Source organism: Nicotiana tabacum, chromosome 15, assembly GCF_000715075.1.
Source record: "Nicotiana tabacum cultivar K326 chromosome 15, ASM71507v2, whole genome shotgun sequence".
NCBI lineage: Eukaryota > Viridiplantae > Streptophyta > Magnoliopsida > Solanales > Solanaceae > Nicotiana > Nicotiana tabacum.
Genome location: NC_134094.1, coordinates 8,838,905 through 8,910,993, shown reverse-complemented (window position 1 = coordinate 8,910,993; position 72,089 = coordinate 8,838,905). Strand labels below are relative to the sequence as shown.

At 40.0% G+C, this 72,089-nt stretch overlaps 3 protein-coding genes across 6 annotated transcripts; all 3 read left to right on the top strand.

Annotated features, from left to right (window-relative positions):
- The first annotated feature begins 2,481 nt into the window (after positions 1-2,481).
- Positions 2,482-6,724, top strand: LOC107822032 (haloacid dehalogenase-like hydrolase domain-containing protein Sgpp). Of its 3 annotated transcripts, none has more exons than XM_075230504.1 (5): positions 2,482-2,953; positions 4,415-4,529; positions 4,688-4,839; positions 5,390-5,651; positions 6,271-6,724. In XM_075230504.1, the coding sequence occupies exons 2-5, from the start codon at positions 4,518-4,520 to the stop codon at positions 6,463-6,465; spliced, it is 621 nt and encodes a 206-aa protein (XP_075086605.1). In that variant the 5' UTR covers positions 2,482-2,953; positions 4,415-4,517; the 3' UTR covers positions 6,466-6,724. The 3 variants fall into 3 exon arrangements, with proteins under 3 accessions (XP_075086605.1, XP_075086606.1, XP_016504004.1); XM_075230505.1 differs by having other exon boundaries at positions 2,489-2,953; positions 4,412-4,529; XM_016648518.2 differs by lacking the exon at positions 2,482-2,953 and adding an exon at positions 3,560-3,723.
- LOC107822033 (uncharacterized) lies at positions 2,568-2,942 on the top strand. Its single transcript, XM_016648519.2, has one exon. It carries the CDS (start codon positions 2,568-2,570, stop codon positions 2,940-2,942), a length of 375 nt encoding a protein of 124 aa, XP_016504005.2.
- Positions 6,725-15,699: 8,975 nt separating the features above from the next.
- Positions 15,700-32,568, top strand: LOC107799096 (regulator of nonsense transcripts 1 homolog). 2 transcript variants are annotated; one of them, XM_075230503.1, is made up of 29 exons: positions 15,700-16,422; positions 19,722-19,973; positions 20,060-20,230; positions 20,374-20,424; positions 23,602-23,694; positions 23,843-23,938; positions 24,178-24,228; positions 24,337-24,455; positions 24,922-25,030; positions 25,547-25,669; positions 25,765-25,836; positions 26,541-26,612; positions 26,698-26,764; positions 26,946-27,088; positions 27,225-27,296; positions 27,396-27,524; positions 28,152-28,307; positions 28,518-28,631; positions 28,707-28,805; positions 28,880-28,957; positions 29,354-29,488; positions 29,738-29,812; positions 29,903-30,011; positions 30,250-30,620; positions 30,711-30,761; positions 30,838-30,909; positions 31,054-31,185; positions 31,455-31,571; positions 31,819-32,568. In XM_075230503.1, the coding sequence occupies exons 1-29, from the start codon at positions 15,880-15,882 to the stop codon at positions 31,954-31,956; spliced, it is 3,810 nt and encodes a 1,269-aa protein (XP_075086604.1). In that variant the 5' UTR covers positions 15,700-15,879; the 3' UTR covers positions 31,957-32,568. The 2 variants fall into 2 exon arrangements, with proteins under 2 accessions (XP_075086604.1, XP_075086603.1); XM_075230502.1 differs by having other exon boundaries at positions 30,699-30,761.
- The last annotated feature ends 39,521 nt before the right edge of the window (positions 32,569-72,089 follow it).

The following is a 72,089-nucleotide window of genomic DNA, read 5'->3' as shown; positions in this document are numbered from 1 at the left end:
AAATTAGTGCTTGTTTATGATTGGGTAGTTATTATTTAGCCTAGCTCATGCTTTAATTTGTGAAATTAATGGTTGCAAACATTAGTTCATGCTTATTTGACTTAGTTTCTACTTGAGAAATAGAGACTTAGTCTAGGAAAACTTGGCTAACAAGGAATTGGGTTAATTGATATATTGATTAACCTAGTTAAAGGGTTCAGCCTAGAGATAATAATAACCCAACTTGAGCTTTTATCAATTGTATTGTGTGATACCCATTTGGTCTTGAGAAAGCTAAATTGGGCAAAATCATTCTCTGACTGAGAGGTATTGCGTGAAAAATTGAGAGTTGATAGCTATAATACACCCCGATCAACAAAACAAACATTAAAGTTTTTATCCCATCAGACAAACACCTAGGTAATGGTTACATCCCTAGGCCTTTACCTATTTGAAAAACATCAAAAATAATTATATTAGTCTTATTTCTCTATTTTGCAATCTTTAGTTTTAAAATAGAAATAGAAACAAAACCCTTTCTTGTGGAAGCGCAAATTAAGATAATTCAATTTTATGCATTATAATATATACTCCTAACTTCCATCTAGCTCCATGTGAATTCATCCCGACTCTTCGTTGGGTTACTATAATTGCAATCGATCGTTTCATACCTTGCTTTGAGGTTTGAGCGCGGTTCACCTTGAACATGGATATCCTACATACAATCCCATTATTTGTGAATGCAGGGGGTTAATCCACTAAATGGAGCATGTGGTGGACAAACATATCTCGAGGCAAGCAAATCAAGTATGCAAAAGAAGCTTCCAAGCAATCCACACTAAATCAAGTGAGAAATTTTGCAGTTCCACCATATTTTGTTGAAAATCAGTTCCTAGTAGACAAAGGCGGAACACATTTTGTTATGTTTATTTCGGATAATATATGCACTAAGTTGGCTGAATTTGGTAACCAAAATGTCCTAAGTGACATCTCTATGACATGTAATATGATTGGTTCTTAGCGTAGTACTAGTATTAGTATTCTAGTTTCAAACAAAAAAAAGGACTTTTGGTCCAATATTACTAGCCGTGAAAAAATTCTTATTTTTGCTCTTGATTTTGACAAACTCCTACCTGAAGATAAATTTAGACTACAATCAAAAAGTTGATGAGTAAAATTAAACTTTTTTGGCAGAAGATGGGTTGACTAAAAAATCCATCGGTTGAGCATGGACGAAAGTTGGCCTTAGCGAAAAGTTTGGTCACCTGAAATCCACTTATTTCACCTTGGAGCTTTGTTAATGATAAGGAAAAATATGAAATAATTTACTAGCATCAAAGGTGTGAATATACCAAAAATATAACATATGTCAAAATTGAGCAATTTCAAATAATATAAGGAGAATTTTAGACCTTTTTCCTTTTTCATATACTGATAACCTGTATTTTGATTTTCTACCAAGCAATCACAAATAAATTGTAGAAATGGCATTAGGTAGCCGATTTTAAGTACACTATTTATAGTTTGACCAGATTAGACAAGCTTCAGAATGCTCATTTTCGTCCTCCTCCTCCTTCCCCTTTTTTCATTCAAGTTTTACGGTATGAAAATTTGAACTGTGAGAGACTAATTTTGATGATCTGAAGTTTGAACGCCCAAAATCAAACTTCAGACCTTCGAATCCGAAGTTTGAACTATAGTCACTGATTAATTTTGAAAGTCTAAAATTTGAACGGCCAAAATTAAATTTCAAAATTACGAGTCTGAAGTTTTGAACTGTCAAAACCTAACTTCAAGCTAGCGTTTGGCCATAGATTCTCAAATTTGTTCTGAAAAATCTGATTTGGGTGAAGTTTGGTTTGAAGATGAAAATGTGTTTGGACATTAGTTTTCAAAACATATTTCCAAAATTTATTTTGAAAAAATATGAAATATGACTTATACCCACAAATTCTAAAAAACTATCACAAATACCCAACAATACCATTATAATAACATTTATTATATTATCACAAACCATAATCCTGAACATAAATAAATTTGATACAAAATTATCATTTTTATAATGAACTACATGATATACTATCAGGTGACCGAGAAGACGAAGTAACATTGTTACAAAATAATAAATAGTAGGTTCTTTTATAAAATACAAAAGTATGGGGCAATTTTTAAAAAATGTAATAGTGATATTTTGGCCCAAAACCAGCAATTGAGCTGGTTTTGGGATTTAGGATTTTGTCAAAATATAGGCAAAATCTATGGCCAAATATATGTTTGTCAAATAAAATCCAAATTTATTTTGGCAAAATCTATGGCCAAACGGGTCCCAAATTTCGGGCTGAAGTTTTATTTTGGTAGTTCAGACTCCCGAAGATCTCAAGTTTGAAAGTTTGATCTAAAATTTCTGAGATTTGGAGTTCTGATTTCGAGATGGTTAAATATTAAATATTACAAATTTCGACTATATTTTAAATATATTTATACATTTCGCTCAAATAAATTGTGCACGCTAGGGAACACCAAAGCCCCCACTTTTTCTTAGGACTCAACCCGACCCCATATAAAAACCCATACGACACCGTAAAATGGCCACCGCCGGAAGCCGCCACCTCCTCCGCTTACTCCTCTCCTGCCGGAAAATCACGGCACAAGTGACAACCACCAGCACCGACACCATCATAGCAATGTCTTCATCATCCGAGCAAGAGTTCGCGGCGCAGTGTAAAGCCAAGCTCAACCGAGTGCCGAGGTGTCGCAATTTGTGGGACGCGAAAATAGCTTCTAGAGTCGGAGAGAAGCTTGGGGATCGACTTAAGGAAGTTAAACTCTATAACGTGGAAATTGACGTTGAAGAGGAGATTAATCGGCCAGTTCATTATAGGAAAATGGTGGCGCCGCTTTTTGAGTCCGTTAAGGGCAAGGGTATTGCTGTGATTGGAGCTGACAAATTGGGTTTCTAGTCAATTTTTGGGTATCCTTTTGTTCTCCTTTGAATTCTGTTAAAAAAAATGAATAAAGTAGCATTTCATTTGTACCATTTCATGTGTCATATTTATTAGAAATAATTTAATATTAAACTTTCTAGTTTATATTAATGAGACAATTTATAGTCAGAAAAATGTTTGTGGTTTATTTTAGATCATAAATTTTAAAAGTTAATCTTTTCTATTAATTTGTGTAGTTTGCTTTGTGTTATGGCGTTTCAAGTTTTTAAAAAAAACTGAAAAAAGAAAAGAAAAATGTTATGCTCCTCAAACAGTTGTTGCTTAGTGAGATATTTTAAATTCCACTCTTAATTCTGTTTTAAAAAATAGAGCGAAAAATGCTTCATTTGGTTTAAATTACTGTGCGATTCAGATTAACCAGCAATTCGAGGATCTAAATTTAAAAAAAAAACAGAAAAAAGAATGGAAAAAAAAATGTCTAAAGGAATAGTTTGTGAAAGGTGTTCGTTAGAAATTAGACGAAACTCCCTTCTTTTTTGCAATTTTCTCGCAGAGGAGTATTGTGATCATTGTGAAACTTCTCTACCCCTCGTTGTTTATCATATTAGTCTGTAATCTCTATGAATTCTATTATTTTTCGTCTGTTTGCTTCTGAGGCAGTTTCAAGTTTGAGCTGATCCTCGAGGCAGTTTCCCAAGCAGAGGTTGGTTCATCTAAGGTTACACAACTCTTAACAATTGTGTAACACCCATTATAACAGGATGACCACTTCTGCTGGGGATAACTCTAAGGAAAGGTGAAATTCCATATCCTCATCTTTTTTCGTATATTTAAGGGACAACTTGTATTTAACCAAATATTTCTTCTTGTTGCTTATTTTATGGTTGATCATGTCGTTGTCCTTGTTTTCCAATTCATAATCGATGCAGAAATTCATTTCTGAATGCATTAATAGGGAAAAGCAAGTTGCGTTTCATGAAACAATAGAACAGCGGTGCATATTCAAATTGGTTTTTTCAAAAATATGAATTTTATTCTATCACTAAGAAATGTATTAGCATAATTCAATCCTATCATCCTGCATTATATAAGGCCCATGCACCCTTAAGAACTCCAACTAGAGCCAAATAAGCATTCCTCACAAAATTGAACAACCCAACTAACTAGATTAATCTCCATAAAGACTCAGGATACACTAATTGTACTGCATCTTAATGTCAATCAACTATATATGCTTCAATCATGAATTAGTTAACATCAGTCATATGAGTTTCGTTCTAACTCTCACCATCAATGTATTGAAATCCTCCTTCTTTCTCGGGGTATAAATTCGGTTATATTTCGAGATTCTCAGAGAGACAAAGTTTGTACTGCATCAAAATATTGTAACAATTTCCGTTTCTTCTTTTTTTCCCTTTTTAAATTCTTGTGTGATGGGGGCCAATACATAGAGCATAGCTAATTGCTGCTACATTTTATCTTAGCAGTTCTTCCTCTCTCGCAAGGCTTGCTCCCCTTCAAGCAGTATTATTTGACATTGATGGAACTTTATGCGATTCTGATCCATTTCACTATCTTGCATTCCGTGAAATGCTTTTGGAGGTATGTACTACTAACTATTATGTATCATTTTATTTCCTGTAGATGAAAAGGAAAATGTTAGTTATCAATAAAAAACAGGTGTCAATGTTAAATGTTAAATGTTAAATGTCAAATCTTGATTTTTTTTTTCCCTTTGCGATGTGGGTTAATTTCTACAGATAGGCTACAATGGGGGCGTGCCAGTTGATGAGGAGTGGTTTGTCAAGACAATTTCTGGAATACACAATGAAGATCTTGTCTCTGTCTTTTACCCTAATGATCATGAACAGGGTGTAAAATTCTTGAACGACAAGGAAGCTTTGTTTAGAAGGTTTTTAACTTTCTATCCTACCTTGTTTTTTCTATTGAGTTTAAATGTTATCCACTGATAGTGTAAGAAATATTTACACAATTTAGTCACTTATAAGATAATTATAGGTAAAATTGTATGATAAATATTAATTGGTAACCTACTTAAATTGGTAACTATCTGCTATAATAGATTAAATTACATTGATCATGTAAAAAATTGGATCCTTTCGATGTGATAGAATAGAGAAAAACATTCTCAAAAATTGACTAGGTGAATTTTCCGTTTATTCATCAAATAAGTGGTCCTTCTAAAGTTGACATTAATTTACTAGCATAGTGCATGAAAGGATCCTTGAATAACTATAGGGTAACTTGAAAATCCTTAGTGAAGTTTCATTAGAAATATCATCGGGCAAGAAGGGCTCCAGAAAATGTTGATCATATATGAGAAGATGGGCTCTTCAGTGACATGTAACTTAAATTTCGTTTCAATTAGTGTTATGCAACTTAACTATAGATCCATATCATTCCACCAATCTTATAGTAGCTATTTTGGGTGGAAATTGTAGATTGGCAAAAGAACAATTGAAACCTCTAAATGGTCTCTACAAGTTGAAGAAGTGGATTGAAGATCGTGGTTTGAAACGAGCTGCAGTTACCAATGCACCTAGAGCTAATGCTGAACTGTGTATAAATCAACTTGGCCTTGCTGATTTCTTTGATGCTCTGATTCTTGGAAGTGAGTGCAAACATGCAAAACCATATCCTGATCCCTATTTGAAAGCCCTTGAAGTGCTGAATGTATCAAAGGATCACACATTTGTATTTGAGGTATGATTTCTTTTGACTTTCAGTTTTTCTTATCAGTTTTCATCAAAGTAATTTCATGGACAATCATCCAACTTTCACTTTGTCGCACCTCATAGAACTAATTTATATAATGTAGAAATAACTCAATTATATCTCTATATTATGGAAAATAAAAAATGCCAAAAAATGCTATATTCTGTCCCCGAAACATAAGTAGGTTGTCGCTTCAGCAACTGTCCATGCAGCAGCTCAAAAAAAATTAAAACACCCAATTTCTGACCCAGCTTTTTTAAACAGAAAACTAATGATCACGCACATGGTTAGAGACACCGGACGTTATTAGGGTCGGAAAATGAGTTTTTTCTTTTAAGTGGTGACATGAATAGTGTGTAAGGTGAGTTGATGACGTGACTATACCTACATGACAATTGTATACATTTGCCAATTTACTTGTGTTTTCTCTGGCATTTGATTTAGTATTCCGGCACTTTTTGTTTTTTCTGCTATATAAACATAGTTTAATTATTTTTCCTATTATACAAATTAGTTTTATAACTTTGATCTAATAGATTAAAAATTTTCTGGACGTCTATGAAATTAACCTAATGAAACTTTTATTGTATGTTTGTTCCATGGGTAGGATTCTGTCTCAGGAATAAAGGCTGGGGTGGCAGCTGAAATGTCTGTTGTTGGCTTGGCAAATCGAAATCCACCTCAATTACTTATGGAAGCAAATCCTACTTTTCTTATTAAAGATTATGAAGATCCAAAATTATGGGCAGCTCTTAAAGAGATTGATAAGATGTCAGGCACTGGGAAGAAGACCATAGCATGAGGCAATAAGGCATAGATAATATATAAGAGGTGAAAGATCGGCGAAAGGAAGGACTTACTCATAATCGATGTTTACACTAAATCTTATTGGTTTTTGCTATGGTTAATTGATAGATTGAGGCGAAAGTACATAGTAGTACTAATTAACCATGGTTAGCGATAAAGGTGTATATGAAAGACACGTATCATGTACTCATCGGCCTTGTGTAAACTCCATGTGTGAGTCAATTTTTTTCAGTGAAGACCTTTATTTTTGTTTCTGGGGTTGGTTTGATTGAACTCTTGCATTTTCTTGTTATAGACAAAGTACTTTGACTCCTATAGAATTCAGTCACTCATGTTGTTCAACGGCGATATAAAACAACTCTGTCAATTAATTATACCTTAATCTTAAAACTAGTTGGATCTACAAAGATACTATATATATATATATATATATATATATATATATATATATATATATATATATATATGTTACGACCCAAAATTCCACCACAGGTGTCGTGATGGCAGTAAGCCAATTACAATTATAATTCAAGCCATTTTTAAAAAAAACATATAATTTAATACATGTGTCGAAACCAACAGTAGAAATAATTATAACACCTTTTCAAGACTGGTAATACTGAGTCACGAATTCAAACTGAATATATGCCATGAATCTCAAAGATCGAATATACAATATTGTTCGAATAAGAGTTGACAGTACAATAAAATGGAAAGAATCCAAGGGACTGCGACGACCAAGCAGCTCTACCTTGAATCCTTGCGATCAACACACTAACTCTGCCCGAATTCGATATTTTCAATGCCTAGCTCTGCACAAAAATGTGCAGAAGTGTAGTATGAGTATGTCACGACCCGAAATTCCCACCTTCGGATCGTGATGGCGCCTAACATTTCACTTGCTAGGCAAGCCAACGTTAAAATAATATTAGCCATTTTTAAATAATTTTTAAATTTATTAATAATAAAGAAACAAATGCAGAAGTAAGGTCTGAAATATAGTGAATAATCCATAAAAATAACGGCGTCTAAATACCATCCCAGAATTGGTGTCACAAGTGCACGAGCTTCTAGAATAATAAAAATAAAGGTTTGAATAAAATAAAGCTGTCTGGAAATAAACACACAGCTAAGGTACAGTAGACGGGGACTTCAGAACTGCGAACGCCGTGCAGTTATACCTCAAGTCTCCTCTGAGTAGCTGAAATCCGAGCAAGTCTATGGTACGCTGCTGAGACCAACTCCGAAATCTGCACAAGAAGTGCAGAGTGTAGTATCAGTACAACCGACCCCATGTACTGGTAAGCGCTGAGCCTAACCTCGACGAAGTAGTGACGAGGCTAAGGCGGTTCACTTACATTAACTTGTACGCAATATTAGTAACAACATCAATAATAGAAATAAATCAGGTAACTCATTTATAATGGTTGAAGCCAACTCAGCAGTTATAACCAATTATCATTTCCATAAATTCTGTTGCAACGTGCAACCCGCTCTCACAATATATTCACATTCAATTCTGTTGCAGCGTGCAACCCGCTCTCCCAATATTTTCCTTTTAATCAAGTATGTCATATATTTATTTCAATCAAGTATATATATAGACTTTTAAATAAGTCTGTTGCGGCGTGCAATCCGATCCTCCAATATTAACTTTTTAACAAGTCTGTTGCGGCGTGCAACCCGATCCTCCAATATTAACTTTTAAACAAGTCTGTTGCGGCGTGCAACTCGATCCTCCAATATGGACTTTTAAACAAGTCTATTGCGGCATGCAACCCGATCCTCCAATATGGACTTTTAATCCTCCAATATGGACTTTTAAACAAGTCTGTTGCCGAGTGCAGCCCGATCCTCCAATATGAACTTTTAAACAAGTCTGTTGCGGCGTGCAACCCGATCCTCCAATATGGACTTTTAAACAAGTCTGTTGCGGCGTGCAACCCGATCCTCCAATATGGACTTTTAAACAAGTCTGTTGCGGCGTGCAACCCGATCCTCCAATATATTCATTTCAATCAACTCTGTTGCGGCACGCAACCCGCTCCTCCAATATATTCATTTACCAATTCTTATAGAATAAATTGCCCCAATAAATGCAACAATTAATATAAAATTTTAAAACAACAAGCATTCAATAGTTATGATTTAATTATGAAACAAGCAATGATAATTAGCAATTTATTATAAAAATCGGGAAGAAAATAGACAGTTTAATATTTAATATGTTAAATGTCAAGTAGCAATTAATACACATAAATCAAATAGCATGTAACAATTATTGCAGGAATTCAAGGATTAATATTTGTCAAGGAATAGGAAAGAAATAATTATTATAACAATTAATTCGTGTCTTAGAACAATTTATGATTTTTAAATAATTATGCAAAAAATTAATTTGACGATGTATAGACACTCGTCACCTCGCATATACGTCGTTCACATGCATTTCACATAATAAATAATTTAAGGGTTCTATTCCCTCAAGTCAAGGTTAACCACGACACTTACCTCGCTATGCAAATTCCAATAAATTACTCGACCACAACTTTTCCTTTTAAATTTGTCTCCAAAAGCTTCAAATCTATTCACAAATAATTCGATATACTCAATACAAATCGTAGGAATTAATTCCATATGAATTTACTAATTTTCCGGATAAAAATCCGAAATTCATGTTAAAAATTGACAGTGGGGCCCACATCTCAAATCTCGAAAAAAACTCAAGAAATTCGAACACTCATTCCGAGACGAGTCCAACCATACAAAAATTATCAAATTCCGACATCGGATTGACCTTCGAATCTTCGTTTTATATTTGTTGGAAGGTTTTGTAAAAATCTGATTTTTCTTTCATAAATTCATGGATTCATGATGTAAATGAGTATGTAATCATGAAATATAATCAATATAGGATAAGGAATACTTACCCTAATTTTTTTCCCGTAAAAATCGCCTAAACCGAGCTCCCCAAACTGAAAAATGAGTAAAATGGCTAAACTCCCCATTTTATGGGGTTTCTGGCCTTTTCAAGCACCACATGTAGCATGGGGCGCTGCCTGTGGCGCACTTTCCAGAACACCAATAATTCTCAGCGCCAGAGCTAGCGCCCCACGCTACCCTGGGCGCTGGCGGCTACGAAAAATCTTCCTGACACGAAAATGAGCATAACTCTCTCATACAATATCCGAATTCGGCGATTCTTTTTGCTATGGCTCCAAAATTTCAATACGGATCTAATGCTTCCATCAAAACTGAATTTGGAATTCATTTGCTTAATGGGATACCACTTATTCTTGAAGAAACGACGTCGAACGTTCTTGAAATGCCAAAATTAAATTCTGTTGACCACCCGAAATCCACCCGAGACCCGCGGGATCTCAACCAAATATACCAAAAAGTCCTAAAATATTATACGGACTTACTCGGGGTCTCATATCACGTCAAACGACACTGAAATTACAATCAACACCTCGATTCGATCTTTTGAGTTTCCAAACTTTTTAATTTACAAATCTTGTGCCAAAACATGTTAAATGAATCCGGAATGACTTTAAATTTGGCACACAAGTCATAAATAATATAACGGAGCTATTTCAATTTTCCGAATCGGATTCCGACCCCGATATCAAAAAGTCAACCCCGTGGTCAAACTTGGAAATCTTTAGCCATTAAATTGCTGGTTCCGTTAAATGGTCATAACTTAAGCTAGGGACCTCCAAATTAAATTGCGGACATACGCCCAGTCCCAAATCACGATACGGAGCTACTGAAACTGTCAAAATACTGATCCGAGTTCGTTTGCTAAAAATGTTGACCAAAGTCAATTCACTTGAATTTTAAAGCTCTATTTTATATTTTAATTCATTTTTGATATGAAAACTTTCCAGAAAATTTTACGGACTGCGCACGCAAGTCGAGGAAGTATAAATGGTGCTTTTTGAGATTTTAGAACACATAATTTCTTATTAAATTTAAAGATGATATTTTGGGTTATCACAGAGTACACCACAGTCAGTACCCAGTAAATATCAAGACTAACCTCGGTGGAGTAGTTACGAGGTAGAGTCAAGACACTCACTAGTCAAACAACATGTGCAATATAATAATATACAATAGTACTGAAAAATAACTAGCAATGATAACAACAAAATCAATCAGTGATATAACGGCAAGGCAACAAGAACATCATAATTATTCCTCAAGCGAATAAGGAACACAAGTACAACCAATTAAACATGTCCTTCAAATATAAATCATTCACATATAATTCTTTTGGATAAATACCTTCCGAATATAATTCTTTGAAATAATATTTTGAATATAATTCTTTCAAATAAAAGTCACCCCGTGACACCTCATTTCAAAATCATAAATATACGAGTCTCAACCCACTTCCATATTTTCACGGCACCTCGTACCTATATTTCTATCACAACTGCACAGACAACTCACGTGCCAATAATATCAATGTATATAAGATCCATATGATCAATTTATTTTCACTAAAGTAAGTTTATAATTTTTAAATCAAGTAAGAAATCAACAAAGAAATGAATTTATTTTAGAAATTATTTGGGTGAAGAAAATAACACTGCACTTAAATTAAAGCATCAGATAAACTACTGACTTGGATGTAAAACTATTTAATTTAAAATATAATAATAATTTTTTTTATTTAAATCAACTAAATCATTAAAAATCAGTAAGAAAAACCAGAAATATACTTCTTCAGAGTCTCGTGCTAAAAAATCAAAGCCAACACAATACAACCAGGAGCACAAAATATATAATAATAAAGTCAACTAGTACATCACGGAAGAAGACAAGAATTTACATATTAAATGAAACAAAATCACCCAAGACAAGAACATAAATAAAGAAATATCAATAGGACACTCCCGAGGTACCGCATCGTAGTCCCAAATCATGAATAAATTCACAATATCTCATTTTCTTATATCACCGCGGGAGCCTTCACATCTCATTTTTTTAAAAGAAATTACTTTTTCCGAAATAGTATCCCGCGTTTTAGCCACCCATATCACACCGCATGACTTCTAGTAGTTCCCCTACTAGCCGCGCGTTTCAAGCCACCCTTATCTCACCGCATGCGTTTCAACACCCTGACCTTATATCACCGCATGCGTATCAATATCACAATATTTCACAAATCGCACCTCAAGTGCCCAAATATCACAACATAATACAACTTGCACCTCAAGTGCTCACATATCACAAATTGCACATCAAGTGCTCAAATATTACAACATATCACAAATGGTACATCAAGTGCTTAAATATTAAAACATATCACAAAATATTACAACTTTCCACAGAAATCAACAATTCATTATTTTTCCACAATAAGGAGCCCACGACTCGATCATAATGTGTACAACATCTTAACAAAATATTCGAGAGTGAACAACTCAACCGAATAATATTTCACAATTTGGTACTTTGCCTCAATATTATTCACGACCTTTATAATTCAATTCCAAATTTTCAACAACGTGAACTGAAAAGTAATTCATCAAGGAACAACACCTCTTTTAAATCACAACTTCAAGAAATAAATAGATTTATTCATCTTATTAACTAAAATTTTCCATTTAAATTATCTCCAGGTAAAATCAATAATGGAAGTGTTTTCCATAAAAAATGTTAACTCAAACAAACACAGAGTTCACATAAAAGTCAAGTGGCAATCACACCAAATTATCATATAAAAACAACCTCGGCAAACAAGGAATGAGGCATGACAAATAAGGGATTTAATAAGTTACAATAATTTTTTAATTTAATACTTAAGGGCGTCTACGAATTTCAACCGATATAATATGCACATATAAACCAAGTACGTACTCGTCACCTCGCGTATATGGTTTCAATTACACAATTTTCACATAAGACTCAATGCCTAAGGGGTAATTCCCCCACTCAAGGTTAGGCAAGATACTTACCTTTTTGAAGTTAAGTCGATATTCTAAAATCGCCTTCTTGCTTGAATTGACCTCTGAACAGCTCAAATCTAACCAAATTAATTCAATTCAGTGAATACTAATTATAGGAGTTAATTCCATATGAAAATATTAATTTTCTAACAAAATCTGAAATTTAACTCAAAAATCGCCCGTGGGACACACGTCTCGGAATCCGACGAAACTCACAAAATCCGATAACCCATTCAATTACGAGTCCACCCATACCAATTTTATCAAATTTCGATAACAACTCGACCACCAAATCTAAAATTTTCGTTCTTGAAAAATTTTGCAAAAATCTTGATTTTTTCCATTTAAATCCGAAATAAATGATGAATATGACCATGGATTTATGAAATATAATCACTTTTGGATATAAGGCACTTACCCAAGTTGAAGTCTTGAAGAAATCCTCAAAATTACCTAAGAACTATGCTCCAAAAATCCAAAACGAAATGAAGGAAATGATCATTTTTGGTCCTTAAGTTTTTGCCCAAAAAACACTATTCTGGTCGCTAAAAGTTCAATCTCGTCACTAAAAGTGTCAAATCTGGTCGCTAAAGGTGCGCACCAGGACTGTTTACACCAACATTTTTGTTTCACTAAAAAGGCTCTAACCCCATCATACGAACTCAGAATTCGACGATTCTTGTTCCTATGAGTCACAAATAAAAATACAAACCTACTCGTTCAATCAAAACTCATTTCGGAGCTCATTTGCTCAATGCGATACCAATTTCGCTTGTTAAATAATTAACTTATGTTTCACTCTAAAAACTCAATCGCCACTTGATGAAATTAGACCAAACCTTTCAGATCACTCCTATAATTCATTATCAAAATCTCGAAAGTTTCAAAATCGACTTTCAATCTCTAGAACTAAAAATGGACCTTGGGATCATTACATCAAACTCTTCCTCGACAGCGTGTAGTATATCAACCATAACTTCTTATACTCAACTCCAACTGCTAAACGGTTTAAAGTTCTACAAACTAGATACAAAGGGCTACAACTTTCATGTTTTGTTCATCGCCCAACTCCTTATAAATTGCGAGATATAAGCTCCCAAAGTCAGCCACGTGCAACCGAAATTTTTGGCGATGCACACTGTTGTAGCCAAAATCTACAGTACTAGCTTCAGTTAATCGATCATAACTTTTTGTACAAATGTCCGAATGATAAATGGTTTATCATTCTAGAAACTAGAATCAAAGAGATACAAATGTTATGTTTTGATAATATTCAGATTCCTTATGAATTTCGAGATATAAGCTTTCAAAGTCGGCTCCATACATCAGAAATTTCTGGCGAAACTGCTTTACCAGCCTCATTCAGTCGACCATAACTTTCTGTACAAATGTACAAATGATGAATGGTTTAACTTTCTGAAAACTAGAATCAAAGGGCTACAACTTTCATATTTTGAAAATTTTCAAATTCCTTATAGATTTCGAGATATAAGCTTCCAAAGTCAGCTATGCGATTGCACCAGTTGCTGTCCAAAAAAGTTTCTGCAGCAGAAAAAATCCAGCAGCTCCTTTTGTTCGAAATCCATTCCGTTAACCTTCCGAAATCCACGCGAGACCCTCGGGACCTTAACCAAATATACCAACATGTCTCAAAATATAATACGAACTTAGTTGAGGCTTCAAACCATGCTAAACAATGCCGAAATTATGAATCGCGCATCGAATCGAATTATGAGTTTTCAAATCTTCCAACTTCTATATTTTGCATCGAAACGTATCAAATCAATTCCGATTGACCTCAAATTTTGCACGCAAGTCATAAATGACATAACAGATCTATAAAAATTTTCAGAACTGAATTCCGACTTCGATATCAAAAAGTCAACTCTCCGGTCAAACTTCCCAAAAATTCAACTTTCGCCATTTCAAGCAAAATTTCACTACGGGCTTTCAAAATTTTTTTCGGACACGCTCCTAAGTCCAAAATCAACATACATAGCTATTGGAATCATCAAAATTTTATTCCGGGGTCGTTTGCTCAAAAGTCAACTCTCCGGTCAACTCTTTCCATATAAGCTTCAAAAATGAGAATTGTTCTTTAAATTAAATTCCGAATCTTTCGAAAACTAAACCGGACAATACACGCGGGTCATATTACATATTACAAAGCTGGTCGAGACCTCGTGTAGTTGAATGGGGCATAGATTCTTAAAATAACAAGTCGGGTTGTTACAATGTATATATATATATATATCTAAAGGATTCAACATATTTGTAACTTGGCAAGCTTATTTAAAGCTTGATTAGTTACATTATCGGGTTCGAGCCTTGAGTATGGAAAAATATTTAGTAGAGAGCGCTTCCCCTCGAATGGGGCCCTACACGGCTCAAATTCGGATATAGTCGGGCTCCAATGTGAGTATCAGACTCTGGGTGGGAAACAAAAAAAAAAGTTACATTCTATTATCACACAACCTATGACATTCGTCTAAATGCTAGTCATTCTATTGAAGTTATATGTATACTCCCTTGCGTAATTATATTTTTTATGACATGAACTATTAAGAATCTAAATAGAAGTGCAATTAGGATTGAAAATAAAAGAATACATATTGTTTAAGCATAAGATTAATTTTCACTCTCATCAATTATACGCTCTCTTGGATGATGAAGAAATAACGCCTAGTCGCCATAATTGTTTGTATACACAGTGAAAGAACAATAATACACGTTTGGAACTTTGTTGATAATCGAAAGTTAATCACTTGAAATCACTGTTATTATCAACAGTTACTTCACGTCTCTCTTGTGACTTCCAAAAATTTAAAAATTGACATACAAACTTATAAGGTATAAAATAAAATGTTAATAGTAACTTTAGCACTAACCTAATAAATGGATTATTCGTTTGTTTTTTAATGGGCCCAAGTGAGAATAAGATCAACTTTAAATATGGTGTAATTAGTTTCTAATGTAAGTAAATATAAATGGCAAGATGAATGTTACACCAAATTCAATTAACTTAATCTTAAAATCAACATTAATTATCACAAATTAAGTAAGGGGCTTGTTTTATCTCCTTTTAATATGAACTGTTCCGATAAGATTTTCAAGTGTTTTACTTTAATATTTGCAATTTGTTATTTTTAACAATGGCAAGATACCATATTTATAGATCAATTTTTATTTTTAGATACACAAGCCATAATTTAATTAACCAGGATTTAATAAAAAATAATTAAATATGACGTGTTTTAGTACATTTAAGTATTATTCCAAAACAGAATATTCATCATATCTTTCTCTCCCCCCTCTCTCTCTTCTTCGCCCTTTTCACCGAACCCTAACTTTCCCCTTTCCAAACCCTAATTCTGAACACACTAAAAATCTCACTTCGAAATCGAAAACTTCAGCCTACATTAAATTCATATCATCGATTTTTTGATTATACGATGAATACTCAGCCGAACAATCTCTACGATACGGCGTCGCAGCCGGACACCGGGAACGATGCATACACATTCCTCGAATTCAACACGCAAGGCGAAGAGTTCGATTATCCTGAATTTCAAGAGCTTTCACAGCCAATTCGATCGTCAGCGTGGCCTACGCCGTCGGATTCTCTGGTTTCCGAAGCACCCGATCGGCCTCCGTCTTCTGACGCCTCTCCGTCCAAAAAAACCCGCGGTGGAAGCGGCGGAAATGTCTCTGGTGGAGGCGGGAACGGAAATGTTATTGGTAGTAGTAGTAATAATCAGGCGGCATCGGTGGTGGTGGATGCATTGGCGGCGGGGATGAGCGGGTTGAATTTTGAGGAGACGGTGGATGATGAGGGTTTTGAGTATGGAAAGGGGGATTTTGGTGTTGAGCATGCTTGTAAGTACTGTGGAGTGACGAATCCTGCTTGTGTAGTTAGGTGCAATGTGCCGTCTTGCCGTAAGTGGTTTTGTAATTCAAGGGGGAATACTTCGGGCTCACATATTGTTAATCACCTGGTATGTAAGAGAGATGCATTTTTTTCTCTCGCATATTTGATTCTTGTTGTGAATGCCTGTTTTTTGTGGTCTATAGAAATGTGCAGAATAGATGTTATCATACTACAACAACAATAACTATGCCAGTCCCAAACAAGTTGGGGTTGGTTCTATGAATCCTTACAGAATATGTTACTCATATAAACTCATTGCCAATATCGTACAAAATAAAAATAAAAGGTACAAGAAGTTTATATTGCCTATTGACGTATAAGTATCTGCAAATAAATTTATCGTGCAACAATTATGCCTCAATCTCATACAAGTTGGGGTTTGTTATGTGAATCCTTATTCACCATGTCACTCCATATAAACTCATATCAGCCCATTATTATACAAAATAAATATAAAAAGTACTACTAGAAGTTCGTTATCTTGTTGACATATAAATCTCTACAAAATAGGTTTTACCATAAAACAACTATGCCTCAATATCAAACAAGTTGGGGCCAATTCTCGCTGATCATGTTACTTCATATCAACTTATCTCAGGCCAATATTATACAAAATAATTTCACTCAGCCCCTAGTAGTTTTTTATATTTAAAGGAAAGGTTGTGCCACCAACAACCTTTAGGTGTTTTGCGTGACAAGAATGTGCCACCAAAACTTAAAGGTAAGTTCTATAGAGCGGTTGTCAGACCGACTATGTTGTATGGGGTTGAGTGTTGGCCGATCAAGAACTCACATGTCCAGAAGGTGAAGGTAGAAGAAATGAGGATGTTGAGATGAATATACAAGATAGATAAAATTAAGAATGAAGATATTCAGGAAAAGGTGGGTGTGGCCCATGTGGAGGACAAGATGAGAGACGCGAGACTTACATGATTCAAGCATGTGAAGATGAGAGGCACCGATGCCCCAGTGAGGAGGTGTGAGAGGTTGGCCTTGTAGAGCCTAAGAAGAGGTAGAGGTAAGCCGGAGAAGTACTGGGGAGAGGTGATTAAGCATGACATGGCGATGCTCCAGCTTACCGAGGACATGACCTTTGATTGGAAGGTATGGAGGTCGAGAATTAGGGCAGAAGGTTCGGTAGCATTGCATTTTCCTTGTTCATACCAGAAGTATTAGTTTACTACTTAGTGTTAGTCTAGTATTTTTTTGTTCTTAGATTTCTATTATTATTTGAAGGGAGCCTTGGCGCAACTGGTGAAGTTGCTGCCATGTGACCAGGAGGTCACGGGTTCAAGCTGTGGAAACAACCTCTTGCAGAAATGCAGGGTAAGGTTGCGTACGAGAGACCCTTGTGGTCCGGCCCTTCCCCGGACCCCGCGCATAGCGGGAGCTTAGTGCACCGGGTTGCGCTTTAGATTTCTATTATTACTTGTTGTCTCTTTCGCTTCGGTTTTCTTATTGGTTGTTGGTGTCATTACTTGTTGTTACTCCTTTTATTTTATCTTTCTTGAGCCGAGGGTCTACCGCAAAAAGCCTCTCTACCTTCTCAAGGTAGGGGTAAGGTCTGCTTATACACTACCCTCCCTAGACCCCACTTGTGGGATTATACTGGGTTTTTTGTTGTTGTACGGGTTTTTTATATTTCCTATTAATGTGTAAATGTCTGCAGAATAGGTTTTGTCATAACTACATTATTTTTTGACAAGTAGCTTACTAGCTTTATCATAATGAAATAGAAAAAACTTGTATAGTAGCTTTATGGTATTTTCTTTTGTAGTTTATTTGGATGACTTGAAGTTGATTTACCAGTTATAATTGGGATGAAAAATAATTTTTCTGTCCTCATTTTGCTAAAGGAAGCAGGGTTTTAAGTGGAATACCTTATACCTCACACCCATTACTCCCCTGAGCTTAATATAGGTATATATATTTCAAGCTAAAGGCAGTAGTGTGCAGCACTAGCTGCAGATAGGGTCTTGGGGCAGGGGCATGTTTATCATAATGTATGTAGTCTCCTTCCTCCTGTCCTCCCTTTCTCTCTGGTACTTGTTTTAGGAAAGGGAATAACATGGTTAAAAAAGAAGTATGGAACCAGAAATACTAGTATCGGATAGCACCAGAAAAGTGAACTAGTGAAGTAGATGAGGCTTATGCATTTGTCTTTGACCTAGCGATTATTAATCGACTAACCAATTAGTCTTTATTCCGTTTCTTTATTCCTTTTAAATTCTTTAAATCAAGCAGTTATTGGTAACTGCTGAGAAAATCTCCTTCCTTTTTTCTTGTTTGTGTGTTACCAATAAGGTTTTTAGCCGAGTATAGTTCTTTTGTTTCATCTGGTGATTGATGGTCAATGCTGTGGATGTCGTTGGTTTTTGAGCTCTCTTTTATTTGCTTTTTCTCCATATTTGGGATGCTATTGCCCCCAGGGCTTCACTTTAACATAAAATGCAACATGTGATGCGTGGGTTAGGCACTTCATGGGTTCGAGACCTGCCGCAGCCAAAAGCGCGAGTTTAAGTGGAGGAGTATAGAGGGACGGGCCCATTATCCACCGTTTTTGAACCATGCGCTACTGACCCTCGAGTGTTTCTTGGTCATTAGAAAAAATCGGGATGCTATTACTCATGCAGCTTCTAGCTGTTATGCCATGGGAAATAGATTTGCTGTTATACCATGGGATAGATTTGCTGCGTCCGTTTATTCTTTGGGAAAGCATATTTTTGAAGCAACAATGGAAAATTTATTTGATACAAATGTATAGTTTTGTCAGCCTTTTTCTGTAGTATGGTGAATGTACATTTACTAGGTATAATGCTAGATTTCCACATGTCCTTATAAGTTAGTAAAGCAACAAGTTCTTTTCTCCTTTTGTAATGTATATTTCTAGCACCCTTTAGTGCTGGGATCTCTTCAATAAAAAGATCTTTTATCCCAATAAAATATACATTTTTGTCAGATTCATGCAACTTCACCTCCACAAAATTCTTAATTTATGCATGTGGGATAAGTTAAAAGGGAAATTCTCTATATGTTTTTCGAGGAGAAAAGCCAAAGCGCCACCTTTTCTTAGTTACTAAGGGAGTAGATTATCTCTAGTTGATACTGCATTTTGGAATGTCAGTTGTCCAAACTGTAGAAATTAAATAAGGAATCTTAAATGCATATTATAATTTGATTGTTTCACCAGTGTATGCAGTGGGATCAGCTACTTGCATTTAATGGACTTACGTTGGGGTGTTATATTCATCTTGCCTTTTCCTACAACTAACATGTCTATTATATTCTCTCCGGAAACAAGGCATTTATTGAGTATAATTTTTGTATTGTTGGCATTTATTGAATATTCTCAATTTTTTCTAATAGGTGCGAGCAAAACACAAGGAGGTGTGCCTTCATAAAGATAGTCCACTTGGAGAAACGATTCTAGAGTGCTATAATTGTGGATGCCGAAATGTCTTTCTTCTTGGTTTCATTTCTGCTAAGGCAGAGAGTGTCGTTGTTCTCCTCTGTAGGGAACCTTGTCTTAGTGTTAATGCATTGAAGGATATGAACTGGGACCTAAGCCAGTGGTGCCCGCTCATTGATGACAGGTGCTTTTTGCAGTGGCTTGTTAAGGTCTGGATTCTCTTTCTTGTTCTCTCTTTTTGATCCTTTTGGTTTTTGTTTTCTGTCCTGTATTTGTGACGTGTGGAGTGCTGCAGGTCCCCTCTGAGCAAGAACAGTTGAGGGCGCGCCAGATCAGTGCTCAACAAATCAACAAAGTAGAAGAATTGTGGAAGACAAATCCAGATGCTACCCTGGAAGATCTTGAGAAGCCTGGTGTAGATGATGAGCCTCAGCCCGTTGCCTTGAAGTATGAAGATGCCTATCAGGTTCTCACTGGATGATACTATTGTATTATCTCCTCTACCTTTTATGTGTAATAAATGCTGTGCAGGAATTGCTTTACTATGTATTTGTGAGTTGCCTTCGTATTGACATTTTAACTAAGTTTGCCTTCACCCTTCTAATGTAGTATCAAAACATATTTGCACCATTGATCAAGCTCGAAGCTGACTACGACAAGGTATGTCAGGTTTTGAAGATGATTTTACATGCTGAAGCGTGAGTGCGTCAATGAATACTGAATTTTGTCTATACAAATGTTGATTTTATGAGGACAATTGTATTTATGCTTGCTTATCTTTTTCTTCTTGATTCTTAACGTCCGTGACAATTGAGTTAAGGCATTCAAAGTTACTTCTCTCTATTGTCACTCTTGAGTAAAGATGTGAGCGTACTACTGTCACGACCCAAAATCTAACCATGGTCGTGATGGCGCTTATCGTGTTACAAGGCAAGCCTACTTTTCAAAATATTACTACTAAACCGATTATAAGAATTTAATAAAACATTTCAACATTTAAATTTTTCATAAACTAAATCAACTCTAAATATAATATAGAAAAATACGGAAACGAGCCCCAAACATCGGGGTGTCACTAAGTCATGAGCGTTTAAAACTATAAACTAAGATATATAAACTGTCTAACTGTCCAAAAGAAGAAATGACAAAAGGAGTAACAAGGTCCTGCGTACGCTAGCAGCTACCTTGCAATCTCCACAGATAGCCGGCCTGAACTCAACGATCGCCGCGCTCTAACTCACCTGGATCTGCACATAAAGTGCAGGGTGTAGTATGAGTACAACCGACTCAGTAATAACAGAAATAACTAAGGAACTGAGCAGTAGTGACGAGCTAAGTAAAACAGTCCAATTATTTATTTTCACAATTTAAAAATAAACAGAAATAAACAGGTAAATTTCATAACTCAGTAAATGCCACAAAGAAGTTTAATAGATAAATGCAGCAACAACACAAATAAATACAACTTCACAGCAGTGTCACTCCATCACTCACACTCAACACTCGACACTCAAAACACTCAACACTCAAAACACTCAACACTCTGCGCTCACTGGGGGTGTGTACAGACTCCGGAGGGGCTCCCAAAGCCCAAGCGCTAAGCACGAACAACTCACGTGCCATCATATCAATACCTGGATCCGCACGGTCAACTCACGTGCTACGCGGACAACTCACGCGCTGTGTTATCAATACGTGGACCCACACGGTCAACTCACGTGCTACGCGGACAACTCACGCGCTATGGTATTAATATCCTCACAACCAGGCCCTCGGCCTCAATCATGTACCTCACTAGCCTCACCATCATCAACAAATAAGGGAACACAACCCACATCAAGTATCACAACATATTAGCAAATAATAGAGACTGAGGTAAACATGTACAATAATTTCTATGACTGAGTACAAATAGTGTGAGCATGAATAAAGCCTAAGCATGATCTCTAACATGAAGGCAGACAAGTTCAACAACAAGTAACTATGTAAACACAGATGATGGCCATGAGGCCTCACGGGACGGACCAAGTCTCGATCCCTCGAGGTATACACCCACACGCCCATCACCTAGCGTGGGTATCATCTCCAAACAGTCACACGATATCAAATTCTCCAGGTTTATACCCTCAAAGCCAGAGTTAAAACTGTTACTTAACTTAACAACGTAAAATCCTACTCCGGGATGCCCTCGTCTCTGGACTCGGTCTCCAAAAGCTCCAAATCTAACCATAATCTGATTAATACCATTCCACAATAAAAACTACAAAATATGCCAAAAATTCGAAACCGGCCAAAACCCGCCCCCGGGCCCACGTCTCGAAATCAGTCAAAAATGGCAGAATAATAAACCTCGTCCTCTCCCGAGTCTAACCATATAAAATTCATCAAAATCGGACTCCGTTTGGTCCCTCAAATCCTCACTTAAACTCTCCAAAACTCAAACCCTAACTCCCTCAATTTCACTTTGAAATCATCAATTAAATCCCAAAAACGAAGATGGATTCATGAAATATAACCAAAACTGAGTAGAGAACACTTACCCCAATCCTTATGGTGAAAATCGCCCCCAAAATCGCCCAAATCCGAGCTCCCCAACTCAAAATATGACCGAATGAACAAACCCTCGTTTTATATATTTTTCTGCCAGCTATTCTGCCTCGTTTCTCGTGCCAAACGATCCCGAAACTCGTTTTTTATGCCTCTAATGGATTCGTTGTGAAATTTTAGTCAAGTTAGGCTTTTGAATCACTCAATTTGACCTTATAATGAAGTAGATATGTAGGTTTTAATATTTGCAAATCGTGCAGATTTTTAAATACACCGTCAGAGGCAATTTCGTAATTAATCTGAAAAATCTGGCAACCTAATTCTTAGTGAAATGACCATAAAATCCTCATACGATGTCCAAATTCAACGATTCTTTTTGCTACGGGTCCGTAATTACAATTTACAATACGGATCTAATGCTTCAATCAAAAAAGAAATCGGAGCTCATTTGTTCAATATGATATCATTTATGCTTGAAGAAACGACGTCGAAACATAAGAAAAACGAGCGTAACACAACCCAAACCTATCCGAAACTCTCCCGAGGCCCTCGGGACCTCAACCAATAATTCCAACAAGTCATATATCACTACCCGAACTTAGTTGAACCTTCGGAACACCCAAAACAACACCAAAACACCAAATCAACCTCGGATTCAAGCCTAAGAACTTCTAAACTTCCAACTTTCGCCAATTCAAGCCTAATTCTACCACGGACTTCCAAATTACATTCCGGACACACTTCTAAGTCTAAAATCACCCAACGAAGCTAATCGAATCATAAAAATTCACATCCGAATTCGTTTACTCATAAGTCAACTTCCGGTTGACTTTTCTAACTTAACTTTTTAACTAAGAGACTAAGTGTTCATTTCACTCCAAAACTACTCCGGACCCAAACCTACCAACTCGATACAACTCAACACCGCTGAACAACACATAAAGAAGCAGGAATGGGGAAACATGGCTTTAACTCTCAGAACGACTGGCCGGTTCGTTACAACTACTTACCTAAGTTTACTTGATAGTGAGTTTTGTCCATACAAATGTTGATTTTATGCTGAATATCGTATTTAAGATTGCTTTTCTTTTTCTTCTTGAATCTTAACCTCTGTGACAATTGAGCTAAGACGTGTGAAGTTACTTCTCTCTGTTGTCATTCTTTTTGAGAATGTGATGTTTTCCCTTGTCAATTAATCTGCCCATCGTGTCTTCTTCGTCTCCAAGTAGAGTTTATACTTGTGTTGAGATACTGCTTACAAGTTTTTGAGTTCTTTTTTCTGTTTGGTAGATGATGAAAGAGTCTCAGAGTAAAGACAATCTTACTATTCGATGGGATATTGGTCTCAACAAGAAGCGCGTTGCGTACTTTGTCTTCCCTAAGGTATTTTCTTGTTATTTTTTCTGCTATGATTCTTCTAGATTCTTGGACTGTTATAGAGCTTATTGCTGTCATTTACTATTAAATCTTGATATGGGAAATCTCTTGTGTCTTTCCCTATCTGAATTGAAGATGGTCTGCTGTTTTTTAGGAAGATAATGAGTTGCGTCTTGTACCTGGTGATGAGCTAAGGCTGCGATATTCAGGGGATGCAGTACATCCAGCTTGGCAATCCGTGGGGCACGTGGTATGGACATTTTGCTTGATCTCCAACTCTTTTCGAGAGGGAAAATAATTTATGGAGTATAGCTAGCCATAAACCCTCTTAACAAGTAAATTGGTTGGAATGAAAAAGGCTCCCAGCATCATGGAAAATTTTCTTAAACGAGCTTCTCGGAAAGCTCCCTGCTTTTTGTTTTCTTGGGTTGTTAAAGGCTTCTTTTGCGATTTCTAGCCTGAGATATTGATTGACTATTCAATTTTCAGGTAAAATTAACTGCTCAAGAGGAGGTTGCGCTTGAACTTCGTGTCAGCCAGGTACCTTAGTTTTTAGATTGCTAGTCTCTTCGCGATTTTCTGTTTTCTTCTTTCACCATGTTTTGGCTTGTACTTTGGGCCTTTTCTAAACTAGTCCTGTCTTATCAGGGGGTTCCTGTCGATGTGACCCATGGGCTTAGTGTTGACTTTGTTTGGAAAAGCACGAGCTTTGATCGGATGCAGAGTGCGATGAAAACCTTTGCAGTGGATGAGACTAGTGTCAGTGGGTGAGTGAGAATGTCTGGTTTCTGTGTAGAAAGATAAAAAACAATTGTGAAGATTTCATGTACTTTTAATTAATTATCTTACTTGCCTAAGGTTTATTATTCCATCTAAACCTTTTCAAAAAGGTGTTCATCGAATTGGTTTGTCCCTTTTTTATTTGTTTATTGTAGGTATCTTGTAATGCTTATGATGATTATACATTTAGAGAAATGACTGCTCTTTCTTTAACTTTGCCTCGTTGAATGTTTAAGATATACTACATCCTTTTTTTGGATGAAGCAATAAGGGATACTGCATCTTTTCTTTTGTTGCCTAGTCATTGTATCCTGAATGAAACTTTGAATTCATCTATGTAGTACAAAGGAATGTCATATTCATGGATGTAACAACTTACTTTATTTGGGTCAACCAGTTGTAACTTTTATCGATGGAGCATTTAGTTTTGCGTTCTCTTTACTTCTTGTGCAGGTATATTTACCATCACCTGCTAGGTCATGAAGTTGAGATGCAGATGGTCCGCAATGCACTTCCTCGTCGTTTTGGTGCCCCTGGTCTTCCAGAGCTTAATGCATCTCAGGTTGAGGGCGCTGTCTGTTTGCTTGAACCTGTTACCTCTTTTCCCTCATTTCTGAAAAAGCATATTTCCTTTAGCTTCAATATTGATCACGCTTCCAAACCTTTTTCAGGGACACCTTATTGAACGGGATTTTTTGACAATGAAAATTCTTAGTAGTTCTCTAAGTATACACATGTATCAAACATGTTATGATGGCATGTTTGCTTACAGTTGAGAATTATAGTGAATAGTCAACCCTGATTGCTGTGTTGGTTCATGTTACATTGTGAAACCCATTAACAAGCACATGCAATCCAAATTTTAGTTGCTGTTTTGTTCTCTCTTTTCATAAAATTGCCCCCTCAATTTCGGCAGCTTACTCAATTAAGCTTAATGCAGAAGTGGTGCCCCATTGTCAGTTGCTTCCCCTCACCCCCTTAACCAAAAAAATACCCCTTCACCACCAACAGTGGAAAGAGGTTCTCAAAAGGAGTTCTTGATTCTGGTTGTCTTATTGATCCATGTTTGCATCCTTAGGTTTTTGCTGTAAAAAGTGTTCTTCAAAAGCCCATCAGTTTAATTCAAGGTCCACCTGGAACGGGAAAAACTGTCACCTCTGCCGCCATTGTGTATCATATGGCCAAACAAGGCCAAGGACAGGTAACTTTAAGTCATTTTTACTTATATTTGCTCTAGGTATTAGTCGCTTGATATAATGGCTCTTTACAATCATTTGCGGACTATTATTTCATCAGGTTTTGGTTTGTGCCCCCAGTAATGTTGCTGTGGACCAATTAGCAGAGAAGATAAGTGCTACTGGTCTGAAGGTGAGGCACCAGCTATTTCTGTATCTCCTTCCCACCCTCCAACCCAAGAAAAATAAAGTGACGAAGATTGAAGACATTTTGAACTGACTGGGAAATAACTATTTTGGTGTTTAATGCATATTTATGCAGCACGTGTTTCTAGTGGAAGCATCTTGCAGAATGTTGGACTGTTGTCCACCTTTGACATAGTATATATATATATCTCCATCCCCTATCAGCTCCTTTTATGGTATTGATTTAAAGAAAGAGTTCTATTTATATCCTCAGATGGATCGAGTATGGTTAACTGAAGGATAAAAATGAATCTCCTATATCCATCCCAATCGGCCCTGTCCCACCAGTGGTAGATGTAACCTCGATATTACTAGGTTCAACCGAACCTACTATTTTGACAGGAGCATAAATATCTATATGTAAAAATCACTAAAATTTACTTCTTAACCCATAATTTGAAATGTGCAATGTGTTCAGTGCCAAAAACCTTATAGGTTGAACCCATTGAGTTTTAATTCTGGATCCGCCTCTGTCAGTCCAACCCATGAATACAAACTGAAGGCGAACGAAGGAAATTGGAGTCTAAAAGTACTGGAAATATAATAAGAAATGTAATAAAAATGATCAGAAACTTCCAAATAACTCTTTTTTTTTTAATTTTTATTTGTGAGAATATTAGGTCCTTTCTCATATAATTTTCTTTCTTCCAGGTGGTCAGGCTCTGTGCCAAGTCAAGGGAAGCTGTCAGTTCTCCTGTCGAGCATTTAACCCTTCACTATCAGGTTAGTTTTTTAATTTGTTATCCTCAAATATTTTTTATATATCGTTCTATTTTTAATGATATGTTGTAAACTTTTGTTTATACAGGTTCGCCATCTTGACACATCTGAGAAGAGTGAACTGCACAAGTTACAGCAACTGAAGGATGAACAAGGTTTGTGTTGCTTTCCTGGATTTTCTTTGGCCTCATATGTATTGGGGGGATTTAGCATTTACATGGTGATACTTTTAGCATAGTGCTCGGTTTTTTTTTCTCTTTCTCATTATATATCCTTTATTAGAGCATTCTAAATATGTGATCATGATTCAGAGTCATTTGGTTAATGAACTTTCAGGAGAGCTCTCCAGCAGCGATGAGAAGAAATATAAAGCTTTGAAGCGGGCAACAGAGAGGGAAATAGCTCAGAGTGCTGATGTAATTTGTTGCACATGCGTTGGTGCTGGAGACCCTAGATTGGCTAACTTCAGATTCCGCCAGGTTGGTTTACCTTATTACTGAAGATTTGAGGATTTCCTAACTATTTTAGATTTTCAGTTTCTTATTTTTGTTCTTATGTACTCATTCTGGATTCTTGCTGATTTTAACATTTCTGTTGTGTTAAACCTCTTGGTAGGTGCTTATTGATGAATCCACTCAGGCTACTGAGCCTGAATGTCTTATTCCTTTGGTTCTTGGCGCAAAGCAGGTCACTATTGCAATTAATGTCATGTTGAAATTCATTTATGAAAAAATTTCATACTGAAATATAGTTCGATGTTGGGTCTTACTGTGAGTTTTGTGCTAGGCTGTTCTTGTCGGTGATCACTGCCAGCTTGGACCAGTCATTATGTGCAAGAAAGCAGCCCGTGCTGGACTTGCTCAATCTCTATTTGAGCGCCTTGTGTTTCTAGGAGTGAAGCCAATTAGGTTACAGGTGATTGCCTGTCTGTTGATGTGTTAACATTTCATCGGGGTTGGTAGTGGCTGAAGTTAAATATAAGATTCTCTTTTTCCAGTTATTCTCTTGTTTCTCATATAGTTGGCATAGTGATTGGAAGTGCTCTTCAGTCATCTATGAAGACTTGAGGAGTCTGCTTTGCATTTTCTTTTTTTTTGGGGGGGGTGGGGGGGTGTGTGGAGTAAGATGTTCCTGGTATTTTAACTCTTCTTCACTAATCTGCCACTTCCCATTTTTTTTTTGGGCGGAGCTGCAACAAATCATGCTAATTTAAGGTTTTCTGATTTTTCTATGCTTCATGTAGCATTATGTTATTCGGTTTATGTCATTATCTAGTGTAGCTTGTGTATCTGAGCTGTTTTGAGTTTCTAAGCTTCTCATTCTAGCTGCTTTTATTTGCTTGCCAAGTAGTAATTGTTAATCCCCTCTTGCTTTTTTTTTTTTTTTTTCATTTTGTTTCCTTGGACGTAGAGTTGCCTGGTCACTTCTTCTTTCAGAGTACTGTTTATCTTTATTTAGCTATTTTTTAAATCTGTAAAGCATCAGAATTCTTTTATTCCATTACTAATGTTGATTATGCTGTCTATTTGTTTGCAATTCCAGGTACAATACCGTATGCATCCTGCATTATCTGAGTTTCCATCAAATAGCTTTTATGAAGGTACACTCCAAAATGGTGTAACCATCAATGAAAGGCAATCAACAGGCATTGATTTCCCTTGGCCTGTGCCCAACCGTCCCATGTTCTTTTATGTTCAGGTATTATCAGATTATTTTAGCTGATTCTTCTTTGTTTTTCGTTTTTTGAGTTGTGGAAAAACCTGTCATTTTTGTTTTGGGATGTTATTGTGATGGTTATGGTTACACTAAAGATTGTTTCTCCTATATAGTTTATAGGAACTTTTTCCTGGTTTACTGATATATTCAAATTTGAATACTTGATTTGAATACTTGGTAATTCATCTATAGATGGGACAAGAGGAGATCAGTGCTAGTGGAACTTCCTATCTGAATAGAACTGAAGCTGCAAATGTGGAGAAGATTGTGACTACATTTCTTAAGGGTGGAGTAGTCCCTAGTCAGGTAAATTCTTATATGCATCTTTAAGGTTGAACACCTTCTTTTTGTGGCGAGGATGTAATTATTTTAAATTCACAGATTGGGGTCATAACACCATATGAGGGTCAACGAGCATACATTGTAAATTACATGGCAAGAAATGGTTCCTTGAGGCAACAACTTTACAAGGAAATTGAGGCAAGCATTAAATAGATGAGCTTTATGGTAGTCTTGGATTCTTAATACTTACTGTGAGTATTTGCTATGTTCAGGTTGCAAGTGTTGATTCATTTCAAGGGAGGGAAAAGGATTATATTATTTTGTCATGTGTCAGGAGTAATGAACATCAGGTTGGTTTGCATATCCATTAATTCTCTCTTTTTGATGCTTCATGTTTTAACATATTCTGATTTGATTCGATCTGTTGAAGATTTATGCATCCTCCTGTGAACCATACCTCTGTTCTTTTTTTCTCTCTAACCTCCCCCCCCCTCTTCTGGTCCTTTTTGGAGTTTGTTTAACTTCATTTGCAAAAAGTTTCAGTTCTTTTTTATTTCGGGGTGCAGGAGGTCGGGTGGAATTTTTGTTAGGCGTTAAGATATGTTTTTGCAATAACTTGCATGCTTAATATATAGTCAGTGTGGATCTCTGACTCTCTTGTGCTTAAGCTTTAATCTATTCCACCAGTTCCCATATTTCACTGTTAAACTTTAAGTATTGAGAACATCTTTTACTTCTCTTTTTAGGGCATTGGATTCCTTAATGATCCACGGAGGCTTAATGTTGCCCTTACACGTGCTCGTTATGGTATTGTTATCCTTGGAAATCCTAAAGTTCTTAGCAAACAGCCTCTGTGGAATGGCTTGCTGACACACTACAAGGTAATTTCTTCAAAATGTTCTCTTGTAATGCTTGTTAGGCATTTTTTCACTATTTCTCTACACTTCGGAGAAGTTATGAACCGGCAAAGTTGGCATAATATCAGGTGGTTAATTTTTTGGGATAATATATCATGTTGAATTTGTTAGGCAATATTGTTACTGTCTGTAGGCTTGGGGACGTATAAAGTAACGTCTCAGTAGGTTTTTCATGCTTTGAGATGCTCACACTTTAATGAATTTGTTTCTCAGGAGCATGAGTGCTTGGTAGAAGGTCCTCTGAATAACTTAAAGCAGAGCATGGTTCAATTTCAGAAGCCCAAAAAGGTACTTATTGTGGTCAAATACTCTTCCAAAGTTATATGTTTGTGCTTGATTATGCATCAGTACTCAGATTTCTTGTAACGTCGTTTGCAGATCTACAATGAGCGCAGACTTTTCTTTGGTGGTGGACCTGGAATTCCAGGTGACAGTTTTGGATCTGCTTCAGGCCCCAACGCTGACAGGAGAAATAGTCGTTCTAGGGGTATGGTGGATCTGAACTTTCCCCCACTGACTGTTAGTTACTTGCTGAGATGTTGTATGATTGGAGCGTGTGTCTCTTTCATCTGATAATGTGTCAGAGACCTGCTTTTGCTTTCTTATTGTACAGTTTTTCTCAAAGAAACTTTGGAGTAACTAGAAAATTTTCATTATTATTATAATCTCATGGAATTTATATATGTATTTGTTTGTTTTTGCTGAGGATATGATTTTATGTGTAGGTTCTTATATGGCACCTGGTGTACCCAACGGTACTCAGAAACCTGGTCTTCATCCTGCTGGTTATCCAATGCCTCGGGTTGCCTTTCCACCTTACCATGGAGGCCCTCCACAACCGTATGCAATTCCTACTCGTGGTGCTGTCCATGGCCCTGTTGGAGCTGTTCCTCATGTTCCACAGCCAGGTAGCCGGGGTTTTGGGGCTGGACGTGGCAATGCCAATGCCCCAATTGGTAGTCATCTCCCTCACCATCAAGGCGCCCAGCAACAGGCCGGAAGTCTTGGATCTAACTTCAACTTTCCTGCATTGGAGAATCCAAACAGCCAGCCTTCTGTTGGAGGACCTTTATCTCAGCCTGGATATGCTTCTAATGTTAGTAAATTTCAGTTTGATTTTTTCGATCAATAGTAGATGATTTGCTGTAAGTATTTTCTCTCTTTTGAATTATAGATTGGTATCCAGGGGCCAGGCCAGACATTTCGGGATGGATATTCTTTGGGTAGCATGTCACAGGTGATTGATTCTGAACATTAAAATTGTTATTTTGATTTAATTTTTCTATCATATTTACCTTAGATTTGTTCATCAGGATTTCGTGGGAGATGATTTCAAGAGCCAGGGGTCTCATGTTCCATATAACGTTGCTGACTTCTCTACACAGGTTCTTGTCCTGCACATTTTCTAGTAATTGTATATTGGGCCTGCACATCACTGCCCTTTTTATGCATAATTATTTGATTTTCTTGCTCCAATTAGTTTGCATAGGCATAGCAATATTAACTGGCCTTTTTTTGTTGGTATTTAGGCTTCTCAAAGTGGATATGCTGTTGATTATGTAACTCAAGGAGCACAGGCTGGTTTTCCAGGGAACTTCTTAAACCAGAATTCGCAATCTGGATACTCCCGTTTTGGTTCAGGAAATGAATTCATGTCACAGGTTAATTTTAATTGTTCACTCCTTTGCCCCTTAATGTCTCAAACTTTAAGGCCTGGAAAACATGTATTTAAATATGTGAGTCTGGAATGTATTTAAATATGAGAGTCTGGAAGTTTTCACAAGTTCATCGTACATGATGGGCTGATCTGTTAGCTCTTCTGACTGGGCGGCTTTGGTAGACAAGTTAATTGAAGTGGTCTCTTATGATTTCTTTTCTCTTGATCTTCGGGTTGAACTTTTGCTTATCGGACTTTTTATTTTTGGTGCAGGACTACATGGCTCATGGATCCCAAGGTCTCTTTACTCAAGCTGGATACAATAACCCGTCGCAAGATGATGGTTCACAGAATCATTTTGGCATGTCCAATGCATCTCTTCAGTCTCAGGTTAGTTTATTAAATAATTCTGCTTGAGAGTTGGCTAAATTACTGAACACGCACAAAATAGGAAGTATGGATTAGGCGAAGTCCACTAGATTGCACAAATGATTCTTCACGGGAATATAATCAGGGGACTTCGCTTGTTAAAAAATATTTTCTTCTTGCTATTAGTTTATTTCAACTAGTCTAATGTGACTTGGATGATTGAGGTTTTCCTTGGAATAGCACTTGAATTTGATTCCACTTTTTCCAGAGTTCGCTTAATCCACTTTACTCCCAACCATTTGCTCACTACAACACGCAACCATTTAACATGCAAAGCCAACCTCAACAGCAGCAAGCCCCACAAGGCCAGGGCTTCCAAAATCAGAAACTTCACTACAATAGTTGAAGATCGCAGGCTTGTTTATGTGATGGGTTATAGTTTGCTTCCAGCAGTTTGGTTTATGTGTCAACGCGTGGACCATATTATCTGACCTAAGATGAGATTAAGAGTTTGCTAATAATTCAGGTCAAATGGTGACATATCCCTTGCCAGTGATTCTGAATGTTGAGTCAGAGGGCTGGAGTGGTGGAAGGCTCTCTGCTCAAGTAAACCATGCACAGCACAACTGGTGCTGAGAAAGGAAAAATAACCCATGTTATCTTCGTGAAGTTTTACGTATTGTTTGAAGAGAGTAATACTATTTCTCCGGGAGAGTAAGGTTACATGGCATGGTATTGGCCGGAAGGGTGGGTTATTCAGGACACGGAGCTTGCTACTTGCGCGTTGGAAGGAGTACAACATTGTTTGAAGCTGCGACCATATCTTTTGTACAGTGTCCAGGCGAAAGTCAGCTAACCCTTTCAGCTCTTCCTGACATGTAGTTAAACTCTTTAGTATTTGTATTACGTGGATAATGACGATAATTATAGATGTGTTTATGTTTCAGCACTTGAGGTATTGGGTATATAAGCAGTTATTAGTCATTTGATTAAACTGGATTGCTTGTAATCCAGTATCATTTTTTTGTGGATTTCTTTTTAGCGTTTTGCTTGGAGTAGTCGGTGAGAAAAGAATACGAGCACTTCAGCTGCATTCGTTCATTTTGCCACTTCTGTGGCATCTCCCGTCTATTTCTGCCTTGCATGGACAGCATATGGACAGTACGGAGATTTGCCTTTCGAGTTCTCAGAAAAACTGTCATGTCAGTGAAAAGAGCTCTATTTTTTTTTTACACTAGCGTGTTTGTTTTCTTGCTTGTTAGCGTTTTTTCCCCGATTGCATGTAGTGCGCTTGACTAGTAAGATGGAGCTTCTTTCGCTTGGCTGAATCCGTTTAAGGCAGTATACAAGTGATTTTATGTTTACGATGTATCCAGATGAAATCTTGCCCTGGATGGATGTCTATTACTAATATGTGATTAATTCAACTGAGGAAAAGTTGGTTACGTTGATGTTATCGTCTTTTGCAAGTTCATGACTTGCATTTGCATGTGCAATGGGCGAAGGGTCTCGTAGTCAGTTGACTGCGCTATCATTTTATTGTAGCTCTTCATTGACGACAAATTTTACTTTGTATTTTTGTGTGAAATTTAAGAACTTTAGCATTTATAAAATAGTTCAAAGTCTGCTAAAGATTGCATAGTATAAATTTGATACTTCTGTTAATACATTGTGGTGATACTTCTGTTGATACGTTTTGGTAATAAAAATCTTAAAAAGTGGGTTTCGCCTAATGCAAAAGAGAGTAGTCTTGAAACTCCGTCTGTTGAGTTTTGAGGTTGCTTTATTGACCCAAAACGAGTAGGCATAGCCCTTTCATGGTTGAAGTTACGTTCATATATTACAACAACAAAAAATTCAGTGATTTTTCACGAGTAGGGTCTAGGGAGGGTAAGATGTATGCAGCTTTACTCCTACCCCTGGAAGGGCAGAGACTATTTCCAATAGACCCTTTGGCTAAAGAACGACTTAAAAAGAAAAGGTAATTGTAACAAGTAGGAATAGTAGCAAGATAAAATAAGATCGAATCCAAGAATGCAGTTAAATTCTTGGTAGTAATAGCAATCTATGAATAAAATGATATCATACTAACACTAATGCTAGCGAACTGAGTAAGACAAAGAGAAGCGCTCGACTACCTACAAACCTTCTATCCTAATCTTTGACCTCCACACCCTCATGTTTAGGGCCATGTCCTCAGTCAGCTCCAGCTGCGCTATGTCCCGCCTAATAACCTCTCCCCAAGACTTTTTAGGTCTACCTCTACCCTTCCTGCTACCCATCGAGGCTAGCCTCTCGCACCTTCTAAATAGGGCTTCTATACTTCTCCTCTTAACATGCCCGAACCATCTCAACCTCGCATCCCACATCTTATCCTCCACAGGGGCCACTCCCACCTTTTCCCAAATAACTTCATTCCTAATCTTATCCGACCGGATATGCCCACACATCCACCTTAACATACTCATCTCGGCTACTTTTAGCTTTTGGGTATTAGAGTTGAAGTTAAGTTCATATATTTGGATATTTAGGTAAGATTGCAACCCACTTCAAGCCTCGCTATAGAGCGCCATGCAAAATCAAACAAGGGCTGAAGTTAGCAAAAGAAATGGGTTATCATGATCTCGAAGTGGAAACATATTGCCTACTTATTGTCATGTTTATCAACGAAGAGTACATACAATCTCATCCTCTTAGTGTTATTATTGAAGATTGTAAGTATTTGTTTGAAGCCAATAAGACTATTATAATTATTACACATCTAACAATTGATGGGCACATACACGAAGAAGATTTGATAATCTAGGAAGCTGCACTTAAGGAAATGAAGTTTTTTCAGTTTGGTGATTCAAGCCATGTAGCATAAGAAAGATTTTAGAGAGAACAACTAAATGAATAAAGGCGCCAAGGCGGACAATGGTTTTAAACTATTAGTTTCACAATTCTATCAATCATCAAAAAAGGAAAATAAGAAAGTCTACAAATTCTACCAATCATCAAGCAGTGAGTGTTTGACATTGCCTTTCCTTGGCCGAGAGTCTAGCAAAAACGACCTCTATCTTCACAAGGTGATGATAAAGTCTGCAAACACACTACTCTTTCAAACCTCACTTGTGAGATTTCACTGAGTTTTTTTATTATACCTGTGCAGCTAAAACCTGCAGAGGACATTGTGAAATGTGAATGTCAGTAAACAATATGAGATTCCAGATTAGATTCATAATGCAACAGAAGTGGATTCCATTAAAACATAGTTACGTTTAGCAATTCACTTAAAACGAACATTCTCTATCTTTTTGTCTTGTGTTACAATTTTTTGTGCTACTAGTTTTAGTGTATCGTGCGTTGCACGTGTTATTCCGTGTAGATCATTAAAATGATATATCAAGATAGTAAATTTTATCATGCGAAATTTCATATGTGCTTAAATATGATGATTGAAGACACATCTATAAAACACACAATGTGATTGATCAAAGGTATTACATATGAATGAGTATAAGAATTTAAGAATCATATAGTGTGTATTCTATATGAACGAATATAAGATTTTAAGACTCATATAAATAATTTTAAGCTATGTGATTGGGTTATATAGTAAAATTTAAGAAAAAAACACTAAGAGCCTGAAAATGATGAATATTGAAAGAAAATATTATGTCACGCAAACATATTTTAATGCCCATAACTTTGATATATGATTGTCAGACAAAGTAGAAAAATATATTACTGAGTTGTACTCAAATATCATGAAACAATACTAGAGTATATTTTTTTATGACTGTAAAAATAAATTCTATTTGCTCAAGTACCTAATATAAATTTTATCTTTTTCTATTGGACTAAAATTAGAATATACGAAAATAAAAAGTGACTCCATATTGTTAGGTCTAGTTATCATGCAAAAAATTTAATTGGATGAATAGACATTTAACCAACTAAATTTATTTTTAGAAAGAAAAAAATGATTGTCATAAAAATTAATATGTTTTTATATTATCCAACATGAAATGTATCATAATGTAGTATACTTCTCAAAAGGTCTAAAAGTCTATTAATATTTTATGTAAATATAATATGTATTCATATAAATCATTACGATAGTGTTTAAAATATTTATTTTTATTTACACACATGTTTATGATTAACTTTTTAATTATAAAATAGAATTACATTAACTAATTAAAAGTTATTTATTGGTAGTATATATTAGTGATACAACATTTGAGTCCTATTGAATAGATATTATCTCAATTCACTAATTATATTGGTCATATATGTTATATTTTATCACTTGAATGGCTTTTTCATGAGAAGAATCTAATTGTTAATACTGATATTCATCATAAATTTTATGATTAAAGAAATAATTTAATAAGGTAAAATCTTAAGAGATTTTAAAGTTCAAGTAATGAAAGATCTAATAAATAAAATTATGTTGATGGCAAGTCCTAAATATTAGGAAAATAAGCAAATGACTCTAGTTATTCTATCTTTTGTCATATTTGAATATTCGGTTTTATTTAGTCTCTTGATTAGTATGTTGACAACACAAAGTCACAAACTGCACTTTTCATCAAGTCATTTATAATTTAAAATTATACATCTATATAAATCATTCATATCATTAACAACTTGTATTTTTCATGTAATAATTATATCATTACATGATATGCATATATATTCTCTGTGACACATAAAATACCAAATATTTAGACGGCAATCTAGCTTTTTTAGTTCCACTGTTTAAGTTTTCTAATAATCACTCCATCAAATTAATTATTGGAGTTTATACTTATATTCAAATTTGAATATAGACAATAACAGGTTTCAGTTGATGCTTAGTTTTTATGTTGGATTAGGATTCATTATCCTTTCTTTTCGATTTCTCATTCCTATTCGTTGAAGACTTGTGAACTAAAATTTACTAATACGATAATGATAATACTACAATTCGACGGAATATATTAATTAATCACGCTATTCAAACAATAACAAATGGTTGATTTCGCAGTTCCTCTCAGAAATAACAATTTATTTGGGATATGCTAAGTTGGTTCAATTGTACTGATAATTCTAATAGTCTTTCGAATATACATAAACCTAAATACTTATGTTCCATAATAAATTATCCGTAAATAGTCAAGGATTTATAGAAACAAAATGTTACTCGATTCTTACTTGATTTTAAATTTCTAAATATTAGTAGTTTTTAGTTTTACCTAATTCAAATAAGGAATGATTTAATGGTCAAAATTTTAATTAATTTTAAAGTCCTAAATATTAGGAAAATAATTAAAATGACTATTTTGTCTAGTGTGAACTCTATTTTTGTAACGCCTCGACCGGTCGTTTTGAGCTCTAGGGCGTCGTTCGGTGGTTCGAGGCCCTGAGTAGCTTCACTTCAGGTATTATGACTAGTACGTGTGGTCGGAATCGAATTTCGAGAAGTTCAGAGTTGAGTTGGGAAGAAAATTCTAATTCCGTAAGCTTTAAGTTGGGAGAATTGACTAAGGTTTGACTTTTGAGTAAACGACCTCGGAAATCGAGATTTGAAAGTCCCAATAGGTTCGTATGATGATTTTTGACTTGGGCGTATGTTCGGGTTGAGTATCGGATCATCCGGGAGTATTTCGGCGTTTATTATGAAAATTTAACATTTTGAAAGTTTAAGGATTTCATAAGTTTGGCTTGAAGTGAATTTTGATGTTATCGATGTCCGTTTGGGATTCCGAGCCTAGGAATAGTTCCGTATGGTGATTTTGGTCTTAGGAGCGTGTCCGAACGTTGATTTGGATGTACATAGGTCATTTCGGCGTCAATTGGCGAAAGTTGGGAATTTGGATGATTTTGAGAAGTTTGACCGGGAGGGGAATTTTTGATATAGGGGTCGGATTCCGATTCCGGAAGTTGGAGTAGGTCCATAATGTTAATTATGACTTGTGTGCAAAATTTGAAGTCAATCGGACTTGATTTGATAGGTTTCGGCGTCGAATGTAGAAGTTTGAAGTTCTAGAGTTTATTAGGCTTGAATTAGAGTACAATTCAGAGTTTTAGCGTTGTTTGATGTGATTTGAAGGCTCGACTAAGTTAGTATCGCATTTTGGGACATGTTGGTATATTTGGTTAAGGACCCGAGGGCCTCGGGTGGATTCCGAATGGTTAATGGATTTATTTTTGGACTTAGGAAATGCTGAAGCTGGGCAGTAGCTAGTGTGACCGCTTCTGCGGATGTTTGGTCGCAGAAGCGACCTCGCAGAAGCGAGGTGAGGTTTGCAGAAGCGGCTTGGGAAGCCTGGGCGTGAAGTCGCAGAAGCGGAAGGGGGCAGCGCACTTGCGTGTGCGCAAAAGCGAAGTAAGGGCTGCGGGTGCGGGATTGTGCGCAGATGCGCTAGGGTGTTGTCGCACCTGCGGTTGCACATGAGCAGAAGAATTTCCGCAGGTGCGAGGGTCTTCTAACAGTGGTTTTTCGCAAAAGCGGGTCTTGTGTCCGCATAAGCGGAAATGACTGGACAAAACTCTTTAAGTTCGAGGGTTCGATAATTTCACCCATTTTCAGATTTTGGAGCTCGGTTTGGGCGACTTTTGAGAGGCATTTTACCACACAACTTGGGGTAAGTGTTCTTGACTCCCTTGTAATTATATTTCATGAATTAATCTTCATTTTTGGTGTATGATTATCGAATCTTCAAGAGGAATCGAAGAAAATTTCTATAATTTCATAAAACGAATTTTTGAGTTTTGAATACCGATTCGGGGTCGGATTTGAGTGAAATTAGTATGGTTGAACTCGTAATTGGATGGGTTGTCAGATGTTATGAGTTTCGTCGGGTTCCGATATATGGTCCCCACTCCCAACTTTTCGAGCGGAGTTGAAAATTGTTTAAATTGATTAGTTGTGGGGTATTAAAACACATATTGATTTATTTGTACATTGTTTGCATAGCTTTGGATCGACAAGCATTTGTTTGAGGTGCTAGAGTAGTGTTGGAGCCGGCTATGGAACTTCGGAGCGAGGTAAGTCTCTTGTCTAACCTTGTAAGAGGGAATTTACCCCATAGGTGATTTAAATTAATATTTGCTGCTAATTGTGGGGGTATGCACGAGGCGACGAGAGTCCGTGCGTAGCTACTAATTATGCTATGTCTGGGAAGTTTAGGACCCAAGTCATGAATTACTTGTAATGTTTGCATCCTTTATTAATTGAAGTACTTGAATCATATTGGAATTGTTAGAGGAAATAGTAAAAGACCGAAATTTCACATACTTGAATTTTTGTGCAAATTACTCGATCGTTAATAGAAATTGTATATCCTTATGTGTTAGCCTTGTGATAACTTCTCATTTCAAAGGTTCATAAAATGTCCTCCTTTCTTGTGGAGTGAGACGAACACCTCGGCAATATAGATGCATCTATGGATCGTGCCACACGCCCCTCGGTGATGTACACGTTATTCTGGATCGGACTGAACGACCTCGGTAGAATCGTGTGTTATACCGCTAGTAGCCGAATAGTCTCAAGCTAGTTTTTCATTGATGCCCGGCATTTTATGGTATTTATTATTTATTTGGTATGGACACTTGGCATGTTCTAAGATATTAAGGTAGAGCACGAGAATGAGAAAAGTAAATTATGCTTTAAAAAGGGATAATTGAAAAAAATATGTTATTGCATATTTACTCCACTATTTCTATATGCTTCATATATGCTCACGTTTTTATTATATTGCTTTGTTGGACCTTTAATAAGTGTCAATGTCGACCTCTCGTCACTACTTCTTCGAGGTTAGACTTGATACTTATTGGGTATGCGTTGATTTATGTACTCATACTATACTTGCTGCACATTTTGTGGAGGTACATATATGTCTAGTGGTCTTTTGGGCACAAAGGCGCGACTATTGCGGGGATTTACGGTGAGATGCATTCCATGTTACGAATCCGCAACATACAAAGTCTCCATCAAAGTTATTTACATTCTCCTGTCTAATTTGTATTCCAGATAGAGGTTGTATTTTATCATATTTTCGAATTGATGCTCATGCACTTATGACACCGGGTTTTGGGGGTTCTTTCAGGTTATTCATTATTGTGGTTTGTGCTGATATTTTCATTCACTCTGTAAATCCTATTCTATACTGTCTAATTAAGGAAAAAATTTGATTTCAAAAATACTAAAATGGGTAATTAAATTGATAAATCTCCGTTGGCTTGCCCGACGACGACGTTAGGTGCCATCATGATCCATAGTGGATTTTGGGTTGTGACAACATGGTATCAGAGCGTTAGGTTCACTTAGATCTCACGAGTCATGAGCGAGTCTAGTAGAGTTTTGCGGATCGGTACGGAGACGTTTGTACTTATCTTGGAGAGGCTACAAGGCTGTTCAGAGCACTTCCCTTCTTGATTTCCTCATCGTGCGGTTTGATTCCATTGAGGCTTGTGCCTTTATTTCCTTCCTAATCATTCTTATACGATGTTGAGTGCTCATATCAATTGGGCAACGAAGAGTTGTAGTGGTACTACAGAGGTGGTGCAAGATGCTTTTCCCTACGTGTTCGGACATGCTATTATCGCCGCCTTGCGGAAGGATATTCTATTGTATCAGCTCAGCATCTATATTTCCTATGGTTTTGAGGTTATGCACAAATTGTTATGATGTTCATGTATTGTTATTGTACGATGTTGGTGTAATGGTAGGGTGCTCGTTTATGTGTCGACGCAATGAATGACTTGAAAGGAGATTTATCTTAGTGCGTGATTCAGAGGTTCAATATTTAATTCCAGCAAAGGAAAGGCGATCGGACTACGAATGTTCAGGTTGGGTTGATGGAGTAACGAGATTTGGTATTTTCGAGTGTGGTGGAATATTTATCTGTGATGTGGTGTCATTTTCCTTGTTTGAATGTATTAAGGTTCGTCGGTGCTATGGTCTTCTTGATTTTGCCATCAGGGCAGGGTGTTATGAAATAGTGCCTGAGGGGCGGTTGTCAGAGATAGTGGTGTGCGGCGGTTCAGAATCGATTTGGTATTCCTAATGTTGATGGCTCGAGAGAGATGATATTCGAAGAGATTTAGAGTTGGTAGCAATTTGTTAGCTTAGGTGCTACAAAGATGAATTTTGATTCAATGCAACAATTGGGTAACGAAGAATGAGGAAGGATATGTGGGAGGTGCTTTGCGGTGATGGAATTACTGGTAGGTCAAGTAGGAGAAGCGGAAGTCATGAAGTTGCTTAAAGAAGATGGTTTGACCAAAGTGGGAGAGGTAGAGTAGCATATGGATTCTATGGTAATCATATCCACATACCTTCAGAAAGTGTAGAACGGTTTGAGAATCATGATGGAAGGTGATTCGGTATACGTATTTTCTTGGAATAATGGTTACCGTACGGAGAAAGAGTGAATATGGCAGAAAGGAGTTTGCTTGGGATGAAGATGGGTGTGAATATTTGACTATCATTTCAGATGCGATATGACTTGAGTTCGGATGATATTGTTGCACTCTCAGTTGATGTTAATGGGGAAGGAACAAACGTATACAATGTCGTGGAAAGAGGTCGGATATGAGATTGTGGCTGATGATTCAGAATGTTCATGAAGCGATTTAACAAAACACTAAGAGAAATTTGGCGGGTTAACGTTGCGAGGTCATGGTGATCGAGAAGAAGGAATCATTGTGGGCTTAACATTATGCGATTATAGCTTAAAAGCTAAGTGGGGGAGCCCCACCTGTTACGATTGGACCGCATCATTGTCTGCTTGTGCGGTTTATGGTTATCGATATGCTGGAGGATTAATTATGACTAAGGAAAAGGAAATGTCAGGGGTAATTCGAACAAGGAACTCGATGAATGGGTGTTATACTTCACCTTAGCGATTAATGTGAATGATTTGGGAAGACTCGGAGTTTATACTTCTTGTGGATGTAATGTGGAAGGAAAAGAATTCAGCCGGTTGCTTCTTTGAGAGGGTATTCATGTGCTAGCAGAGCAATGAAGTTTGGTTATATTTGAGACCGAGTCAGAGTGGGTGACTCTTAACAATGGTCCAGTGAGTTCAAGAATTTAAGTCCAGTACTTAAGGATTTCGGGTCCGTTGTGTGGTTAAGGATCGAGTTTTGCAGTGGATTGCGAACAAGACTTGGAGTGTTCTATGTTGTCACCAGCTAAGCGGTGCAGTATTGGAGAAAAGGAAGAAACAATTTCAGATTTGTGGGAAGTCTTATGGAATGGGCATACCAGTTGGAGGTGCCATTGTGTGCATGATGAAGGTATAAGATGATTCATGAGTATGGAGACGATGTGGTCTCGTGATGCGGGTCACTCGGTGTGAGTGAAGATTTAGTTTGTTATGTTTTGAATGGAGTTGCTATTATCTCCCAGGCAAGTCAAGGGTAAATTTAAAGGAATTGGGTTAGTTAGTAATGGTTGAATCAGCATGGCTATGGCAGTGATCAACTCCTTAAACGTGAAGTTATACAAGTGGTTTGTGGTTGTACGCGTGGGCTTGAGTGCCACCACAACTTGATTGATTTGGGATGTATTTGATTCAAATGACCTTGTAGTGCAAATGGATTCCTAAAGAGTTATTACGGTTTAGATCACAACTTGAGGTTTGTATTTTTCTGCGGTTTGGCAATTCAGTTGAGTGTTGCATTGGTTCTTCAGAAATGAGCTAAGTGAAAGGTTTCTAGCCAATGAAATGTTATTCTACTGGTAGTTCGGGAGTTATGATGAACTGTAGTATTCTTGCCTAGCGGCATGATAGGTGCAGTGAGCGGCATGATAGGTGCAGTGAGCGGCATGGTAATTGGAAGTTGAGGATCAAGGTTGCGGTTCGGTGTTGATTAGAATGTCACGAGCTCGGATGAGCAGGTGTTCAGAGTAAGATGGCATTTTCTTTAGTGTCACCTGAGGACGACGTTCTGTGTAAGAGGCCTTGTGTATTTGTCACAACCCAAATTAGCCCTCCGTAAGGTGTCGTGATGGCACCTAGTCTTTACGACTAGGTAAGCCTAATATTACGAGAAATATAAAGAAAACGCAACATTTTAAAGATAAACAGCATATACAAAATAACTTCCAAAGACCCGGAATATCACTAAGTCACAAGCTGCTATAATCTATGTATCTCTATACAAAAGTCTGAAGATAATAAAGAAAGTCTCTAGGCGAGGGAGTAGAAGGGGACTCCGAAGATCTGCGGACGCAAGTAGTAGTACCTTGAAGTCTCCTAAAATCAGCAGCACGTACTAACCCCGACCTAAAATCTCACCTGCGATCCAAGCCTCTCTTCTGCGAGGCCGCACCTGCGGACTCCCTACCGCAGGTGCGAAAACACCAGAACCAGCAAAATAAAAAATTCCTCTAAGTCCAAGCTTTCACTTCGTTAAGCATCCGAAACACACCCGAGGCCCCCGGGACCTCAACCAAACATACCAACTAATCCTAAAACACCATACAAACTTAGTCGAGCCTTCAAACCACATCTAACAACAACAAAATCATGAATTAAGCATGGATTCAAGCATAAGAATTTAAAATTTTCCAAATTCTACAAACGACGTCGAAACACGTCAAATCTAGTCCAAATGACCTCAAATTTTACACACAGGCCACAAATGACACTACAAACCTACAACCACTTTTGGAATTCCATTCCGAGCTCAATATCAAAATTTTCACTATCAGCCGAAATCACCGAAAAACTAACTTTCGCCAATTCAAGCCTAAATCTACTACAGACCTCCAAAACACATTACGGACGCGCTCCTAAACCCAAAATCACTCAACGGAACTAACAGAGTCAACAGAATTCTATTCCGGATCCGTCTTCAAACAGTTCTGACTACGGTCCAAACTCTAAGGCTTAAACTCATAACTAGGGACTAAGTGTCCCAAAACTCTCTAAATTCCATAACCAATCACTCCGGCAAGTCCCAAAAGCAGAAACAAATATGGGGAAAGCAGATATTAGGGGATCAGGGCTCTAATTCTCAAAATGACCAGCCGAGTCGTTACATCCTCCCCCTCTTAAAACAATCATTCGTCCTCGAACGAGTATAAAGACATACCTGAAACTATGAAAAGATGAGGGCACTGGCTGTGCATATCCTGCTCGGTCTCCCAAGTCGCCTCCTCGACCGGTTGACCCCTCCACTGGACCTTTACTGATGCAATATTCTTTGACCTGAGCTTTCTGACCTGCCTGCCCAAAATGGCTACTGGCTCCTCAATATAAGATAGATCCTTGTTCAACTGGACTGAGCTGAAATCCAATACATGAGTCGGATCACCGTGATACTTCCGGAGCATAGACACGTGGAATACCGGGTGAACTCTTGTTAGGCTGGGAGGTAAGGCAAGCTCATAAGCAACCTCCACAACTCGCCGCAATATCTCAAAAGGACCAATGAACCTCGGGCTTAGCTTGCCCTTCTTCCCAAACCTCATGACGCCCTTCATAGGCGATACCCGAAGCAAAACCCGCTCACCCACCATAAATGCCAAATCACGATCCTTCCGGTCTGCATAACTCTTATGCCTGGACTAGGCTGTGCGAAGTCTCTCCTGAATCACCTTCACCTTATTCAGGGCATCCTGGACCAAATCTGTACCCAACAATCGGGCCTCGCCTGGCTCAAATCATCCCACTGGGGACTGGCACCGCCTACCATACAAAGCCTCATACGGTTCCATCTGAATGCTGGACTGGTAACTGTTGTTGTAAGCGAACTCTGCAAGTGGCAAGTATTGGTCCCATGGCACTCCGAACTCCATCACATAGGCACAGAGCATATCCTCAAGAATCTGAATTGTGCTCTCGGACTGCCCGTCCGTATGAGGGTGAAAGGCTATGCTCAACTCCATCCTAGTACCCAACTCCTGCTGTACGGCTCTCCAAAATCGGTATGTGAACTGTGTACCTCTGTCTGAAATGATGGATACTGGAATACCTGTGAAGGCGGACAATCTCTCCGATATAAATCTCAGCCAACCTCTCAGAAGAATAAGTGGTCAATACTGGAATAAAATGAGCTAACTTGGTCAGCCGATCCACGATCACCCAAATAGCATCGAACCTTCTCAAAGTCCATGGAAGTCCAACTACAAAGTCCATGGTGATCCGCTCCCACTTCCACTATGGGATCTCTAACCTCTGAAGTAATCCACCCGGCCTCTGGTGCTCATATTTGACATGCTGAGAGTTGAGACACTTGACCACAAACCCAATTATATCCTTCTTCATCCTCCTCCACCAGTAGTGCTGTCTCAAATCCTGGTACATCTTCGCGGCACCGGGATGAATGGATTACCGCGAGCTGTGGGCCTCCTCGTGAATCAACTCCCGAAGCCCATCTACATTGGGCACACAGATCCGGCCCTGCATCCTCATCACACCGTCATCACTAATAGTCACATCTTTGGCATCACCTCGCCGAACTCTGTCCTGAAGAACTAGAAGATGAGATTCATCCAACCTCACAAGCTAATACCTGGCTAGGCTCTGAAATATCCAACCTCACGAACTGACTGGCTAAGGCCTGAACATCCAAGGCTATGGGCCTCTCAGCTGCCGGAAGATATGCCAGACTCCCCAAACTCTCTGCCCGGCGACTCAAGGCGTCGGGCACTACATTGGCCTTCCCCGGGTGGTACAATATAGTGATATAATAGTCTTTAAGTAGCTCCAACCACCTCCGCTGATGCAAATTAAGGTCCTTCTGCCTGAGCAAGTGCTGCAAACTCGGGTGATCAGTGTAGATCTCACAAGGAACACCGTAAAAATAATGACGCCAGATCTTCAGGGCGTGAACAATAGCTGCTAACTCGAGATCATGGACCGGATAATTCTTATCATAAACCTTTAACTGTCTAGACGCGTAGGCAATCACCCTACCATCCTACATCAATGCCGCTCTAAGGCCAGTTCTCGAGGAATCACAGTAGACAGTGTAGGACCCCGAACCTGTAGGCAATACTAATACTGGGGCTGTGGTCAAAGCTGTCTTGAGTTTCTGAAAGCTCTCCTCACACTCCTTGGTCCACCTGAATGGAGCACCCTTCTGGGTCAGCCTGGTCATAGGTGCTGCAATGGATGAAAATTCCCCCACAAAGCGACGGTAATACCCCGCCAAACCAAGGAAACTGAAAATCTCCGTAGCTGATGACGGTCTGGGCCAACTCTAAACTGCCTCCACCTTCTTTGGATCTACCTTGATCCCTAACAAGACACTATGTGGCCTAAGAATGCCATTGAATCAAGCCAGAATTCACACTTAGAAAATTTTGCATACAATTTCTTCTCCCTCAAAATCTGAAGCACAGTCCTCAGGTGCTGCTCATGATCTTCCCGAGACCGGGAATATACCAGGATGTCATCAATAAACACAATGATGAAAGAATCAAGATAAGGCCGGAACACACTGTGCATCAAATGCATAAAGGCTGCTGGGGCATTGGTCAGCCCAAATAACATGACAAGAAACTCATAGTGACCATATCTGGTCCTGAAAGCAGTCTTCGGGATGTAGGGCTCTCGAATCTTCAACAGATGATAGCCAGAACACAAGTCAATCTTGGAAAATACCCTGGCACCCTGTAACTGATCAAATTAATCATCAATGCGAGGCAAAGGATACCTGTTCTTCACTGTAACCTTGTTCAACTGCCGATAATCAATACACATACACATAGAACCATCCTTCTTACAACAACAACAACAACCCAGTATAATCCCACTAGTGGGGTCTGGGGAGGGTAGTGTGTACGCAGACCTTACCCCTACCCTGGGGTAGAGAGGCTATTTCTAATAGACCCTCGACATCCTTTCCTCCAAGAACTCCCCACCTTGCTCTTGGGGTGACTCGAACTCACAACCTCTTGGTTGGAAGTGGAGGGTTCTTACTATCAGAGCAACCCACCTTGTTCACAAATAAGACTGGAGCACCCCAATGTGATACACTAGGCCTGATGAAACCCTTATCAAGCAACTCCTACAACTGCTCCTTCAACTCTTTCAACTCAGGAGGAGCCATATGGTAAGGAGGAATAGATATGGGCTGAGTGCCCGGCAACAAATCAATGCCGAAATCAATATCTCTGTCGGGCGGCATGCCCAGAAGATCAACTGGAAACATATCTGGAAAGTCCTTCACTACTGGAACTGACTCAACTGTAGGGGTATCAATACTGACATCTCTCACATAGGCCAAATACACATCACACCCCTTCTCAACCATTCGCTGAGCCCTAAGAAATAAAATGACCCTGCAGGGAGTATACTCTAAGGTACCTCTCCACTCTAATCTCGGCAAACCTAGCATAGCCAGCATCACGGTCTTAGCGTGAAAATCAAGAATAGCATAATGGAGAGACAACCGGTCCATGCCCAAAATAACATCACAATATACCATACTGAGTAATAACAAATCGGCTCTGGTCTCAAAACCACTAAGAGCAATCAAACACCGATATACGCGGTCCACAACGAGAGAATATCCCACGGGAGTAGATACATAAATAGGGGAACTCAAAGAGTCCCGAGATATCCCCAAATGTGGAGCAAAATAAGAAGACACATATGAATACGTAGAGCCTGGATCAAATAATACTGATGCATCCCTATGATAGATAGGGACGGTACCTGTGATGACTGAATCTGAAGCAACAACCTTTGAACGGGTTGGAAGGGCATAGTACCTGGCCTGGCCTCCCCCTCTAGGGCGACCTCAACCTCCCCAACCTCCACCTCGAGCTGGCTGAGGAGGTGGGGTGGCAGCTGGTGCTGGAAGAATGGCCAGAGGACCCGGTGGAGCACGTGGAGTCTGATAAGTCTGTGAAGGTTCACCCCTCCTGGCTCTGGGAAATCTCTAACTAGGTGACGAGTGTCACACTCAAAATAACCTCTCGGAGGATGCGAAGACTGAGACTGACTCGGACCTAGCCTGCTGGACTGGCCGGTAATAGCACCTCGAGTAGGAGGCATACTGGATACTGTCGGTGCATAATAGGGCTCCTGAGGTCTAGGAGGAGCTGGAACACCGCTGGCTGTTGAAAGAGCTGAATGAATAGGGCGACTCACAAAACCCCTACCATAGAGTGCTGCTGGTGCACGAGCCCCTGAATAATGACCAGTCTCTCGAGACTTTTTGGCCTCTCTCTCCTCTCGGTCCCGGGCGAACAAGCCCTCCACTCTCCTGGCAATGCTCACTGCCTGCTGATAAATGATGTCCATCTCCAACTCCCTGGCCATACTGGTCCGAATACTGGGGTGGAGTCCCTCAATGAAGCGACGAACCTCTCTCTCTGACTGTAGCAACTAGAGCTGGTGCATGGCAAGCTAACTTACTGAAACAGACTGCATACTCCAACACAGTCATAGCACCCTGACTCAACTGCTCAAACTCTACGTGCCAAGCATCCCTGAGGCTCTGAGGAATATACTCACGCAAGAACATCTCTAAAAACTGAGCCCAAGTGAGTGAGGCTGCCTCGTCTGGACTACTCAATTCATAGGCACGCCACCACTGATATGCTGCTCCCCTCAGCTGGAAAGCGGTGAAAGAAACCCCACTCGTCTCCACAATGCCCATAGTGCGGAGAATGCGATGACACTCCTCAAGAAAACCTAGAGCATTATCTGAAGCTAGTCCACTGAAAGTTGGTGGGTGGTACTTCTTGTACCTCTCAAGTTGAGCTGCTCTGCCTCAGAAGCAGCTACCCTGATCTAATGCTGAACCGGAGCCACTAGGGGCATAGGAATATACTCTGGGGCCTGATCAACCTGGACCTCTGCTCAGGAGTGCAGGATGCGGAAGTCTGTGCCCCTCCCCCGGCCTGAGATGTAGCGGGAGCTATCGAAAATAATCCAGCCTGAGCCAGAGTGCTGAACATGCTCAAGAATTGTGCTAAAGTCTCCTGGAGGGCTGGATTAGTAACAGGGATCTCTGGTGTTGGCCCTCCAGCTGGAGCTGCTGGGGGCTCCTCTGACGCAGCTCTCGCAGGTGCTCGGGCTGCACCGCGTGGTCATCCTCTACCCCGATCCCAACCTCTGGCGGCTCTGACAGGGGGCTCGGGTTCCTGATCGTCGGTCCGACCGGTACGGGTCCTCACCATCTGTGAGAGAGAATATAATAGAGTTTTAGAATTTTGATGTCAATAACTCGCACGACAAGGAAATCAAAGGAATATGATTGTTCTTAACAATTTATATCCTCCCGAAGATAAGTACGGAAGTCTCCGCACCGATCCGCGAGACTCTAATAAACCGGCTTGTGACCAGTGACTCCTATGAACCTAGTGCTCTGATACTAACTTGTCACGACCCAAATTAGCCCTCTGTAAGGTGTCGTGATGACACTTAGTCTTTACGACTAGGTTAGCCTAATATTACGAGAAATATAAAGAAAACACAGCATTTTAAAGATAAACAGCATATACAAAATAACTTCCCAAGACCCGGAATATCACTAAGTCACAAGCTGCTATAATCTATGTAGCTCTATACAAAAGTCTGAAGATAATAAAGAAAGTCTCTAGGCGAGGGAGTACAAGGGGACTCCGAAGATCTGCGGACGCAAGCAGTAGTACCTTGAAGTCTCCTAAAATAAGTAGCACGCACTAATCCCGAGGCTGATAGCTCACACCTGGATCCTAGCCTCACTTCTGTGAGACCGCACCTGCGGACTCCCCACCGCAGGTACGAAAACACTTGAACCAACAACTCCAAAAATTCCTCTAAGTCCAAGTTCATTCCGTTAAGCATCCTGTGATGACCCAAAAGGTCATTTTATATTTTAGAGCATGAATCTCCTCTCTTAAGCCTTAAAAATCTCATTTTTACCCTCCTCAATTTGCGTGCGTAGTCCGGACAGGTTTCCGGAAAGCTTTTATGTTGAAAACTAAATAAAATAAGAATTTTTACCTTAAAAGTTGATTTTAGTTGAATTCGGTCAACATTTTTGATAAACGGGCCCGGATCTATGTTTTGATGGTCTCAGTAGGTCCGTATCGAATTATGGGACCTTAGCGTATGCCCGAAATTGAATTCCGAGGTCCCTAGCTTGAGTTATGAATTTTTGAAGAAAATTAAAAGTCTGGAAATTATTTATTTTTAAGAATTGATTGATAATTGGAATTATTAGTATCGGGTCCGTATTTTAGTTCCGGAGCCCGGTACAGGTTCATTATGATATTTAAGACTTGTCTGTGAAATGTGGTGAGAAACGGAGTTGATTTGACGTGATTCAGACGTCCAGTTGAGAAAATAAATTTTTTTAAAGTGTTATTGAGAATTTCATTTGATTTGGTACTAAATTCGTACTTCTAGGTGTTATTTTGGCGATTTGCTCATGCAAGCAAGTTCGTATGATATTTTTAGACTTGTGTGTATTTTTGGTTTGGAGCCCGAGGGCTCGGGTGAGTTTTGGATAGGCTACGAAGTGATTTAGACTTAGAAACATAGCTAGTGTGCTTCAGCTGTATTGCAGGCCTCAGACCTCGCAAATGCGAGGTCAGGGTTAGCATTTGAGATCACTATTGAGGTCGCATTTGCGAACTTCTCATCGCAAATGCGAAGAGAAGCTGGGCCAGCCTGTGTTCGCAATTTCGAACTTTTCTTCGCATTTGCGAAGGGAGTCTGGGAGGGGTATGGATCGCAAATGCGATCTTTTGTCTGCATTTGCGAGGTCAGTGATCGCAATTGCGACATTTTCCTCGCATTTGCGAAGGGCAGCAGGATTGTGAAGGCTTCGCAATTGCGATAGCCTCTTCGCAATTGTGAGCTTCGCATTTGTGAAGCTCAGGTCGCAAATGCGACGTCTGCAGCTAAGCAAAATGACTTTTGGACGGGAATTTTCATTCATTTCCCAAATTTTCAAGACCTAAAACACAAGGGGCGATTTTCCAAAGGCCATCTCTTCCCCAAATCATAGGTAAGTGATTCTAAGCTGGTTTCTTTCAATCTTTCACTACATTTTACAAGATTTCAACCAAAAATTTAAGGTTTTCATGGTAGAATTAGGGGTTTTGGGTAGAAACTAGGGATTTTGGAAATTTGGGGATTTAGACCTCAATTTGAGGTCGGATTCCAAAACCAATTATATATTCAGGATCGGGGGTGAATGGGTAAATGGAATTTGGTCCGAACCTCGGGTTTTGACCAAGCGAGCCCGGGGTCGATTTTCGACTTTTTGGAGGAAAATTTAGGCAATCTAAATTTATGCAATGTAATTGATTCCTTTAGCAAAATTTGATATTATTGAGTCATTTTTGAATAGATACGAGTGGTTTGGAGGTGAATTCCAAAGGAAAAGCTATGATTGAGAATTAAGTGGTCTTCGGAGCAAGGTAAGTGTTGTGTCTAACCCTGACTTGAGGGAATTAGGAACCTTAGATTACTTGCTAAGTGAAATTCATGTGAGCGGCGTATATGTGAGGTGACGAGTACTTATGCGCTGCCAATTTACCTGTTTTCCATGTTTCTCAGTTTTTCTTATATTGTCTCATTCCTATGCCTAATTGCGATGTGTTATACTAGTGTTGTTCAATTTATCGTTCTTATCATATTTACGGAGCTTCTGGTGATAATTGAGTTTTTATTTCAAAGTTGAGATTGATGTTATGGAACCAAATGTTGACGTAATGTTTGTACTTGCTATTCTATCTCCCTGTTGATATTTATGTATTGCATTATGGTAAGGGAGAGTGTTAATGCACGAAGGGTGATGCCATGATATATTGTGAGTGTTAATGCACGAAGGGTGATGCCATGCCATATTGTGAGTGTTAATGCACGAAGGGTGATGCCGTGCTATATTGTGAGTGTTAATGCACGAAGGGTGATACCGTGCCATATCGTGAGTGTTAATCCACGAAGGGTGATGCCATGCCAAGATATGCGAGTTAATGCACGAAGGGTGATGTCGTGCTGTTTCTATTAATTTTATGGTGAGATTGAGAGTAAAAGCACGAAGGGTGATGCCGTACATTTTTCCTTACTGTATTCACTAGTCCTGTTGATTCATGGTATATTGTGCTCCGGTGATCATTCTGTAGTAGTCTTTTATCTTGTATTCCCCTCAGTATGTTCCCCTCCCGACATTTTCTGTTTAGTTCTTCATTTCTGTTATGTGTATATACATTGTTAAATTGTATAAGTTAATTTATTGGTGCCTTGCCTTAGTCTCGTCACTACTTCGTCGAGGTTAGGCTTGACACTTACCAGTACATGGGGTCGGTTTCACTGATACTGCATTCTGCACTTTCTGTGTAGATTTTGATACCGGCTCGGGTTGATCGAGATTCTGCTATTGGTTCGCTGTCCGGAGACTCAAGGTAGATCTGTCGGCGTTCACAGACCTTGAAGTCCCCGTCTATCTTTTCTATTCTACTATTTCTTTCATTCAGATAGTTGGTATCAGAGCACTAGGTTTCCTAGGTCTCACGATTCACGAGCAAGCTTAGTAGAGTCTGGAGGATCGGTACGGAGACGTCTGTGCTTATCTTCCAGAGGCTATGAAGTTTAGGAACAAGTTTCACTTCTATTCTTCTCTGTCGTGCGATTTTGCTTTCTCAATACTGATTAAACTCTTCTACTCTTATTCTCTCGCAGATGGCGAGAACACGTACCGCTTCCTCAGCTGAGCAGCAGCCAGAGCCTCCAGTGACAGCTTCTACGCGGGGCAGAGGTCGAGGCTGAGGCCGTACCAGAGGCCGAGACAGGGGCAGGGCTCAGCCTAGGGCCCGAGCAGCAGCCCCAGCAGTGGAGCCTCAGATAGAGCTTGACGAGGAGGTTCCAGCCCAAACTGTTCCTGGACCAACTCAGATTCCGGAGGGGTTTATTGCCACCCCAGTACTTCAGGACTTTGGTCCGTTTGGTGGGCGTTATGGAGACTGTGGCCCAGACTGGCGCATTTCCCATGGCACTAGCAGTCTCTCAGGCTGGAGGAGGAGCCCAGACTCCTACCACTCCCACTCCGGAGCAGATAGCTCCCCAGCATCAGGCTCCAGCAGCTCAGCCAGTCGGATTAGTTCAGCCGGTTATTGCGGCACAGGTCGGAGATGGGCCAGCTATGTCTTCTGAGGCTTTATGGAGATTGGACAGGTTTACCAAGCTCTTTCCTGTTCACTTCAGTGGTGCTCTTTCAGAGGACCCCCAGGAATATCCTGACTGTTGTCACGAGGTTCTACGAAACATGGGTATAGTGGAGAATAATGGGGTCGATTTTGCTGCATTTCAGATGACTGGTTCCTCCAAGAAATGGTGGAGAAATTACTTGTTGACCAGACCAGCTGGGTCGCCTGCTCTTACTTGGGACCAGTTCTCTCAGATCTTCATAGAGAAGTTTCAGCATATCACATTGAGAGAGGAGCATCGCCGTCATTTTGAGCGTCTCCAGCAGGGCAGTATGACCGTTATTCAGTATGATACCCGTTTTGTGGATTTGGCAGGTCATGCCATTCTTCTGCTTCCCACCGAGAGAGAGAGAGAGGGTGAGGAGGTTTATTGATGGACTTGCTCAGCCTATCAGATTGTAGATGGATAAAGAAACTGGGAGTGAGATTGCTTTTCAGGCGGCTGCTAATGTCACCAGACGAGTTGAAATGGTTCTTACTCAGAGAGGTCAGGGGTCTGATAAGAGGCCTCGTCATTCCGGTGAGTTCAGCGGTGCCTCATCTGGAGGCATGAGTACTTTTGGTAGAGTCCATCCTCCCAGGCCGTTTCATTCAGCGCTCCAGGCATCCCACGGTGCCTCAGGTAGTCGTGGCCCTCAAATGCATTATTCCGACCAGCTAGCCTACAGTGCACCACCAACTCCTATTAGTGCACCTCCACTCCAAAGTTATCAGGGTGGTTACTCGGGTCGACAGAGTCAGTTTCAAGGTCAACAGTCACCAGTCACTGCAACCGAGGCTATGTTATACTTGTGGTGATCCGAGACACATTGCTAGATTTTGCCCTCGAGCAACGGGCAGCTCATAACATTAGAGTTCTCGTGCCATGGTTCCGGCACCAATTGCTGCACCACCTACTCAGCCAGTCGGAGGCAGGGGTCAGACAGCCATAGGTAGGGCTAGACAGTTAGAGGTGGAGGTAGGCCATTAGAGGTGGAGACCAGCCAGTTAGAGGCCGTCCCAGGGACGTAGTTTAGGGTGGTGGGGACCAGCCTCGGTGTTATGCTTTCCCAGCCAGGCCTGAGGCTGAGTCATCTGACGCTGTTATCACAGGTACTGTTTCAGATTGCAGTAGAGATGCTTCAGTTCTATTTGATCCGAGATCTACTTACTCCTATGTGTCATCCTATTTTGCTTCCTATTTGGTTGTGCCCCGTGATTCTTTGAGTGCTCCTGTGTATGTGTCCACACCAGTGGGAAATGCTATTGTTGTAGATCGTATTTATCATTCATGTGTGGTCACCATTGGGAGTCTTGAGACTCGTGTAGATCTTCTACTTCTTGACATGGTTGATTTTGATGTCATACTGGGTATGGATTGGCTGTCACCTTATCATGCTATATTAGATTGTCACGCCAAGACGATGACCTTAGCCTTGCAGGGGTTGCCTCGATTAGAGTGGATAGGGAATCTTGACCATTCTGCCAGCAGACTTATCTCTTATGTGAAGGCTCGGCATATGGTCGAGAAGGGGTGCCTAGCTTATTTGGCTTATGTCCGCGATTCTAGTGCGGAGGTTCCTTCCATAGATTCGGTGCTGGTTGTTCGTGAGTTTCCAGAGGTGTTTCCTGCAGACCTGCTGGGGATGCCACCCGACATGGATATTGATTTTTGCATTGATTTGGCTCCAGGCACTTTGCCTATTTCCATTCCGCCATATCGCATGGCCCCGCCGGAGTTGAAAGAATTGAAGGAGCAGTTGCAAGATTTGCTTGATAAGGGCTTCATTAGACCTAGTGTCTCGCCCTGGGGTGCACCCGTGTTGTTTGTGAAGAAGAAAGATGGATCAATGAGGATGTGTATAGATTATCGGCAGTTGAACAAAGTCACCATCAAGAACAAATATCCATTGCCGAGGATTGATGATTTATTTGATCAGCTTCAGGGTGCCAAGGTGTTTTCAAAGATTGATTTGAGATCTGGCTAACATCAGTTGAGGATTAGGGCATTCGATGTTCCTAAGACGACTTTTTGGACTCGATATGGGCATTATGAGTTCCTAGTGATGTCATTTGGGCTGACAAATGCCCCAGCAGCATTCATGGGTTTGATGAACCGGGTGTTCAGACCCTACTTGGATTCCTTTGTGGTTGTATTTATTGATGATATCTTGATCTACCCCACAGTCGAGAGGAGCATGAGCAGCACCGTCAGATCGTTCTTCAGACTCTGAACGACAGCCAGTTATATGCTAAGTTCTCAAAATGCGAGTTTTGGTTGAGTTCAGTTGCTTTCTTGGGTCACGTTGCATCAGCAGAGGGTATTCAAGTGGATCCTAAGAAGATTGAGGTAGTTCAGAACTGGCCTAGACCCACATCAGCTATAGAGATTCATAGTTTTCTGGGTTTGGCGGGCTATTACCGTTGATTTGTGGAGGGGTTTTCATCCATAGCAAACCCGTTGACCAGATTGACCCAGAAGGGTGCCCCGTTAAGGTGGTCAGACGAGTGTGAAGCGAGCTTTCAGAAGCTCAAGACAGCTTTGACCACGTAACCAGTATTGGTGTTACCCACAGGTTCAGGATCTTATACAGTATATTGTGACGCATCTCGTATTGATCTTGGTGCAGTATTAATGCAAGATGGCAAGGTAATTGCATATGCGTCATGGTATTTGAAGGTTCACGAGAAGAATTACCCTGTTCATGATCTAGAGCTAGCAACCATTGTTCACGCGCTGAAGATTTGGAGGCACTATCTTTAAGGCATGCCATGTGAGGTATTCAGTGATCATCGGAGCATGCAATATTTGTTCAAGCAGAAGGAAATCAATTTGAGACAGCGGAGATGGATGGAGCTATTGAAAGACTATGATATCACCATATTGTATCATCCCGGGAAGGCCAATGTGGTGGCCGATGCTTTGAGTAGAAAGTCAATCAGTGTAGGTAGCCTTGCATATATTCCAGTTGGTAAGAGACCGCTTACGTTGGATGTTCAGGCCTTGGTCAACCAGTTCATGAGGTTAGATGTTTCTGAGCCCAGCCGTGTTCTAGCTTGTACAGTTGCTCGGTCTTCCTTGTTTGAGCACATCAGAGATCGGCAGGATGACGATCCTCATTTACTTGTCCTTAGAGACACAGTGCGGCACGGTGGTGCCAAGCAGGTTACTTTTGGAGATGACGGAGTTTTGAGGATGCAGGGTCGTATTTGTGTGGCTAATATGGATGGGCTTCGTGAGTTGATACTTGAGGAGGCTCACAATTCTTGATATTCTATTCACCCGGGCGCTGCCAAGATGTACCAGGACCTATGACAACATTATTGGTGGAGGAGGATGAAGAAAGATATAGTTGCTTACGTAGCTCGATGCCTAAATTGTCAGTAGGTAAAATATGAGCATCAGAGACCCGGTGGTTTACTAAAAAAAATGAATAGATAAAAAAAATGTCTAATCTAGAAAAATAGCTAATTTCTAAGTCCCTGGCAACGGCGCCAAAAATTTGTTGGGACCAAACACACTCACGCAAGTATACGTGGTCGTCAAGTAATAGAGTAGTGAATAGAGTATCATTCCCACGAGGACTTATGATTAACTTTTGACTAATTCAAACTCAAATAGCTTATCGATTCAAGTGATTTCTTATAAAATAGATAATTGTCTAATTTACTACCTAAAGACTATCAAATAATGAAATACTAGAAATCAACACAACACTTAAATAGTTTTAAATAACAATCAATGGGAGATAATATTCCAGGGTCACGGGTTATTTAACAATCATGTTCCATTCTTAGCTTAAAATAACTAATTGATTTATCTGGAATGTTGGTTGACAAGGTTGATATTACTCATAAGAATCTGTCGAGCCCCTACTCGCCTATTCAAGCTAACTTAATACCTATATGTCGATGGAATTAAATTTGACAAGAACGCATTTACAATTCCTGTATTGCAACCGAGCAAGGCAATTAGGTATATGTCTATCCCAATTGCGAATCTGTTCCCCGATGCCCGGGTTTAAGAACTTGCTCTATTTAATTCTATATGCAATCTAGAGTTCCCACTTTCGAGTTCAACTCTAGATTCGTAGATAGTATTTCGCTGTTATCTACTCAGCAAAATAATTAAAAATAGAATTAAATAAACAACCCAATATGATAAAATCAACTTCATCAAATTAAACTTCAAACATCAACATTCATGTATACCCATGACCCTAGAATAATAGGGTTCTTAGCCACTCATATTCAGGCAATCATCCAAAAATTCACAAGAGTGCATAAGAATCAATAAAAGAAAGAGAGAATATGAACTCAAGACAAATTCTGTGGTTTTTAGAACTTTGCTGTGGCTTTTTCCCCCTCTCCAATATGTTCGATGACCTAAAGGAGGCATTTTTTGCTTATATATTGCGTACAAAAGTCGTGGGCCAAAGCTCTCCTATTCCTAGTCCAAATCGGCTTCAGGGATTGATGCTAAGGTGGATGCGACACATCCACCTCGTCCTCCATTTATTAGCTTCACATGCGAGGGTGGATGCGACGCATCCACCTCGTCCTCTATTTCTCAGCTTTGCATGCGAGGGTGGATGCGATGGCGGATGCTATGGGCCGACTTCACTGCTAAGGGTGCACGAAATCTGATCTTTTTCTAGATTGGATGCGACGCATCCAATCTCTCTTCCTATACCTAGAGCACCTTTTCTTCATATTTTTGCACTCCAAACACCCTAATTCACCACACACAACTCAATTAGTCATAAAACCAATAATTAAACCATGTTGGGTATTTTAAAGATCAAATAACATCAAGAAGCGGTTAAAACATGGGTAAAGTAAATCAACACATATCAAAATATACCAAACATCACTACCCCACACTTAAACCTTTGTTCGTCCTCGAACAAACCATCCTATAGTAGACAAAACAAAATTAAGCTCTTATCATTCAAAGCACACTGCACCTATGACCATGGTTATTTTCAACAATTAGGCTCTAGAATATGCATCATATACACTTCCCTTTTCTTATGTCATTCTTTAAAAATATTTAAACAAAGACAACATACTCACAACAACCCTAACCTCAAAAACTGACTTAATGTCACTATGCACTCATGGCTTGAACACCCAATATCATAGAGAAGTTTAATAACGTTACCTATCCCTCGTGAAACCATGTGCCCTCACAACAAGAACAAGAGAGCGAGTTCAATCCACACATTCGAATCTCATGATCAAATATATTTTAATGACTCACATATATCAAAGAAAATCGCTCACTCTCACAAAGAAGTCACATGCATGCAATTGGTACCATAGGCTTGCCCTTAATGTAAATCTTTACTAATGTAAGCTCGCTCGATCTAGAATCAATTAGGACTTTTTCATGGTTGTAATGTGGGCTAAGGGACGGGTAGGATATATTTTAGGAATAGTGACTCAACCTCCTAAGCACTTTAACACATCACCAAATAACTTAAGCGCAAATTCTTCAACACCATTTTAATTTCAAAAATAATATCATCCCCAACAATATTTCCTCTTTCTTAAGCACTACTTTAATTCATACCCATTAGCAAGAACAAGACAACAATTTATTCATCTATATTTCCTTCTTTTTTTTTTCAAATTCCGTTAGTGGTATAGTATTTTACAAAACAAGTGCATCTTTCTTTCTTTCATTGGTTCCACTCAAAAGTCACCCCACACTTAGTCCCTTCTTACTTCTTTTAGCGCTCATCTAACAATTAAAGTGCTTTAAGAGGTAAAAGGATCAAAACAATATTAATTAAGAATAAAAAGGGTATAGACTTATAATGTGGGTACCAAATAAAAGTCAATAGGATCAAAATGGTTAACTAGGGATAGATTTTATTTGTGATAAGCAATAAGCTCAAAAAGATCAAAGAAAGCCTAAAATCATTTTTCAAACCGAGCATCACCTCAAATTTCGCTTCAACTCACATACCGGGCAAGTTCTAGACACAAGTACAATACATGAACAACACAAAAACCTCATCCCACATGGCACATGACTCACTAAGGACGGTCACATTCCGACTCTCAAACAATGTAAGTATTCAAGGAGCAATGAGATATTAAGCATTAAGCACAAAGTGAACATAAGTCATGTAAACGAGACATATGTGTCACAAAACATACTATCCAATTTATAAAGGCTTCATGATCAATTTTAAAACATAGGAAAGGCACTACATATGCCAAAGCCTGAATATGCTAATATCAAACAAGTCAAGAGCCCCCTAGGAATCTCATATTTCTTCCTCCATTTATTTTCTAACTCTAATCTATTCTAAAAGAAAAAATTTACTACCCGGTTCAAAATACATCCCATAGAAAAGAACCGATGCACAAAGAAAAATCACAGGGGATTATTACTACCTACACAAAATTTTTACTAATTACTCAAGGCTACTACTCTATTTTTTTTTTAAGTTTTCTGTCAATCTCCTAATACTAACACTAATTTCAAGAATCAACTGAGAGTTACTCCATATAGATGAATTTACTACTATTACAACAGTCAAATTGTAACAGTTAAGTACATTCATCCACAAAAAAAAATATGAATACCCCACCCCACACTTAGAACTGTGCGTTGTCCCCAATGCACACAAATAAGGTAAAGTAGGGTGAGAAGAAACTCCCTCAAGTCAAGGTGGAAGGCTCATCCATAGTCTGTGGAAGAGCATTTGCATCCATAGCATTCATCAAGACCCCATCCGGCCTTGCAATATCATCCTCACGCATAGGGAGAGCTATCATTGTCCTATCATCACCAACTGGAGCTGATTCTGTAGCAGGTGGTACAGCGACCTCAGTAGGCCTGGTGTGTGGAGCCTCAGGGACTATAGGAGGAACATGAGTGGATGGTCCGGCAGTGGATGATGCAATCAGCTGTGAGATGTCTATATCTGCACGTTGAACTAGAGCTCTGAGGAGTAATGATATCTCCCTCATCATCGTGGCCTGCTCAGTCTGGACTCGGCTTAGATCCGCACGAGTCTGACTCAACTCATCCCTGGTGGCACTCAACTCGACATGAGTCGCTATCAACTCAGCCCTGTTCTCTTGCATATCTTCTTGCATCTACTCAAATAACTATTAAATAGTGAGCTTAGAAGACCTTCCCTTGTTCGGCTCTAGAACATGAGTAACATCGTATGGTCCTGGAGCTTTAACCTCAATGTCGTCATTCTCCTTGTCCCATAGTACTCCCATCTATGTCAAGAAAGCCGATAGGGTATTTGCAAAGAACATCCTCCACTTTTAATTCATCCTGGTGCACTGCATTTGATCATGCATGATGGCTCCTAAGTTGAGCGGTATCCCCTCCAATAAAGCATACAATACTAGTGCGCGGTGTCGAGGGACATCAGTTTTGTGTTGGCATGGCATCAGGCGGTTGCATATGAAATTTAGAGCCACACGTGCTAACGCACTCATGAATTCCTTGGCTATAGAATGGTACTCCATACTCCCATGCTTCCAATTTGCATCCTTCCTGGTAGGGCATAGGACATGCTTAATGTGTGCATAATCTGGTGTTTTGGATATGGAGTCAAACCTATCTGTTAGTGTGTGTGGAACCCTAAGAAATTATTCAGAGCTTCAGCTGACACATTAATATCTACCCCTCGTACTCTCACTATGTTGCCCCTGGAGTGACGCCAATTGGCGTAAAGCTCTCTAACGATAGTGAGGTTGGCTTTGCCGTGACCCTTCAAGATGGGTCCCCATTGTTGCACCTCTCGAATTGATTTTAGAAACTCTGGGTACTTTTTCTTAAGTGTTCCGATGTTGATCGGCTTTTCTGGAATGTACTTCTTTGAACCCAGTATCTTATTATAGGCTCGGAATGCCTTCTCATTAACAAAGTTCTTCTCCCAAGCAACTCGGTCTATGGGTTTACCCTCATCTTCATCACTCATGTAGACATGTAGAAGGTCATTATCCGAATCGGATTCGGACTCAGATTCTGCAGTAATCTTCTCCTTTCCTTTATCAGTCGGATCACTCTTTTTGGAGGCTTTTCTCTGGTATGTCACAGGCTCTCTTATCTCTATCCCTTTGCTTGGTGGATTTAATGATGTTGTTGTAATACCCTTCTTCACTGTCCTCCTGACTAATGGTTCCTCTTCTTCTTGCTCTGAATCATCACTTAACTGCCTAGGCTGCAGTTCCTTTTCCTTCTCCGCCCGCTTCCTTTTTTTTCTGTGGATTTGGGGTACCTGCTGCCTTTCCGGTAGGCTTTTTGGGCGGTTGCTTGTTATTATCTTTGTCTTGTTGCTAGGACGGTTTACTTGTTGCTGCCATTTATGAACCTAAGTACCTGCAATGCAAAGAAATCAACAATTAGCGTATAAAACAGTGAAGTTCAGCTATAAAGCAGTTGCAACAGCTTGCACTTCCAATTATTCGCAGAGTCATGCCATTCAATACTTCATGAAACTATAGCTCATGGCTTTCAACAGGGATGTGATAACTCTCTTCAAATTTTACAAATAAGCATTGCGCTATATAGATATCATTATGCCCAACATGAGGTTTATCCGAGCGACGCTCACTAACCATGTTCAATTGCACATAGCACCTCACTCGACCCTACACTTATTCTGTCATGGGCTGCTTTCCATCATCGACCCATGACCCCTTGGACGCGCCCCATGGTGTCCCGGCAAGCCTCCCAACACCTAGCGCCACGATCGGCCCCGTGGTCTTGGCAGCGCCAAGTGACAAGCGAACATGCGCCTCTGTCGCCCCACCGATAATCAGTGCCAGCACCCAACGGCTGGCGAATGCCATCAGCGCTGCGTGCACCGACAATGCCGCGCGCGCAGACCCAATGCCAAGCACCAGCGCCCCACCGCTGGCAGATCCAAATAGTGCCGCGCGCGGCCATAGCAATGCGCGCGCAGACCCTGATGCTCAAGACAAAGTTGCTGCATCGGACTTGCTTCCATAGAAGACTAAGTCCTTTTCATTGTAATTATAGAGTAGTTTTACTTCATTCATTTTCAGTGTGCTTCTACAGCTTTCTTAGGTCAACTCATGTAACTTTGGTTTATTTTTTTTAAGCATTATTAAGGGGGACCAAAGCATTCAAACATTCAAGCATTCAAACAATTCTCTGTACTGGTGTCTCTCCCCCCGACACCGCATTGCATCTTGTAATAGCTTTCATCATCATCAATACAATCATTAGCTTTCATCATCAATTGCTCATTTTCCGCTGCTCAATTGCTCACGACATTGGTTTTCCCGTACGGCACTGACAATCTAGTCTAGCGTACGGCGAGGACCTCAGTTGGCGCATAGCAACCGCACTGACATCGGTTGCTTAGCCTTACGTCGCCCTTCCAAGGAACTTCAGGAAGGCGTCACGTAACAGTTGGTATCAGAGCCTAGGCTCGACATCGGACGAGGGAACTCATTGCCATCATCATCACTATTTCTGACCATGGTGAATTACGGGGATCGCATCATGACCCTAGAAGAGACGGTTGACGGATTACGGCCCATCGTGAATACGTTGCCTGATCTAAAAACCAATCTAGTGCAAAGGTTAGATGACCTGGACCGCAGAATGCGGCAGGAAGAAATTGACATTGCAAACATCAGTCAAGACTCTGAGGAAGACCGGGAAACGGCTGCCGTCGAGGCAACCAAAATTCATGGCAAATTCGAGGACCTCCAACAGGAGCGTGTCGAGGATTTAGCCCATCGGGAACTAGAGGCAAACAGACTGACCGTCATGTAGCAAACCATAGACAACTTGACAGGCCAGCTCAATGTTGTCAATGTTGCCCTTCAAAGCCTGCTCAAAGGAGGCGGAAACCACATCAGGGGTGCCATGAACATTGGCCCCATGCCACAAAAGCTGAAAATTCCGGAGCCCAAGCCATACAACGGAGCCCGGGATGCTAAAGAAGTGGAAAACTTCATCTTCGACATCGAACAATACTTCGATGCTGTTGGACAGTTGGAGGAATCCAAGAAGGTAGCAACTGCTGCCATGTATCTTCAAGGCGATGCAAAACTCTGGTGGCGAGTCAAATACGAAGCCATAAGGGCCGGTGAAGATACTCTCCAGACATGGGCAGAACTGAAGGCCGCCATACGCCTACAGTTCTTCCCCGAAAATGTGGAATACAATACACGGAGAAAGTTGAGTGAACTCCGCCACACCAGGTCGGTGCGGGACTACGTGCGTGAAGTTTCCGCACTCATGCTAAACATACGGGATATGGGGGACAAAGACAAACTGTTCGCATTCATAGAAGGTTTGAAACCTCATGCTCGTATGGAACTGCAAAGACAACGGGTAGATACCCTACCCAAGGCCATTCAAGCTGCTGAGTGCCTTGGGGATTATCAGTTGGAAACTCAAAAGGATAGGCCCCAGCCACCTGTCCGAGGGGGATACAACGGGAGCCAACCTAGCAACGGTGGCCCCAACAGAAACGGAGGAGATCGAGGTGCATCCAAATCTAAGACTCCTTCCTCAAGCAGCAACACTGCTGCATCAGTCAACAACCCTCAGGGGAGAAAGCCCCCATCAGAATGCCGTCATTGCGGCGGGGAACATTGGAATAATCAATGCCCCAATACCCAAATCAATGCTCAACAAACTGTTGACGACGATGAGTCAGATCAGGACGGCTCAACCGACGAAGAACAGGTAGGGGCCTTCAACGCATTTGTTGGCTCCATTCATGATACCTTGGCGGGAACTAGTACTGGCAACCCCAAGAAGAAGGCATTCCCAATCGACAAGAAAGGGAAAGGAAAGGCGGACGAGTGGCCTCCCACATCCCAAAAGAGGACCTTAATGTTCGTTGACATGAAAGTAAACGGCAGACCTATTCGGGCATTGATAGATACGGGTGCTAGCCACGACTACCTGGCCTCAACTCAGGTGCATTGCCTCGGTCTGGCAGTGCAAAAATGCAAGGGTCGTGTCAAGGCTATCAACTCTCCATCTCAGCAAGTGAGTGGAATAGCCAAAGAAGCGCCAATCCAGCTTGGCCCATACAAGGGAATATTCGACCTACGCATAGCTATCATCGATGACTTCGAACTGATAGTGGGATTGGAATTCCTCAGGCAGACTAACACCATCCCGGTACCATATGCCAATATGCTCCTAATGATGAGAGACAACGGGGCCAAACTCCACACCATACCGTGCATATCCAGGAAGATGTCCGCTGGAAACATCACGACCATGCAGTTTAAGGAGGGAACCAATAGACCTGAACCCACAGTTCCGACTGCCCTCAACATCATCAAACAAACATCACATCATCAGGGTCCAACAACTCATGGCGCCCCTCATTGTGTGAAGACTTGTCAAGCATTCCAAAAGGACAAGTCGGATCACTCAGCACAAGCGGGACTCTTGGAGCCGCTACCTGTCCCACAGAGACCTTAGGAAAGCATTTCCCTGAATTTCATCACAGGATTACCCAAGGTCGGAAATCATGCAACCATCATGGTGGTAGTAGACCAATTTTCCAAGTATGCTACCTTCATCGCAGCCCCACAAAACATATCAGTAGAAGATACAACTCGACTCTTCTTCTCTCATGTTGTCAAACATTGGGGTATGCCCAGCAACATCATTAGTGACTGCGACCCACGCTTCACTAGCAAGTTTTGGACCCAACTCTTCAGTTGCCTCGGATCCAAATTGAGTTACAACTCAAGCCATCATCATCAGCAAACATATGATCAAACAGACCGGTTCAATGACATGCTGGAGGAATATCTCCGCCAATTTGCAACCGGGTCACAAACACATTGGGTGAAGCTTCTGGATGCTGCTCAGTTGTGTTTCAATTCACAAAAGTGAGCCCATACACACAAAAGCGCTTTTGAAATTGTTACCGGACAGCAACCGCTACTCCCACAAAATGTGAATGCACCAAACATGCCATCATCTCATCGAGCTGCCAGTTTCTCTACAGAATGGGAACAAACTTTGAAGATAGTGCGGAGCTATCTTGTCAATGCCCAAGACAGGACAACAAGGCATGCCGAACAAAACCGTCGCTTTGCCCAACATCAAGCAAGGGACAAAGTGATGGTAAGAACCCCGAGGAGGAACTTGTTTGCAAAGAGGACCCAAGATCCTCACCTATTGCAAAACTACATCGGGCCTTTTTCCATTGAAAGGCGCATCGGGAAATCCACATACCAGCTGAACACACCAGCCTGGTGGAAAATCCATCCAGTCTTCCATGTCAGCCGCCTCCAACCATTTCAGAAATACATGAAAGATCATTTAGAAAGACATCTCACAACACCGAGAGGAACAGACCTCCCAGCCAACAAGAGCCTGACCAATCATCATCATCCGGCAGGTAAGGCTCCGAGGACGTCGCTAACCCAGGTGGGGGAGAATGTCATGGGCTGCTTTCCATCATCTACCCATGACCCCTTGGACGCGCCCCGTGGCGTCCCGGCAAGCCTCCCAATGCCTAGCGCCATGGTTGGCCCCGTGGTCTCGGCAGCGCCAAGTGACAAGCGAACATGCGCCTCTGGCACCCCACCGATAATCAGTGCCAGCGCCCAGCGACTGGCGAATGCCATCAGCGCCGCGCGCACCGACAATGCCGCACGCGCAGACCCAATGCCAAGCACCAGCGCCCCGCCGCTGGCAGATCCAAATAGTGCCGCGCACGCCCATAGCAATGCGCGCGCAGACCCTGATGCTCAAGACAAAGTTGCTGCTATCGGACTTGCTTCCATAGAAGACTAAGTCCTTTTCATTGTAATTATAGAGTAGTTTTACTTCATTCATTTTCAGTGTGCTTCTACAGCTTTCTTAGGTCAACTCATGTAATTTTGGTTTATTTTTTTTAAGCATTATTAAGGGGGACCAAAGCATTCAAACATTCAAGCATTCAAACAATTCTCTGTACTGGTGTCTCTCCCCCCTGACACCGCATTGCATCTTGTAATAGCTTTCATAATCATCAATACAATCATCAACTTTCATCATCAATTGCTCATTTTCTGCTGCTCAATTGGTCACGACATTGGTTTTCCCGTACGGCGCTGACAATCTAGTCTAGCGTACGGCGAGGACTTCAGTTGGCGCATAGCAACCGCACTGACATCGGTTGCTTAGCCTTACGTCGCCCTTCCAAGGAACTTCAGGAAGGCGCCGCGTAACAATTCTCATGACATATCATTACACATAGCGCTCACACAATTTAAATCGAGTAACACTTTATAATTCAAGATGTCTAAGCATGTGCCGGATGTTCAATTTATTTAGACAATATATCATAGGCTCAAAACATTGCTGTACACAAACAACCTCACACTTATTCACAAGCATATACCAATGTTGCTCGGTTACTCAGACTTCACCGGCGCCTAAATTTACCTCACGGGCAATTCGTCGAACATGTGATATGCAACAGTTGTGCCTAGTTCATTCTATCAGTTGGGTAATTCGACTACCCTCCCAAAATTAACGAGATGAAGGGAATTATAGTTTATCATCTCGCAACCATTACAACTAACAAGAACGACAGCCCTAAACCTCAAACCTTTTTAGTTCCTCTCTTAATCACATGTGTGATATTTGAAATTGGCAAAACCTAACTTGTTGCTACCATTGAGAGAGGGAATAGAGGAGAATTAGGAGAGAAGAAAAAGAAAGAACGAGGAAGATGATGTGTACCTATCGCGTTTGGATGCGTCGCAATTGGGATTAAAGAAAGAACGAGGAAGACGGGCTTTTTATGTTAGGGTGTCGCGTTTGTTTTTATGTTAGAATTGTGTTTTTTTTAAGATGTGTCAAAATATAGCACTTACCTGTGCGTGTGAGCTTGGACGCGACGCATCCCCACTGCTTTCTCTAAAAATTGGTTAGACGCGACGCGGACGCGATAGGCAGACTTCACTGCCTTGAGCAATTGGTCCGTCAATTTTTTCATGCTGAGGGGGATGCGACGCATCCGCCTCATTTTCCCATATCTGGACCCCCCACCCCCCCCTTTTTTTTTGGACGCGACGCGTCCTAAGTGACTTCTCTGAATTATTTTTGGACACTGCTGTGGACGCGATATTAGTCCATCAATGATTTTTTAATTGTTTTTTTTTTATACATACAAGATCTAATTCCTACAAAACAATGAACTAACTAACTAGGGTGGCCTCCCAAGAAGCGCCTGATTTAACGTCGCGGCACGACGCAACACGTTCTTCATGCCTCCACTAAATCCATCGAGGTCTTGTGACGTGCAATGTCACCACCCCAATAATGTTTTACTCTCTGGCCATTTACCAAGAATGTCGCATTGGAACCCGTATCACACAATTCCACCGCACCATGAGGTTTCACACTAACCACTTCAAACGGACCCGACCATCGAGATTTAAGCTTTCCTGGAAAAAGCTTTAGCCTTGAATTAAACAAGAGAACTTCTTGACCTGGCTCAAACTCACGATGTTGGATGTGCTTATCATGCCACCTTTTGGTATTTTCTTTATACAATTTGGCATTTTCATACGCATGTAATCGAAACTCATCAAGCTCGTTGAGTTGTAGCAATCTCTTCTCACCGGCCAAGTCCATCTCCATATTTAGCTTTTTAATCGCCCAATATGCTTTGTGTTCAAGCTCGACGGGCAAATGGCATGCCTTCCCATAAACCAACCTGTACGGAGAAGTACCTATGGGGGTCTTGTATGCAGTGCGATACGCCCATAATGCGTCATCCAGCTTCCCGGCCCAGTCCTTTCTATTCCCACTTACTGTTTTTTTCAAAATCTGCTTTACCTCTCTGTTGGAAACTTCTACTTGACCATTCGTTTGGGGATGATGGGCAGTGGAAACCTTGTGCTTAACTCCATATTTTGCAAGAATATTATTCAGCAATTTGTTACAAAAGTGAGTTCCCCCGTTGCTTATCAACACTCTTGGAGTCCCAAAACGTGTGAAGATGTGCTTCTTTACAAAGCTTACCACTACCTTTGTGTCATTAGTAGGAAGAGCAATGGCCTCCACCCACTTAGAAACATAGTCGACCGCCACCAAGATGTACCTGTGCCCATTAGAATATGGGAACGGTCCCATAAAATCAATCCCCCAAACATCAAAATGCTCTACTGCCAGAATATTTTGCAAGGGCATCTCGTGCTTCCTCGTGATAGTTCCGGTTCTTTGGCATCTATCACAATTTTTAACAAAGGTATGTGCATCCTTAAATAATTTTGGCCAATAGAAACCTGATTGTAGCACTTTTTGGGCGGTTCTATCCCCGCCGTGATGACCTCCATATGGCGAAGCATGGCAGTCATGCAGTATAGCATTCATCTCTTCCTCAGGAACACACCTTCGCACCAACTGATCTGCGCACTGCCTATATAAGAATGGCTCATCCCACATGTTGAGCCTTACATCATGTAAGAATCTTCTTCTATTGTCAGGTGTCAATTCTAGTGGCGTCACCCCACTTGCAATAAAATTCACATAATCTGCATACCATGGGGCTTCACCTGAGGTGACTGCTAATAATTGCTCATCAGGAAATGTTTCTTTGATTGACCCTCCTTCAGCTACATGGTTCCGACTTTCTAATCAGGACAAGTGATCAGCCACTTGATTTTCTGTCCCTTTTCGATCTCGGATCTCTAAGTCAAATTCTTGCAAGAGGAGAACCCAACGAATCAGCCTCAGCTTGGCGTCTTTCTTTTCAAACAAGTATCTGATAGCTGAATGATCTGTGTAGACGATGACTTTGGTTCCCACTAGATAGGATCTGAACTTGTCAAACGCCCACACCACTGTAAGAAACTCCTTTTCAGTAACTGTATAATTCATCTGAGCTGGATTCATAGTTTTGCTCGCATAATAAATGGAGTGAAAGATTTTATCCCTACTTTGCCCCAAAACCGCTTCGATTGCTATGTCACTTGCATCGCACATCAACTCAAATGGTTGTGCCTAATCTGGGCCAATGATAATTGGTGCAGTCACCAATCTTCCCTTCAGCTCCTCAAATGCTTTCAGACATGCATTATCAAACTTGAAGGTGACATCTTTCTCTAGAAGCCTGCACAAAGGAGAAGAAATTTTCGAAAAATCTTTAATGAAACGACGATAAAAACCTGCATGACCCAAGAAACTGCGAATGCCTTTGACGGATGTCGGTGGGGGAAAATTTTCAATCGTCTCTACCTTTGCTTTATCCACCTGTAGACCATCTTTTGACACCTTGTGCCCCAAAACTATACCTTCACGTACCATGAAATGGCACTTTTCCCAGTTTAGCACCAAGTTCGTCTCTTCACACCTAGCAAGCACTTTATCAAGGTTCATCAAACAACTATCAAAAGAACATCCAAACACAGAAAAATCATCCATGAATACTTCTACAAATCTTTCAACCATGTCAGTAAAAATAGCTATCATACACCTTTGAAAAGTCGCAGGTGCATTACAAAGACCAAAGGGCATTCTCTTGAACGCATACGTGCCATAAGGACACGCAAATATAGTTTTCTCTTGGTCTTCTGGGGCTATAACAATCTGATTATACCCCGAATAACCGTCCAGGAAACAGTAGTATTCCTGGCCAGCTAACCTATCAAGCATTTGGTCAATAAAGGGAAGGGGAAAGTGGTCTTTCCGGGTGGCATTGTTCAATTTTCTATAATCTATGCAAATTCTCCATCCAGTGACAGTTCTTGTAGGAATTAAGTCATTATTTTCATTAACTACTACAGTCATCCCCCTTTCTTCGGCACACATTGAACGGGGCTTACCCATTTACTATCAGAGATCGGAAATACAATACCTGCATCAAGCCACTTAATCACTTCTTTTCTTACTACTTCTTTCATGATTGGATTTAGTCGGCGTTGATGCTCTACACTTGGCTTTTGTCCGTTCTCCATGAGGATTTTGTGCATGCAGAAAGCTGGACTAATGCCTTTAATGTCAGACATTGTCCACCCAATTGCTCGCTTGTGCTCACGTAGCACCCTCAATAGCTTTTCTTCCTGCAATTTAGACAAGTGAGAAGAAACAATAACAGGTAAAGTGTCAGAACTACCCAAATAAGCATATTGAAGGTGAGGGGGTAGGGGTTTAAGCTCCAATTTTGGAGCTTCTTCAATTGACGGCTTTGGAGGGGGCCACTTGGCCTATTCAGGGGCTCAAACGGGTGTATTCCTTGCATGTAAGCACATGATGCATCTAGGATATGCATCATCTCCTCAACCTCATCATCAATCATCAAGCTATCAAACAACATGATTGCTTTTTCTAGAGAATCGTCTAGATATACACTCGTGTCAAGAAGTTTCTCATCCACCTCCACAACAGATATCATAGAGAGCTCCTCATAGTGGCGGGGAAGTTGGATTGCTTTGTAGACATTGAAGACTGCTTCCTCGTTGTCCACCCTTATAATCATTTTCCCTTCTCTCACTTTAATTATTGCATCACCAGTAGCCAAGAGAGGTCGTCCCAATATGATTGGAACTTGTTCATCAGCCTCAAAATCTAGAATAATGAAGTCTGCTGGGAAGATAAATTTCCCAATTTGCAGCAGCACATCTTCAATCACTCCTTCAGGGTAGGCTATGGACCTATCAGCTAATTGCAACATCACAGTGGTTGGTCTTGGAGCTCCCAGACCCAATTACTTAAACAAGGACAATGGCATCATATTTATGCTCGCACCCAAATCACAAAGAGCACGACCCACATCAATATTACCGATTCGCACTGGAATGGTGAAGCTGCCAGGATCCTTAAGCTTTTGGGAAAGCTTGTTTTGGACCCTTGATGTGCACTCCTCAGTAAGTGCAACTGTCTCGAACTCAGTCAATTTCCTCTTGTGAGCCACTATATATTTTATGTACTTAGCATACTTTGGAATTTCACGAAGTACATCCACTAATGGAATATTTAATTGAACCTGACTCAACATAGAGAGAAATTTGTTGAACATGCGATCGTCATTCTTTTTCTGCAATCTCTGGGGCAAAAGGTGGTGGTGGCCTTGTAGCCTCCATTTGCTCTAAACTTGCATCATTTTTCTTTGACTCGTGTATTGCCTTAGGTGTCGGCTCCCCCTCAGGTATAGGTTTTTCCTTTCTCTTCTTTGGCACTTCCTCTAGTTCCCTCCCGTTTCTAAGTGTAACTGCATTAACTTGAGGGTTCTTCTCTGTATCACTGGGAAGAGAGCCTGTAGGTCTAGTATTTTGATTTGCTGCTAACTGCCCCATTTGCCTCTCAAGATTTCTGAAATCGGTCCTGAGCTGTTGATTGTCTAGCAACAACTTTTTCAGCAAGTCATTCGTACTCTCTTCTATTTGTTGGGGTGGCTTCTGAGGCTGATTAAAATTTCCTTGAGGCCTATACTGATTCTGATTCTTTTGATTTCTGCCCCATGAGAAGTTAGGATGATTCCTCCAATTTTGATTGTAAGTGTTCCCATATTGTGCATGTTGATTCATAGGACCTCTGTTTTGTTGCCCCACATAATATATAGATTCAGGATTCGTGGGGCACATGTCACTCATATGACTGTCACCACATATTTCGCAACAAATAGACATCTGTTGTACATGTTGCATTTGTTGTGTTGTCATTCGGTTCATCTGATTTGCCAGCTTTGCAATATCTACTCTCATGGCTGAGAAGTCATCAAGCTAATCAACCCGGCTGACTTCTGTTTAATTGCTCTTCTTGCATCCCCATCTCCTTGCCAATTATGATCATTAGCTGTGAAGTTGTTTAGCAAGAGTTGAATTTCACTGTACGGCCTCGCCATGCAACTACCCCCACAAGCTGAATCCAGATTCATCTTTGATGCCTCGCCTAGACCATCAACAAAAGTGTGACCCAATACCTCATCAGTCTGACAATGATGCGGGCAGTCTCTGAGTAGCTTCTTGTATCTTTCCCAAGCTTGACGAAGTGTCTCGCCATCCCGTTGTTGGAACCCAAGAATTTGGTTCCTCAGCTTAGTAGGGAAAAACTTGATTAGAAATTTCCTTGCTAAATCATCCCAAGTGTGGATTGAGTTTGCGGGCTCCTTTTGCAACCATTCCTTAGCTTCCCCCAACAGTGAAAAGGGAAATAATGTCAGCCTAACATAGTCCTTGGAAACGTTCGGATAATTGTAAGTGTCCGTAATTTCCAAGAAGTTCTGAATGTGCCTCTGCGGGTCTTCATGAGATAGACCCACATATTGTCCTGTGGATTGAATCAGCTGTACCATGTACTGTTTGAGTTTAAAATGCCCCGTGATGTCAGGCTTCACGATAGCCTGAGTCATATTAGCAAGATTGGGCCTTGCGGCTTCTATCACCGGACGCTCTTCATTACCTGCCATCTCTATTGGCTGTGGTTGAACTACGAT

Excerpts from the sequence above, each read along its gene's own strand:
- LOC107822033 (XM_016648519.2), top strand. The coding sequence starts at position 2,568 with ATGGCCACCGCCGGAAGCCGCCACCTCCTCCGCTTACTCCTCTCCTGC.
- LOC107799096 (XM_075230502.1), top strand. The coding sequence starts at position 15,880 with ATGAATACTCAGCCGAACAATCTCTACGATACGGCGTCGCAGCCGGAC. Across the intron at positions 24,229-24,336 it reads TTGAACTTCGTGTCAGCCAG|GGGGTTCCTGTCGATGTGAC; the intron begins GTACCTTAGTTT and ends CTGTCTTATCAG. Across the intron at positions 26,765-26,945 it reads GCAACTGAAGGATGAACAAG|GAGAGCTCTCCAGCAGCGAT; the intron begins GTTTGTGTTGCT and ends ATGAACTTTCAG.
- LOC107822032 (XM_016648518.2), top strand. The coding sequence starts at position 3,689 with ATGACCACTTCTGCTGGGGATAACTCTAAGGAAAG. Across the intron at positions 3,724-4,414 it reads GGGGATAACTCTAAGGAAAG|TTCTTCCTCTCTCGCAAGGC; the intron begins GTGAAATTCCAT and ends TTATCTTAGCAG. Across the intron at positions 4,530-4,687 it reads TCCGTGAAATGCTTTTGGAG|ATAGGCTACAATGGGGGCGT; the intron begins GTATGTACTACT and ends TAATTTCTACAG.